Raw genomic sequence first — 71,763 nt, forward strand, 5'->3', positions numbered from 1 at the left:
ATGTTTTGTTTTAAATAATGTTTTGCAGGTAACTGTCTCATCATTTGTATTTGCATCAATTGACCTGATAAGCATCTGGGAACACAAAGCAGCTTTGATGAATACAGTCTGATAAGTTCAGGAAACAGATTGCTGGATCACTAAGAATAGAAAAAGAGGACAGGGATGTTGAATACAGGAGCCAGATTTCATATCCTGTTTTTGAAGGCACTCAAAACTTGAGTCCGAGTACCTTCAAACTTAAAAAAAAGAAGCCTTCATTTGCATGGCTTGTTCAAAAACAGAGGCGTGCAAACAATTATGTGTGATACCACTTGATAAAGGCGACAGCAGCAACAGAGGGCAAGTTTTAATGACGATTGGCCTCAATACGCGTTTTTTATTTTATTAGTATTTTGTGAGTGGAAATTCTGGTTTTCTGCAGGAAGAGCAGTCACTTCCCTGAGGTTCAACGTGTTGCTGTTTGGTTAAACCAGGATAAAGGATGCCTTTCGGCCAGGAGCTTTTTCCCATGGAGTTATTCACTAAAACCTCACACCGCTGATGGTAAGGATCTTGACTTGGATATAAATGGATGAGTATATAATTATTTGTCTTGATGCTCCCTCCATCTCTGTCAGACAGTTTCTTTTGTATAAATACTTTAAACATTGACACACCTCTCCATTCATGTTGGACACTGGCTTTTTTCATGGATGTTGTAAATAATAATGTCATTTTATTAACGTGACATCTATTGATCTCTCGCTTGCGGCCCTCTGTAGTTTGTGTGGTTTTTCCTGCTAAAAGTGTTTTTGGTCGTTTTTCCTCACTCTTGCCGAGGGTTAAGGGCAGAGGATGTCGTACCAAATTGACAAATTGTGAATACGGGATGTACAAAATACATTTTGACTGATGATCGATTGGTCTTAAATGAAAACATCGCTCTGTTACCGATGGGGTTTAACAACGTAAGCTTTTCCCCTTTCATTTTGAACAGTTTATTCTACATAATCTTCTCTCATATGAAACAATCAGCTAAAGTACAGAGGGTGCTAATTAAAATTCCTGTCTTGTGAATGTGAGGCAGCAGCAGCTTCCCTGAGGGTTAATATACGGCTGCAGTGTAAAAGATTTACCCTCTGGTGAATTATAATGTGTGATGTATAATTATCGTTCTAATGCAAAGATTGTCTGACTGTTTGCCCTTTGACTTTGATGAATTCTTCTTTATTATGACTCAGTCCTTGGTCTGATTCGAGTTAAATTATGAGCCCATATTAATAATTATAACGTACCTATGCAGTTAATCTCTACAGGGCTGCATTATTCTAATTTATAGATCTTGAATGTCAAATCCATGCATTTATTATTCAGTATAACGGATATATATATTGAGATCTGTGGCTCCTCCCTCACTCATTTTGTCCAAACCTCTGGTCCAGACTAATTCCTGCACGGTGCACACATTTAGATGCAGCTGTAGCACTTCTTTGGTAAAACAGGATGGGATCTGTTGTAGTATTTCTTCCGGGTTGGTGGAGGGAGGGATGAGCGGTGATGCTGCCCGGGTTCGCCTCGCACATCAGCAGCCGAGCTCCTCTCCTCTCCCTCAGTGGGTGAGACAGACCCAGGCAGAGGCAGCACGTCCGTCCGTAGAGAGGGGGAGCTCACACCGCATAGCGCCGCTGCCGCCGTCTGAACCCACACTCGCAGTCTCGCTTCCCTCCCCGATGGATGTCTCCTCCGCCGCGGACTTTTTGACACCGTGGTCGCGTTCACCCTGAGAAAACACCTCGGCTGTTTTTTTTTTGCCGCCCGAGGTTTGTCTCGTCGACGCGGGGAGAGAGGACCACACAGCTCCCTCCTCCCTCCACCATCACCGTTAGCAGGCTAAGCTAGCTAGCCCGCTAACTTAGCTGCGATACTTTGAGACCGCGGCTGCTTTCTGCCCGTCGTCTCTTCTCGTCGGAGGCGGACCGAGGAGCCCCGTCACCCCGGGTAAGCGAACAAAACGTGCCGGGAGCCATTGTGTTTGTCGTTGTGTTCTTTTTCGCGACCCGCCGCGGGCTTGTTTCTGGCCGGCGGAGCAGTGGGGTTATCTAGCGGCAGCGGGCTGGCGCCGCTACAGCGGAGCGGCTCTTGTTGACAGAAGCAGCCAAGCAACCGAGATGTGATGCGACTCACCGCTAAAACACACAAATCGTCACTTTACTTGCCCGTTAATGGGTCAATACCAGCTCCTGCGCACAGGGTCAGAAACGTGCTTGGAGAAATAAAACACATCTCAGCGATAGCGAGGCTCATAAATACTTTTACACTCAGAAAATGTCGAAGTGTGGAGAATGGGCCACTGCCAGAATAATATGATCTCACACTTGCCGCATATGCCTGCAGCCAGTTTTCCTGACAGTTCAAATGGCGTGTGTGTGTGTGTGTGCGTGTGTGTGGAGACAGTTAACACACAGCCTGCCTCCGTGCACGGTATCATACAGCAGCTCGTGCTTTAAATGGACCATCATGGTTGACGTGCAGAGTGCATGTGCTCTTCCTCATCTGTGTCCGTCCCCTGAACATTTCCGAGCTCCAGTGTTGCATCACAGCCTGGAAAGATGAGCTGTGCACTCGGAATTTAACCCCTGCACGCTGCTTGTTGTGTCCCCTGTGTCCTGATAGAGGTCAGGTGATTCAGCTTAGCATGATGCATGTGAAGACTCCCAGTCATCCAGTTCCTGGTTTTCACAGAAAAGTTGAATCATGTGAAACTGGACTAGATACTTGCAGGCGTTACCCACGATGAGAGGACTTGGACTTGGACTTGCCTTTATACAAATAGGGAGAGAAAAGCGAGGGACCTCAATCGATCTGTTCCCTTTGCTTTTTGGGCTGTAGATTTAGAGGGTCCTCCTTCCCTGTTAAATTTAGGGTAATCACATTTCCTGTAATTCACTCACTTGGTTGAAGCATGTGCAGGATAACGGTGTGTGAGTGTATCTGTGTGTGTGAGTCTATCTGTGTGTGAGCAGAAGAGACTCACTGAGTGAGTGACAGAGGAGAGAATGCATGAGCGAGTGAGCATTAACAATGCTGTAATTATCTGGCGAGATAAGAAAATGGATTCACTATCAATCCCGCAAGAAGCAGCAGCTGTGGAGCAGAGCAGATGAAGAAGTGGGATTGACAGAGAACCGCTTAAATTAATCTGTCATGTTCCTTAAAGGGGGAGAAAAGGAAAGCATGTATTATTAATCCCTGGTGTGTGTGTGTGTGTGCGCTGTTGATTGTGCGAGTGCAGATGGAGAATATGGTGCGTCGCTGGAGGGAAGCTGCTGAACCTTTGTGCTACCTGTAGCATCGGTTCTTGGTGCCTGAACATGAACGGTTTCCTGACCTGGGTTGTTGTAAGTGTCATGTTTCGGACCTCGCCTGAGAGCTGTGTATCTGAACTCAGTGCTGTGCTAAGGTTTGACTGTCTCGAACTGAAAGGAAATGAATCATGTTCCTCATTTCAAGGCCGTGGAGTCTGCATGATGCGTTTCCTGCCCTGTGTGTGTTAACTGTGTGTTCAGGCCTCAGCAGATGTGCCTGCTTTTGTGTATGTGTCCCATTTGTTTTTTTTATCAGGGCTTATTTGAGATTTTTTTGCAAATTGGGAACATTTTGGCCTCATGAGGATCATTATATTAGAGATTAGTATTTGGATTATGATAAAATCCGATGAATGTCCTCTGAAGTGAATGGCGTCAATCACATCCATCAACATGTATGGAGATAGAAATGTGTCTAGTGTAGATGCATCACTGTGGCTGTAGCTTATATAGAGCGTATGTGTAAGTAATGAGCTGTATGCTTCCTCTATGTAATGGTAATACAGGTGGTTAATGGTAATAGCATGTTTTGGAATATAATTTGTTTGATCTTTGCTAAAATCCCAGTCATATGTGCACAAATGCAACCTAGATGTTTTACCGTTACATGTTTTTCATCATGGTCATAAATTAGATATGCCCCCCCCCCCCCCCTAATTCAGTTTTACATCCGTTAAAATGAAAGTGAAAGATATCCACTACATGTGTGTATTAGTATTTGTGCTTGTCTGTGTTTGTCATTGAGGGTGGCTGCAGTGCATGTATTGCTCTCCGAGCTGGTCTGGAACAATAGCTCTATTCTGGCCCATGTCTCCGGAGAGAGGCAGCAGCGTTCGGTGTTCCCGGCACTCTGTGTGCCAGCGAGGCTTGGTTTGGGATTGGGTTTCCACAGCCACCTGGAGCTCAGAGCACAGGAATGCCATTGTTCCTCCTTCCAGACTATGGCCGGATCAGATACACATGCAAACACACACATGCACACAAACAGGCGCATGCATATACACACGATTAGTGCACAATATGCATGAGGAGCTCATACCAGCTTTCCTGACCCTAAAAAGTTCAGTCACCCTGTTTTGCTATGTTGTCACTGCTTACGTAAATAGACAGTGTAACATCAGGTTGGTGCACCCACAGGCGATATCCTTGTCTGAGTTGTTTGGTTTTTCTTTTTAGCTTCAAAGCACGGTAAATAGCTGAACTTACTGTAGTTCCACGCTTTGTTATGTTGTTTATCTCAGCTGATGATCAGCAACCTGCCTCAGCGTTAACAAGCATGTGAAGGGAGTGAGAAGTTGTTCAATATGTCATAACTGCTGAGACAAATTGGTCAATTAATCAGTTAATTCACTGACGGAAAAATAATTAACTGCAAATTTGAGAAGCACTTAATCATTTTAGTACTTTGTCAAGCAAATTCGGCAAACTGAATTTAGGTTGTAGGTCAGACAAAACAAGCAATTGGACAATGTCACCTTGGACTCTAGCAAACAATTAACTTATTAATCAAAAAATCATTAATTGATAATAAAACTATCTGCTTTCAAAGCACAGTCAACCAAACATGAAGACCTGTGACCTCGAATGTTATTTTAAACTCTGTAAAATGGATGCATATTACTCTACTATATACTAGAGAGAGATTACACCTCTGCCATATCTGTTCATGCCAGTGAAATATCAGTTTGACTTTGTTCACTCCGGTGTTTGTCTTTTTAATGAAATCTTCCTTTCGCAAGGAAGCAAAACAAACCGCATCAGACTGACGTACAGTGTTTCACTTCTGCAAAATGTGAGATAGAGAAAGAGAGGAGACAGAGGTCAATTTTACTAGCTAACATTAAGTTAGATAGATTTTTATGACCTATTGACATTCACTGCTGCTGTACGACACATGCGCACCACCAGATTCCCCGACTGCATACTGGGATAAATCCAGATGAGCTGCTGCATTAGACCCCCCGCCCCTCAACACACACACACACACACACACACACACACACACACACACACACACACACACACACACACACACAGGCACACACACAGGCACACACCACCCTCTACCCTGGCAGAAATACTGGACTTATTGCTACACTTTGCATCAATTTGTGTTGATATCTGGGCAGTTGGACTTTGTTGGACTCAGTCCAGTGACGCTATATTACTTTTATTTATTGGCTTCATTTATAATTAATTGAAATTGAAAAAGCTTGGGTTTGTTGCAGCCTAGTTTTATCGTAGACCTTACAGATGATCACTCCGGATGTTGTAGCTAGCTTAGCAGGATCAGATAGCTGTGACCTAAATGGTTGATCTTCAGACAAAGTGAGAGAATCAGAAAACAGAGAGAGATGAGAGAGAGGGGGAGATACCAAAAGCAGCATTTAGAAGTTTTTCCCCTCTCGGAGTCTTAGTCATTTAGGGTTTGTAGTCAAGCAGTTCCAGTTGTTAGTGTGTGTGTGTGTGCATGCATGTGTGTTTGCTGCTGTGTGTTTCTTCTTGCTTTGCAACGGGTCACATTAGGGATAGAGTTCCATAGAAGTGGGTCAGTCAGTGCCACCAGGGAGTCTTGCCAGCTCCCTGCTCCCTCCAGGGCTGGAAGCAACCAAAGGCCAACACAAACACATAAACCTTGGCTGTGTGCATGTTTTCAGTATATTTGTATAGATTGTTTGTGAGTATTTACTATTCATGTGTGTGCTTATACACAGGTGATGTGTAAAGAGTGTGATTTTCTCTTTTGTGGTCTGTCATTTATTAACACAACATGTTTACGTAACTGTACTTTGACTCCTCATAAACAGATTTACTGAAAACCGATATATTGTAAATCTAAAGGAATAAGAGCCGCACTTCTCAGGATGTTTAGACTGCACACAGCGCCTCTACAGATGATTCAGAGCCTCTAGCCCCCAGTGTGTCTCAGCTGGATATACAGAGTGTTTCTGCTCACTGAATGATAAGGAAATCTGATTTAGCAACAGTATTCAGCAACAGTCGTGTCAGGGTTGTGCCAATAAATGATCATCCTGGTGATTGACGATAGTCAGAGCTATCCCCGATAGCCCAATGTCCAAACAATAATGTATTAAAGTATTATTATTCAGAGTAGCATTAGATCAGTATTACATTTAATTTATCCTGCTATAGTCTCACGTCTGCATCTCCTACATATAACCAACATTTGCTGGTTATATGTGACAGTAATCCAGTGATACACATGTTCGCACACACACACCCACACCCACACCCACACCCACACTGAACTCTGACTGCACTGGTTGTTGTGTGTAGGTTTCCTGCTGTTAGGCTACTGAAATGGAGCAGGGATCACAGACACACAGAGAGGACATGTTGTGTTCTTTGCCTGCCTGCTCTTCAGTTTTTGTTCCTGGAGATAAAACCTTTGGCCCCCATTACGAGAGAGAGAGAGAGAGAGATCAACACTATTGGGATAAAATTAGAATGATTTCTTCGGAATTGTTGTTCAACCACATCTGAGTGTTTGCAATTGTTTTAACCCTTGAAGGCGGGGTGAGAAGCCGATCATCCCAGAGAGGGGGAGGACACGGTGTTGTTTTACTTGACCAGTGGCCCAATGAATCACTTTGAGGACGACCAATTAATTGGGATCGGTGGAGCCAATGGCCCGTCACGTGGGGATCACTGGTTGTATGGTGGGTCCATTCATGAAGTAAAAGTAATGTCATCATGGTGTACCTTTTTTTAAAAAAAAAAAAAAATAAAATAAAATAAAAATCATATTTAAATTCAAGTTAACTTAATGACAGTATGTACATGGTATTTACTCCTGACAATCTAAACTGTTAAAGACTTATTAAAATGGCTCTAATGGCTTTAATTTGTCTTGCCATGATGACAAGCAAATCCAATTCCCCATATTTCTTTTACACCTGGACATGTAATTACAACTTTCTTAGCTTGAACAAAATCCAATTAAATTTGAACTGACTTGATGTTGCATGTCTATATGTCTTTGGAGTACTGTACTGCAAGCTATTGTAATACATGGTTTACTTCATAAACAGATGCTCTAAGAGTCACCTTGAACACCTGAATACAGCTCCCCTGGTATCACTGTGTAACTCTATACAGTGTTCAGCTTCGCTCCAACGATTACCTGTGCTGCTCATGCATCCCTATGTTGCTCACAGCATCTGTCTGTGTCTGAGATATGACCCGACAGGAAAAGACATAGTTTCCATGGTGACAGCCGCGCTCCTTGCCCACCCCACCCCCTCTCACCCACCATAGGAGGAAGGGGAATATGTCCAATTTCTGCTGACTCATGGAGAAACAATTGTGTGACACACACTGAAACACAGATGTTTCTCCTAACTCTGGCCTGATTGTTTTTGTGGTCGTTTTTTAATGCGTTCCACTCCTTTTGTTTGTGAGCGAACGTTGGCTTCTGCATCCAGCTGCTACACCTGTTTGTTTTGTGAAAATCTAATGTCATGGGAATTTTCTTTGCTGCTGGTTTCTAAAGAAGAATACTTTATGCAGTACCTGTCAGTTAAAGGCAGGATATTTCAACACTACTATATTTTAGCTTTTAAAGGCATCATGACTGCTATGTTTACACCTGTCGTCCACACTACTTAAGTTTGGAAACTCTACTGGTCCCATTTTAATTTTAAAAGTCTGCATTTGCTTTATGATTGGTACTTAGTAACCAACTGCAGAGAAGACAACCTGCTTCCAGTGAATGCTCTAGTAAAATACAGTTTTTTTCAGGATGGATGGGAATAGTTACTGATTCGGTGCTTGTGTGGACGGAGATCGTTTTAGTTTTAGAATGCAGTTTTAAAACGAAAACGTATTGTTATGGATGCAGTCTCAACCTTACTCTTCAGGAGCAGCAGACAGTGTTGGTTTATTACTTTCATTTTTGCGTGTAAGGTCAAGTGGTCAAGAAAAGGTGCTGAGAAAAAGAAGTCAGCAAACCAGTAACCCTCATGTTCCAAATAAAAAAATACCTTTTCACACAGTAAGTTTTGTTTAAATACATTTCAGAGTAGAGCATTTATACATTTACCTTTAAACTCCTACTAAGAACTTGTGTGTGTTCGTGTCATCTCTATTTAACAATCGATGTGCACAATTAGTCTTCTAAAGTTTGAGATATATTTATATAAATTTTCACATTCAATAGTGTTTATTTTCAGCTCTCTCCACTCTGTGTTCTTTACACCAGTGAAGACATTCCGTTGCTCTGGCAGATGTGTGATGTGTTACAGAGCAGCCCATCTGCCCCAGGCTCACCCCGAGTGCTGAGGGTGCAGCACTCCACTGAGGGCTAACAGACACACACTTGTCCACCTCTGGCTCTTATCTGCAACCAGGCAGCTTCTCTGAGTGTCTGAGCATGTTTGTGCTTCTTTGTTTGTGTGACTCCTTGAGTGCAGTTGTTAGTCCCCAGTCACACTGATAAACATATCAAGGATTACTACTAGCTGATGGGCTGCAGAACAACAGACCCCATTGTGTGTGTGTGTGTGTGTGTGTGTGTGTGTGTGTGTGTGTGTGTGTGTGTGTGTGTGTGTGTGTGTGTGTGTGTGTGTGTGTGTGTGTGTGTGTGTGTGTGTGTGTGTGTGTGTGTGTGTGTGTGTGTGTGCGTGCTAAGCCATTAGAAATTGCCTTTCTATGAGCCACAAATGTCAGGTGCACTGGGTTTATGGAGTGATTGTGTGTGTGCGCGTGCGTATGTTGTATGTGCTGCAGTGTAATCTACCAGAATTTGGAATGTGGGTCAGTGTGGCTGCAGCTCTGCAGGGAGAGACAACATCAGGATACTGCCTTCTGTACTTACTGTAGGTGGACTTAAAAAAGACTTCACAACAATGCAAAAGGAAACGGGCCAGCCTGTGCTTTGGTTATTTTAGTCATGCTTACCTTTTTGTCTGCGTGCTTAGATAGATGTGTTCAACATATCAAACAAGGGCATCTGAAACTGTGTGGACCTAGTTCTATTACAATAGGATATTTAGAGCCACAGTGATAGAAATAGAGATGGAAAATCCGTGTGACTTCTCAATAAAGCTAGATTGGAAAGAGGATGCCCAGATTAGTCATGTGTGTGGCTCATAGTGGATTTCACCTGCAGTCATTAAGATGAAGTTATTGCTGAACATTTGGTTTTATGTGTGTGTGTGTGTGTGTGTGTGTGTGTCTAAAGGCTATCAACGTTTTGACGGAGCTGCTTAAATTAAATATTGACAGTGTTAGCTTTGTTAGGAAGTGTGTGTGTGCTTGTCATTACATCATTCAATTTTACGTGTGTGTGTGTGTGTGTGTGTGTGTGTGTGTGTGTGTGTGTGTGTGTGTGTGTGTGTGTGTGTGTGTGTGTGTGTGTGTGTGTGTGTGTGTGTGTGTGTGAGAGAGAGAGAGTTGAGTCGTGTGTGTATATTTAGATTTGCCCGGTGATTGATTGGGCATTTTGCGGCAGCCAATAGGCTATTGAGTGTCCATTATTTTGATATATGATCCCACAGACCAAACCACTTGTTCTGGACCAGAAGTGTTAAATAACAGGTTTAATGAGGAGCGGGGCTGCTAACACGCAGGTTACATGATGCTGCTGACCGTCTTGTGAAAGACAACTGGAGATAGCAGATGTCTCGATTTGTTGGGAAGTCCTTTTAATGGCACTGTGTTAGCAGTGAAATGAAAAGTGTCTCTCTCCTGTGAAAGGAGGCTGAAGCAGTGGATACTTTACTCTCCTGCAGTGACTCAGCACACTTAGCTTGCCAGGTATATGATTATGGGTTCTCTAGATGTTTCCTTCTCATGAATTAGACGGTTTTATCTCTGGAGACGATTGAAGGTGTGTTACATTAATGGCTCTCTTAAGTTTTCCACTGCATTACATAGCAGTTGCGTATATCAGGTTGCACGAATGTCACAATGATGCAATTCTTGCAATTACTTGAAAACAGGCAAGTGACAAACTCAAGTATATGAAATGGCCTGAATATAGAAAACCTGCAATTCACAGCTTTCCCTACAGTATCAGTATTTTATATTTATGAGTAAGGAAGGGATTAACAAACATTACCAGACATACAGATATAGTTAAGCTTGTTGTCAACTTAAATTTATAGTTCATTAGTTCAAAACCTGTCGGTTTGGAATGGGCTATTTAACAGAAAGCTGTTCACCTGTTTGTTCAAAGTTTGGTGAAGCAAAGAAGCCAGAACTGGAGAATCCGTTGTCATTGCCGGGAACATGCTGTTGTGAATGTGTTGATATTGTGAACGACGTCGGCACTTATGATGATGAGTCCCAGCCGCCTCAACAGTATGTCAAGTGTGGAGCTGATAAGATGAACAGTTCTTGAGATATGTGACCCACATACAGACAGACAGGCAGACAGACAGAGATTTCTGGAATCTCCAATATAGTGTTTCAATACACCCTGTGTCTTTAAGAGGCAGTGGTTATGCACCAACTTGAAAAAAACTGTATGCAAAAAAGATCAAATTGAAAGAATCCTGGCGTCTCTTCTCAATCACCACCTTTTTCTACATAACATTATCTAATCCAGGAGGATTATCACAAACCCAGGTTTAACCAGTGGTCCTCATCATCAACAGTCCAACATCCTGGCAGCCAGCCACTGTCTATGGGACTAATTCAGTCAGAGCATATTTTCAGGATCTGGATTGCTCCCAACAAGCTCCATTTAACAAATATATTTTTTTGCCACAGCCTTGCAGCTTTTGGAAATGACAAATAACAAATAAAAAAAATCATACTGCATAACAATTTCTCAGAAAAGCCACTGCATATTTAGTGAATTCTTGCTGCAGGGGTCACAGAAGAACAGTGTAAAATCCTTTTTGAACTGATTGAGGACCAGGTAAGTGATGAATAGCAGTAAAAAAGAAACGCTGCATAAACACTGTACACATTGGAAAGTTTCCAGCTGCTAATGAATACACAGAGTCACAATCCGACCACAAGTCCAATGTTACTCCAAGAGATAAACCTCTGTCTTTAAAATGCAAATATAATCACTGTTGGCTCTAAATGTTAACAAGCTCTTCTTTTATTCACATAAAAAATGTTTTCTCCTCTTCAGCAGTTTGTTTTAATCTATAAAACATAATGCAGTCGCTTGTCACATCGGTTTTATTTACTGAAAAAAGCCGTGGTTTTTCCCTGTAGTAATACGATAAGCAGTTGTTGTTTTTTAAAGAAAGATTTGCAGTGAAGAGAACTTATTACTTATCTTATTATTATTATTATTATTATTATTATCATCATCTCTTTTGAGCTCTGGTCTTGAATTGATGTAATTGTTTTCATTTTACTCTTTCATCTTGTTTTCTTCTATTAACTTTTTGAATGAGTTCTGAAGATGGTTTCTAGGAATAGTCTCCTCCGTTTTACATGTGTAATTTACCATCCTTTGTTCTGTGTATATTTTAAAGCTTTTAAATACCCTGCGTTTTGTTAAGGGCTGCATGGAAAATTAACCTCACAATCGTTAATGTTATTGCTGTGCGTGCAGCTTAAAACGGCCTCAGTTGTAAACGCAGAACGTGTTGAATCCACATTTTGCCGCTTTACCACAAGAGAAGGAGATTACATGCTGAGTAGAATTGCTAGGAAGTCTGCCCTGGATTGGGAATGTTGCCGAGAGCGTTTGAGCACACAGCTGGGGGCATGCACGCACTTCAGCTTTATCCTGTTAACACTGCTGCTGGCCAGAGCAGGGACAGCAGGGAGATACAGAATCAAGAACCAAACTGTAACTCTCCAAATGACACCAGGACATATGGGCATAGTTGGGAAAGTTTTGAGCTTAATCTTTTCTGTGTCAGGACGCAGAACAGGGAAGGTAGTGAGTATGTGTGTCTCCGTGTGGTGTGTCTATTGTCATCACTATCATTCCGTTAACGTTGGTCAAGCGGCCTGCTCTTCTGTTTCCTGTCCTCCACAGTCTCCATAAACAGGAAGCCAATCTCTCTCTTTCTCTCTGTGACTCTCCTTTTATCTGTCCTTCTCTGCCTGTTCTTTGGTCCCTCTGTCTTCCTCTTCCTACCCTGCCTCCCTCTGTGAGTACATACAATATATCTGGAAAGTGACAGGCTCCCAGAGCACGGCCTTATTGTGGAAAGCAAAACAGGCTGTTGTGGAAGCTGTTTCATCCCTGATAAGTGTGACATCAGTGATGTGTCGGGAGATTTTGGACCAGCTGCTTCTTACCTATTCTCTCCTTGCTATTCCTGGCATTCCTGTTTTTCCTCCCTGGGCTTCCCCCTGGAAAGCTGTCAGAAATGGTGAACTATGCCTGTTGTTGCCTGTGACACTGTTGTTGTCATCTTCTGTTGCCTTTCCTCTAGTCTCTATTTAGCCTGTATTGTAGAGTTTGTTGCGTGCTTGAGGTGCTCCAGACCCCTCCGGGCCTTCCTTTCCCACACCATTGGAGACATGAGTTCTTTGACAGAGCAGGAGATCGAATGGAACGAGGTGGAGGGGAGGTGCAGTTTGCACCGATTTGGCACAGCACTGTTTGTTATTGCTCAGGCCAAAGATGTCATCTTTGGAGTCCTTCTGGTACGACATACGCTACAAACAGAGTCACATAACACAAACAGAAACATTGGCTAGGAACCAAAAACACACACACACACACACACACACACACACACATGCTCATAGAAACCTATCATGTGGTAAGAAAAGATACCTTTTTCCCGTCTTTCCTAATTTTGGCTCTCTAGTGTCTTTCCTTGGCAGTCTTGAGAGAGAGAGAGTGTGGAACAGTTTGGTTTAATGCTTGGCCGTGGCTGGTTGGTCACAGTGTGTTCACTCTGAGCTTGGGGAATTGTAAAGGACTGATTTGACTGTCTGTTAGTTTCAGCTCAGCCCACACCACTCTCTAAATTGTCCAGAACAAAGGTTGTTTGAGAGCTCCTCAACCTTGTTTGGCTCTGGTCCTGCTTTGAAGCCTCAGTCATGTGGGTGCCGAATTGCATGAACCACACGATCGGTGTGTTAAGTGATTTCTACTCGCCGAAAGAGGACTTGTGCTTGCTAGCAGAAATATCTCCAGTTGTCTATCCATGAGCTCATCCTCCCCTCTTCATTTGTTAGTCTGGCTCAGTCCCTGGTCTTATTTATGACAGGAATTACCTCGACTTAGACCGAATGGAAAGACGCCTGTGTGGGAGACGAGAGAGTGAGACTTGGTGAAGTAATAACAGGGAGTGTTCATTAGGGTCACAGATTCAGGCAAGAGCAGGGTGGAATGGTTAGGACCCAGCCTTTTGGCTGCCGAGCTGCATTCTCTGTGTTCATTCTCAGCTGGTCACAGCTGGAACAAAGAGAGGGAGGGAGGGATGACAAAGACTGTTCGAAGGAGAAAACTCTCTCTTTTCTCTCAATACTAATATACTTTTCTGCCAATACAGTAGAGATGTTCAGATAACATTTTTCCCTTCCCGGTAGTGATTCTGTTTCCTGGACTTTGCATATCTGCCCATACCGAATACCAATTTGAGTCAAATTCACATGTCCAAAGTGCACCGATTTCTTGACTGTACTTCCTTGGGCACCCAGCAACACACACACACATTTCAAGTCGATAGAATTAATGTTTTTGAGACAGGAGCATCACATACCCTGTACATACTCGCATACAGACAAATTCCTCACATTATAGTAAGATATAATACTGACTCACTGCATAAGACTGTGTTTCCCTGTGAGTGTGGATGTTCACACATCCATTGTTTGAGATTTTACACTTTTTATGCATCAGCACGAGTTAAGTTTTACCATGTCCTGCCTTTTAGAGATTAATGTTTTCAAATAAGCTTTACTTCCGCGGATGAATGGAGCAGCACAGCAAACTATATTTAATGTGGATCAGTCATTTCTTGCTAATATTTGATCCCCTTAAGAAGGTTAGTATTGGCTCAGATACCTGATTCTTACAGAGAATGGGTGTTTTGGGATTGAAGAAGAGATGACTATTTTATAATAGACGTTAGCAGCTCTCACATCAACACAGATCCTCTCAGAGTAGATTAATGTCTCTGCTCTATGGAGGCTTGCGTCAGTGTAGTGTTGGCCTCTGTCATATCATGTTCACGGGCACAGCTCACTGTCTGGACAGGTCCACCTCTGCTCACTTGCTCTGCATTACACACCTGACTAAGTGTCTATCTGTAAGCCTCACCGCTGAGACCTCTCATCTGGTGCATGAGGCGTGGGCATCTTTGTGTTGAACGCCAGTTTACTTGAGTTTACTGTCTTAGGGAAGCAGTAGCTATTATAGCACGTTCTTGTGTCTTTAACAGTATGAGGCCAGGCTTTACATTTTTACGAGAAAACACTTAATGGCGATGTGTAGGAAAAGCTGAGGTAGCTGCACATGTTGGAAAACCTCCCGATTTTGCTGCACTGCTGGACAAGAGCCCGGCAAAACACAGACATTGAGTCACTCTCTCTTGATCAAATTTTCTAATTCAAATTTTACTTCAATAGCCTAATAATTCAGTTCCGTATTTTTAAACCATGAAGTTCATTGTTTAGTCTTTCATGCTCCTTGTTGCTGCTCTCTGTCTTTTCCTCCTCATCATCATACAGCACTCATGCATGGACTAGAGCATGAGATGGGCAGAGGAAGAGGTTTGCTCGGCCGACAGCGACAGAGATGGGTTGCTATTTGCGCTGCAGTGTTGTGTGTGGTTCTGTAGATTTAGTTTGTGATTGTCAGGGGAAGCTGTCGAGTATTTATAGAAGCTCTTGCTCCTCCTGCCTCCAATTTGCAGATGGATTACATTCCACTCAAACATTGTGGAGGTGTGTGAAAGATGTAGGTTCAGAAAAGAGGGAAGTAAAGAGAGACGGTTTGCAATATCATGTGAATTCATACAAACAGACAGACAGAGAGCGAGAAAACCAGGGAGGAGATGAGGAATGATGAGGAATGATGACTCAGGAGGAGACAGACAGACAGACACCTTTGGTGGCCAGGGCCTTTCACATACTCGGGCAAACCTGCACTGCAGTACAGCCTCCTTACAGTCAGTAATGCATGAGTGTGTGGGCTGGCAGGAAGAGATTTATGGTATGGCTCCTCTTGTAATACAAACTCTTAACACACACACACACACACACACACACACACACACACACACACACACACACACACACACACACACACACACACACACACACACCTGTACAGTGGCTAGAAATATGAAGTCCCAGTGGAGCAGAATGATGACTTGGCTTTAAAGTAGGCCAAGGACCAGATTGAAGGACACACACACACACACACACACACACTGAGTCATATTCACTCTCATCTTCATTCTCTGCGGATTTTTCAAAAATAGCAGATTAATCCAGTGAAATGAGCAGTTCTGAGAATCCGTCAGTTGTCCATCCCCATTTTCCCTCCCCCTTCATCCCTCTTGTCTTTTCTCTCCCTCTCTTTTTATCCTGCTCCAAGGCTGGCAGAGCGCCTTAGGCTATGTTTAACCTCTGGGTGGGTGTGGAAGGAGGGAGCACGATGGATTTATAACACAATACCCAGAGATGCAGAGTTATGCCGACATTTTTGTAAAATGACTGACAGCATTCGAAAGTCTAACCCTTTTCAGACATGTTTGCTGATGCACTTCCACTAATACCGGGAAGTGTTGGTGCTGCTGGAAAAATGCCTGGTGACATTGTGACTCTGATTGTGTGATTATGCGAGAGAGATGAGTGTTATTATTGTGCGTGCAGAGTCAGGAAGTGTGTTTGAGGTCGTTGAGTGACAGTCTCGCTCTTGCCTTCCTGTGGTTGCATTGCGGTTTTGCTTCCCCAAGGTGCAATCAGAATGCTTGCTGTCTCCTTTCCAGGCTTATTGGAAAAAAACACAGTCCCCACTCCTCGTTCTGTAACTGGAATGTATAAGCGGTAAAATAAAATGGAAAACAGTTCAATTACAGTACTCAAGATTTTGATTTAATTATTGTTCTGCAACACCAAATTACACAATCATATTACCAACATGGTCCTTCAAAAAAACAAAAACAGCATTCATGTGATTTCCGATGACCTTATATATTTAATTTTTTTGCATTTTTTTCAGGAGGAATGTAAACTACAATAATTAAGACAATGATGAATTCTCTGGCCAGAAAATATTAACATTAAATACACTCTCTATCCACCATTGAATGCAGCAGCTCGATGCTAGATATCGTGGTCTCCAATCTCCTGTTGCTGCGTGAGCCAACCTCATTTTCCTGCTATGGGACAGTAAGAAGTAGGCTGGATAGAGGAGCAGCCTCTATTTCAAATTGACTTACCCTAACTCTAATCCTGGCTCTCTTCCCTTTCTTTCTGGGTCAATCACTACACTTGTACTGATTTTTGAAGTTGAAGAGTGTAGTTCTGTCATAAGTACTAATAAATAATACGTGCTTAATTAATAATAGCAAAAAAATGCTAATCTCAATAAAAATCCAAACATTTCAGGCAGCTACTGGCTGCTGCATCTTCTTGTAACAATTCCTAACTGAGATCACACTTTCAGATCACATCAAAGCTTTTACTTGTCTTTGCAACTGCTCAGATGTTTACAGTGGGTCTGTGTCTCCCTTCTCTCTTCAAGGAGCATGTTTGAGTGAGGAGCAAAAGAGGAAGTGGGATCTCTGAAGCTCCGCCCCCTCTGCTGGTGGAGCACCCTGCACATCTGACCAGAGACCCCTTTAGTCACTCAGAGAGGTATGTATGCAGGGAGGCTGGGGCTTTATGAAATGAACAACAGAACAATGATCTGACTCAGTTGTCCCCCTCATGCTTTAGTATCAGTAGCTCATTGATGCATCAGTTTAAACACTTCCAGCTAATGAGCTGAGGTAATGTGATGTTTCAGCAGTTTGGGTTTGTTGAATCAAAGAAATATCTCCCGAGGACATTGTAGCAAATCAGGATTGACCAATGAGAGCTGTAGGCTGCCTTCCATCACTTACACTGGGATAGTTGTAATAGTGGATATCTTGGTGACCTGTATGAAGATCAATTACAGTCACCAAAACGTCAATGTTAAAACAGGAGTATTATTTTAAGCACCAGATTTGTCAAAGGTTTACCACAGATGAGTCAGACATTCCCTACTATTATTCTGCTGCAATTGTCATACCGACATAAACCTTCCCAAACTTCTCCTTATCCGTTGAATCTGTTCTTATTGTTAAAATACTTGAGTGTTTGTGTATGTTGAAGACCATCTCTGTTGTTATGGAGGAGGATTAGTTCTTACCGCAGATGCCTTACTGCTGTTAAGATTCATTAAGAGCTCTCTTAAAAAGCAGCCTGCAAATTAGCAGCTTCTTATATTCATTTTATTTAGGTTCTAATTATTGTTACTATATGCCCATTTAAAACTATTCATTGAAAGGAATATAGACTTAGTACAGTCATTATTTATGCTGTATCTGATTTCCAGGATGATTAAGATGTGATATACAATGTTATTTGATATACAATGCTAACCTAATCCTTTTGTGATTAACTGTTTTGCTTGTGTCTGGTATGTTACACTTTCTGATGACAGCCATCTTGAATCTGGTGCCTCCAGTTAAATGTTGATCTTTGCTCTGACTCTGCTGCTCTGCTCATTGGGAAATAAAAAGTCAGTGGCAACTCTTGATGAGATGTCAAGCTTGCACCGACTTGTCTTTGTGCAGTCAGGCATTAAAGATTACTCAATGGGTGCAGTTGTTAGACTGTGTTAATCATGCATGTTCTTTAAGATTTCCTAACTTCCTAAAGGTATGTAGGGGAAGAGATTTGTGCAGTTCTTTGGTGCCAGGGCCAGGGGTTTGATAACCACCACTGCAAAACATGATTCCTTATGGGAAGTGGGGCAGTTACTGTAACAAAAATATTCACAGATATGAGCAGAGAGTTGTGTAACTGAAAATAAGTTCTGTAAATGATAAAAATAAATCGCCAGATTTGTCAGTCCATTGAGATTTGTAAATTTGTAGACAAATCTGTGAACACACACAAAGGTATTAATCGCTGAAGAATCCTAAATCCTCCATTCTGTAAATTTGCATGGTTGAGATCAATTCATGGCTGTTTGAGAGGGTGAATTAAATATGAGAGAAAAAGTGGGATTATGGATTGTTAAAAGAGCAATTACAGCACACTTGCATCACACAGACCTGAAAAATTATGCTGAGGTTTGAATGTTATTATGTCTGTTATAATTTATTTATTTTTATACATGTGCTGTGCGTTCTTTGGTGTAGCGTAGCCAGGCAGCTGTGCTGTGTCCATCCGTCAGGGGAACACCCTCTGTGACAGTGATATTTATTGATTTTGGCCGAAAATGCCCTAGTGATTGGAGATTGAAGTGTTTAATTCCACTTTGTGCCCGTGCCAAGCTTTGCATTGGTAATCAATTTTGGCTGGGACTTTTACGCTGCCATGGGCAGTTCTACCTGTGTTGCTGTTTGCTTTTTTTATTCTCCGTTTTTTAACTTTCTCTCTCTTTCTGACTAAAAAGGATATTAGTTTTTGCAGCAAAAGGGAGCACAAATGTATTTGAGTCAATATCGGAGTTTTGAAACAATTACCAATATCAGGCTTGTAAGGTTAACATTTATGATATATAAATCAACCAATGATCAAGTTATTTTATACAAAGAAAACACTTTTTAGATGCATCACTTAAATTTTTAGATATATATCAGTTATTTAGTAAAAATGCTGCCTATAACACTTCAAATATAACTGTGACAAAATTATCAATTCGAGATATATCTGTAAACCTCACCTTACAGTTAGAGGAAATGTTACAATAATAATCACCACCCACTTACAGACCCTGAACATGTTTTGATGCCTTTGTTCATCGTCTTTGATCAGGTAATATCCAATTTCCACACAGTCAAAGAATAATAAACTGTCAGCAACCTGGTTGTACTTCAGTTTTGAAATCCTTACACACTGAGGAGCATCTCTTTTAATAACAGTCATAACACTAGGTGGCTGTGGACGAGGTTGTGCCTGCATCTGGTTTTAAAGTAATTCTACCAAATTCACTCACTTCAGCAGCAGAGCTGAAAGTATATTACAGCCGACAGGCACATGTCCGTCACTCTTTTCAGTTTTCTTTACTGTTAGTTGTTTGTAGTGAGAACATTTTGCGACATATCCTGTGTTGCTTTCTTCACAATCACACAGCTTAGAAGAAAGAAGAAAAAGGGAGTAACATTGACTTGACTAAAATGATAAACCAACGTGGTGAGCCACAGAGAATCTGGCCTGTGGCTCACCATGTTGGTTTGTGAACAATTTATGAAACTCATAATAAACAACCCTGCCAAGTTTCATTAAAAATGTTGCTATATTAATTGCTTTTATCTCACAGAATTGTAATAATTTTAGTAATGTTTGCAGAGCTGATCTTTGTTTCAGGCAAAAAGACCCACCTGTGCTGTAAAACACTGTGGGAAACCCTGTAGCTGAAAGCCAAATACATCAATCAGCCACAACATTGGATGTATATATTCATATTCTGTATATTTTATGAACATGTACGCATACAGAATATATATATATGTGTGCATATATTCACACTCTGCCTTTCGCTCTATGAATAATAGTAGCTCTTCCTCTGTTTTTCTCTGCCTCAGTACTCGTCTCGCTCTTCTTCCTCTATGGGACCAGTCTATGTTTTGCTGTCAAGGTTATGACCTGGAAATGAAGTGATCCTAGCCATTTATGCCAGGAGCGGCTGTGTACCTCAGCTACTCCATAGAGAGCGATGCAGACGGGATGTCAGGCCACGCTGTTCTGTTTCACTCCTAATATTAGCCTGAGCGTTGTCCTGCTCTAGTTGAGAGAGGTATTATACGACTGTGGAGAAAATCATCCTCCTATCAGTGTTGTCTTGAAAACTGTTAAGCTTATCAAGCTTATCGTGATCCAAGGACACTTCACACACTTGAATAGCATCATCTCTTCTTTTCCCTATTGAGGATGCATCAGTCAAAAAGGAACATACATATTTACATGTTTGTTTTAGGAGGAGAAAGTAGTTAAAATGAAAACCATCTGGTTTTGTAGAGTAAAGAAAAAACTCTGCTATACAGAGAGTAAACAAATAAACTATCTTAGTTTATTACATGAATTAGCAGCACAAACTTTCTGTGGATTAATGACACACAAATGAATCCCCCTCTCTCATTGGCTCTCACTCCTATAAATACAATGTCCCTCTCCTCTTTAATTTTCTTTTATAGATATGAACATTACATCCCCAGAAGGGAGGCTCCTCGCCCCGAGTCATAAATTGTGAAGCAAGTGAAGCTCCGGATCCTCACGCTCTCACAGAGTTTTCCAAGTGGTTTGTAAGAAACCCTGGTTGTGCAATCTCTAAAGGAGGATTAAGACTGTGGAGAAGAGGAGAGGAGGGGATATGAAGAGAGACACAGAGAAGGATGTGAAGGGGGAAATTGTGTTCTTGTAGGGAAGTAGTGATGGCAACCGCTCTTGAAAGGAGACGACATCACCAAGAGACGAGCAGGGGAGTGGGGGTGGGGTGGTGCAGAGAGAAAGAGCAAGATGCCCGGGATGGAGATATAAAAGAAAGATGGAGGGAACGTGATATGTTAATGGTTTAGGGAGCGAGTGTGGAGATGTAGGGATGGAGAGCTGTGTCTGTTTTATGTCATAGGCAGCCAGGCTTTTTAAAAGAGACTTCAAAGAGACTAGCGCCCAACATAAACTAAACCGACACACACACACTCACAAGGGCCTGAGGCGGCCGTGAGCACAGAGGAGACCTGAGGTGTCCTCTGCCAGGCCTGATTAGAAATATAGTGAGTAGTGAGGAATGGCTGAAAGACAGGAATCGAAAAGTGTGTGCGTATGTGTGTGTTTAGTCTATGTATATCCATATCTGCTCTGCCGCTGCTCGGAGCGCCGCTGTCTAATTCTTTTACATTTGCTGTGATCAAATAGCATTCAGGGAAACCAGTTGACATCCCTCTGACAGTGTTTTGAGCAAGATGATATGTGTGCATTTCTTTCTGACAGAGCGCTTCCATGTCTGTGTAGCTCCGTGTCTCAGTGCGCTGTTATATGTTTGGCATATGTGTCTAGCTCTGTCTGCAGCAGGAAAAGTGAAAAGGGAGAGATATACAAGCTTTTGCTGGTTTATTAGATTGTGTCGTGTTACTGTGCAGAGGTCAAGCGAGGGTGGTACAATCCTGCAGTCGTCAGAGAAACAGAGAGGAGATTGGAGCGCGAGGGCGGGATATCAGGCTTCCCACTGGCCCTGGAATTTCAAGAATTTTGGAGAAGAGTGATCCAAACAGCTAGATGAGATTTTGATGAATTCGTAGAGGATATCCAGGAGGATCTCTGAATTTACCTTACAGGAATATACAAGAATGGGTTTTGTGTTGTGTTTATTTGGTTTTATATTGGGTTTCAGCTGTTTCTGATTGTTTCTGAAACCGTCTTTGAAGTTTAAAGTGGGTCATAGATGCGATGGGAACCCAGAAAAATGAAGAAAACCTGTTTGCTTTACTGTGGCTTTCAGAAAAATACAGAGGTTATATATCAAAGTAAGTAGATGTATTAAACAACTAGAGGGGGGAGCTTTGAAGACAAACAGTAACACAGACTACAGCATGGCATTATCTCATTCAGCCATCACCCATGTGCTCCTTCTACACTCACTGCAGTTGGAATAACACCTGTGTGTGTGAACATAAGCACAGTCAGTGGTGTGAACATGCTGTTATGGTAACACTCAAGATGAAGACATCCGTACAGAACCAAGCAAGCCATTTTCCTGTACTCACACACCGTTATGAATATATAGGTTTTAGTGCAGCTAACCTTTAGTAGTCTAGTGATTAATGTTACTAGAAGGCAAATAATAACTATACTATGAGGCGAAAAGAGTAAAGTTGAGAAAAATATGATTATAACCTAACATATTTCAGTTACTGCAGTATTTTACAAATATGGTAATTATTCAGACAGAGTGGGGCTTTATTGGGAGGGGGATCATAAACAGACAGTGTTTCAGACAGAGGCTGAAAAGAGCAGCTGTAGCAATGGACAGTTGAGGACATTGCTACATAATAACCCAAATTAACATTGTGAACATGAGTATGAGCGTAGCATGTGTCAGGTATGTGTCTTGTTTCCATCCACAGTTTCCCTTAACCCATTTGCCCACATATTTTTAACGGGGAGTAATAATGTATTAAAATCATATAAAGGTGTACATTTCTTGTATGTTTCAGTGTATTTGAGATTGTTTAGGAGATACTGCCCGGGATGAGGGCCAGCAAAGCTAGGTGCTTATAAAGTTTAAAGGGCCACTCTCAAATGATCTGACAAACATTGTTTTCCATGTAGATGCCAGTTCACTAAGAACGTTGTAATGCAAAAGTCACATTCTAAATTTGATTCAATCGGCTGCTCACTGAGTGCCAGGGTGGGGTTTTTTAATATGTATGCACATGCCTACACCCTTGTTGCTCATCGCTGCAGTTAAATTGATGTGATTAAATTATTTTCTTCCCCAGGGAATAAGAGTTCATATTATCACATTGATGAACTGGTGGTTTCTCTGCACCAGTTTCTCTTTGTCAGCCTCAGGGGAAGAATTTTCCAAGGTTACAAAACTCAAACTGCATGACAAGCTTGACTAGAGCAATGAAAGTATCCAGTTGGGATCAGCTTTGCATTTGCATCAGGATATTTTTATGGAAACCGCAGCCGTTGTTGAGCAAGTGTCAGATAATATTGCTGTTGGCTGGTTTCTGGCAGCGTTCACTTCTTATCACAAGTAGTTATTACAAGTAGCATGATAAGGCTATTAGTACTTATTTTATTGGATGTGTCTGACGAGGAAGTGTAACCGCATAAACATGTCTGATGTTGAGGATTTCGTGCTGTGCTGCAAAGTGGATACAGTACATAGCTTTCACTTGGTAGCACTGTAAACTACTGCTTTGTCAGGACATTGAAACTATTTGGCTCTGCAGGCACAAAAGTCCTTAGAAAGGACAAACTTACAGAGAGCAGACAGATCTTCACTTTTCTGCTGTACCAGGCACATTATGCTACCAGAATCCTATCAGGTGGAATTTAGAAACGCTGCTCTGCAGTTCTCCATCCTCCGTGGCCACTAAGTAAAGCTAAACTAAGCTAAGCTAGCTATGCACAAGCACCTTTTTTGCCTCCCAGGGGCCATGAGAGAAATCACTGTGGCCAAATTAATTTTCTCCCTTCTGCTGCTGCAACCTGAGGGATCATTGAGGCAAAGATTCAGCTAAAGAGAGGAGAGATGGTGCTGGAGGAGAGAGGGAAAGGGGAGCAGAGGAATTTTAATGTGGCTGTGTCTGTCTCTCGCTGCCTGCCAAAAGAAAAAGCAATTACTATCACAGCTCCTCTCTCTGCTGTGTGTGTGTGTGTGTGTGTGTGTGTGTGTGTGTGTGTGTGTGTGTGTGTGTGTGTGTGTGTGTGTGTGTGTGTGTGTGTGTGTGTGTGTGTGTGTGTGTGTGTGTGTGTGTGTGTGTGTGTGTGTGTGTGTGTGTGTGTGTGTGTGTGTGCGCGCGCTTACCTGCAGGGGGGTGTTTGTGACTGCACTTTGGCACGTAGGGATTTGTATGTTAAATGTGCAAAGGGTAGTTTGGCTTGTACACTACAGGGTATTTGAAAACTCTAATATAGTCTGTACGTCTGTTTCTGCCTTGTAACTTCACATGACCATTGAAAGCAACTATCAAGCAATGCTTTGATACAATAAAACATTCAGTCCAAAACACAAATGTCAGTCTTCAATGATCTTTAAATGATGTCAGACACTAACCTTATTGAGTAACTTTTTACAAACACCCTAATAGATTTACTCTTTTCTTCTGGAGTGATGTTAGATAGAAATGCAGCAATGCAAAGTGTCCATTTTGTGTCTCCCTACTCAGTGTGGAGGTGACCGTTTGGAGAAGTGCTGATAAACAGCTGACAGATAAGAGCCAAGAGTCAGGCAGACAGGCAGGCGGAAGGACAGATGGAGGTGTTGTGAAGATACTCAGGCACAGAGCTTTGGGACGAGCGGAGGTAGAGGCAGGACGGGGGGACGGGGGGAAGGGGGGGGGTGTATGAGAAGAAAAGGAGAGTGATCTCTGCAGAGCTTTTGTAAAAGGCTGTGATTGTGTGTGCAGCTCAGGGCTGGCCATCACTTCTCATCTCAGCCAGAGCTCTAATATTTTTTGTCATCCTTTCCTTACATTTTTAGGATGCGGAGGTTTGCCTACTGTAAGGTGGTTTTGGCCACCTCTCTGGTGTGGGTGATGCTGGACATGTTCATTCTGCTCTACTTCAGCGAGTGCAACAAGTGCGACGACAAGAAGGAGAGGGGACTGCCTGGGAGAGACCGTGAGTGAATACTGACACACACACAAACACACACATCCAGCATCTTCTCTATTCAAATCTGTCTGTGTGTATCTATTATAGACACTCTCACCAGGCCGCGAGATGGGCCCGGTGAAGGTGGGAAGCCTGTGGTAATCCCTAAGGACAACCAGGAGAAGATGAAGGAGATGTTTAAGATTAACCAGTTCAACCTCATGGCCTCGGAGATGATTGCCCTCAATCGCTCACTGCCTGACGTCCGCCTGGAAGGGTAAGCAGCCTCTCCGCAGCTAATCCTCTGTTCTATCACTTTCTCTTGCTTTTCAAATTAAGTTCTACTTAAAATGGATTTCAGTAGCACTGATGGTTGAGATACTCTCCACAGTTATAATTTGTCCTGCCACAGTTTCATAATGAACTAGATTTTTTACACTTCTCATAATAACATAAGAGATTCCAAGCTTGGTGTTTTTCTCTGTTGCTGCTTTGTATAACTGTGTGGAGTTTGCATGTCACCTTCTTGGGGTCATCCTATCAAAATGATGGCTCACTGGATTTTCTACTCATCTTTTGTAATTGCTTTGACAGACTGACGTTCGTTTACAACTGTGTATTGTGATATTTGTGTTAGTGTGTCCCTTAAGAGTTGCCGTATGGCTTCTGTAAGGCAGGGCTTGATGGTGGCGTCCTTCTTGTGACACGTGTTTGGGTAAATGAAAGAAGTTGTTGCTGCTTTTCATCAGATCACGTCTCTATACTCTATGTCCTGTTTATTATTTAATTACTAAATATGCCAATTTTAGCGAAGCCAAGACTCTCGGTTAAATCACTGTGTAGTGATCGCAGGGACCAACTGTGTAAACAATGTTTGCCAAGACTAACTGAGTAAGTGTTGCCAGTTCCTGTGGAGATGGTTGATCATGTTGTCCCTGTGACCAGCAGGCCAATCACAACTAGGTAGAGTGAGAGTCTTCTTATCGACTAATGTTATATTGTTCGCGTACCGGGGGAGCAGCTCCTGTCTGGTCGACTCTGTGGACTCACTGAGCTCAAGCAAACGGCTCAACCAGAGGATTTTAACGTAAAGCTTAGATCCTATAAAATCAATCTGCTGTTTTAGGAAACAACCTTATAATAAGCAACCTGAATATGAAATTAATGTATTTATGTAAATCAGTTGGTAAACATGGTAACACGGCTTCCTCAGGGATTTTCCCCAACTGTCAAAATGCATTATATCCTTTATCCTTGTGTCCTCCAGTGGTTCATTTAAGTCCCAATTGTGTAGAAAGTGAGATTCCGCTGTCTATAATTATAAAGCAGGTTTAGGTGGGTGGTATATATATATATGCTGTCAAAGTATCAAAACACTCAATTCACAGAGGAATAAACAAGCTGTCAGACGTTTTGGATTTTAATGTCACACACAGTCACAAAACAGTAATTCTGTCGTCGAGCGAGCAAACTACAAGAGAGAAAAATGTGGAGGAAACTGTATAATCGTTGAATGTCAGGAAGCCGATTTATCACTGCACAGCCGTCCCAGGGAGAAATATTAGAGACCAGTGGCAAAGGTGCATTATTATTGAAATATCAGAGCATTTTACTCATCTGAGAGAAGAGAGAAGTGTCAGATGAGAAACTATATTGAGATGTTTTGGGCTTTTTAGGTCAAATTCATATTTCCATATGGATGAATCTGTATCAAAAGCACCAGAAAATTGAAAAAAAATGAACATTTTTAAGTGAATTTAAGAATGAGCGTGAACCCCTAGTAGGATTAGAACATAAACACATTAGACGCGTGTTTCCACAACTGTCCAATGATTGATTTACCTGCTGGTAGGTTTGACTTCATGTCAACAGATCTAGGTTCATTAAAATAAAAAAATTAAAAAGTCAGTGTGACAAGCCACTTCAAAGTTCATTTTCTTTTTCTTTTTCTTTTTTTCCTGGTCTGGACGAAATTAGACAATCTGCAGACATGAAAGCCTCATCGTCTTCATATTGACTGTTCTGAGTGTCATTATTTTGTTTATTTTGCTGTGACAGACTTAAAGCCCCCTTAGAATTAGTGTATATTATGGAATTCGGACACAACAAGCTGGTACATTTATATATATATGGTGACCTCATGCTGCACTAGTGACAATGCCGCCCTTTCTGCCTGTCCTATCAAATCAAAATTCCCTTTTCTCCATAACCAACAGCCCATTTGTTCACCCAGAAGTTTCAACAGGAAATACATGACATTAAGGAAGTAATGATAACGGCACACATTGCCCAATTTAACTGCCTTACAGTTTTATGAAGATGTAAAGAAAATCAAAACAAAATTAAATATTTAATTTTAAGGATAGTAATGAGAAAGTAAAATGTTTTTCCCGCTTATTATTTTACTCGAGTATTAGTTTATATGTGTAATTCCCAGGTCCTTCTTGTCTATAATGAGGATTTTATTGTTTGTTTAGTGTGTCAGTAGCAGTGGCTGTAGGTTGTTAAGTCTTCAGACAGGGCAACAGACAGACATGCATCTGGCCAGCAGCCTGTAAGATATGTCAAGGTTAGCTCCAGCAGGTGGAAACCAGCTTAGCCTTCGGTTCCCCTCTGCTCCTTTTTTCACTTCAGTAGCAGAACATGCATAGATCAGTAATGAAGGTTTTCAGTGAGACGGACGGAAAGACTGACTGACAGACGCAAGACTGACAGGCAGGAGCACATGCACACCAGACAGGCAGGAGAGAAAGAGGACATTGATCCGTGAAATGGGTTTTAGTCTTTGAGCGAGGGTTGATTACTAGGTGTGTTTTCACTCTGCCTTCTCTCTGTCTATGTGCTTTTCCAATTAGGAGATAAGACTGAGTCAATATCGAGCAAGGGAATGTCCCTGTGTGTGTGTAGGTACGCGCACATGTGTGCATGTGTGTTTATTTGTGTGTGTGTGTGTGTGTGTGTGGATCAGCAGGCTTTTAGAGAAACTCTGAACAAATTCATCATAGTAAAGCAGTTCACCATTAGCTGAAACTCACTGATGGTTCGTTTTCATTATTTGCAGCAGTGCAGCAGCGATGAGAGGACTGGTCGTTCTGGGTGGGGGGGGGGGGGTCTGGATCTGCGGAATATGAAAACTTTTTCCATGATCACATCTTCCAGAACTTGACATTTTCTCAGTTTTCTTTCCTGACTGAGAAAACATATATGTACGTGTAATGTTTGTGTGTGTGTGTAATGTTGTATGACTGACACTGCTTTAATTACAACCAGTCCGCCCACCCCTCCTAACTAAACTCACAATCCACTGGCTGGAGACACAGCCTGTAGCTCATTACTCTGCTTAGCTATTGCCAAATGTAGCTGCACCACCCCAGTCTGTTTGAATACCCAGAATTCACGACACACACCGACATGAGCGTGCGTGTGTCAACACGTTGATTTGGTTGAAACACAGAAGTCTTGTTTCCAGCAAAGATCCAGCGAGTCTTGTTTGTGTTTGTCATTGAAACAGAGGGGAGAGACATAATTACCTGACGTCCATAAAATTGGGCGTTGCTGTTTTTACAGTGATTCATCTCGTGCGCTCGTCAACCTCGCCTCCTTGTAGAGGGTATGGGCCTGCACGCCGCTGCCTGAAAATGACTGTGTGTTACTTAACATGCTCCAGAGGCGGCTGCATGATTGACTATCTTCTTGACCTCCTCTCCTCTGTCGCCGTCAGACACTCAGGGAGGGAGGGAGTTGTGTGGACGGAGAAAGAGAGAGATCATGTTCCATTTGGCCATTGTGAGAGTTGAGTCTGTCAGAGGGAGGAAGTCACAGGCTACTTTCAGTTTTGTCATCAGTAGATAACAGTTTGAGCTGCTCACTGAGGTTCTTTGAGAAAACACTTTCAGTGAAAGGCAGTGAAATGTCAGACAGCTCACATGCAGGTATCGTGTCAGGCAGCAGTGTTTCTTGAACCCCAGCATTGTCTCCGTATCTGTATCTGGGCTCTCTCTTTTTTTATTGGACGGTAACATTAACATTCTTGTGGAATTCATTGTGTCCATCTTGTTGTGCCATCTGTTGTGCAAATCAATCCATCTGTAATATCTCTGTTACTCTCAATGAATGGAGAAAGGCTGTCAAAGCTTTTTCTCAGATAATGAATTGTTCATTTTGATTAGTGAGATGATTATGAAAGACTCACATGCCATAAGAAAAGGTGGCTACTCTTTAAAGCCTTTGCAAAATGTCAAGGGCAAAGTGACACAGCGGCTATTTAGTCTTTATACAGTATATTATTGCAGTGTATTATGTAAATTTACACTAATCACTGCAGCATCTACTATAGTCTGAATATATTTGAGACGATTTCAATTTAGAGTTATTCAGTGTGTGTAGGTCACTGGCTATTGACCTTATTCTGAACAAGACGTTATTCCGATTATGATATTTACATGGGATGTTAATATATTATTCCATTCATATTCCCATTTACATGTTACAGATCATAGTCTCATTATGAGTTACGTCGACATTATGTCATACTATTTGTTTAAACCCGAACCCAGGGCATGGTTCGTCAAGCAGTTTGTAAGTGTTGTATGTCGATGTCACAAAATGCTGCAAAAACTCTAATAGGATGTTATAATGAGATTAAGATGTACACATGACTACATTGAATAACTAAGGGTTTCAAATACTCCATATATCTTAATTTGATTATTGCTTTTTTTAAGTATGACCTTATTCAGTTTAAGGTCATCTGAAAATACTGTTTACATAACAGTGTCTTATTCAGACTATTGTCTCTATCTGGTTAATATCTGAATATTTGTGTCCATGTAAACATTTCTACTCTTGTAGGAACCAACAGTTTGAAAGATTTTCTCTGTTGGAAGTTGACTTTAGTCTATTTACAGATAACATATCTATCAGACGATCATGAGATGGTGACAAGCCTCTTTTAAAAATAAAACCACATACTGTGAAGGCTGAAGCAAGTTTCCACTCTCCTCCACAAGCTGATTTATTTTTTACATAAAGTAAACATACATTAATCAGTGGCTGCCTTAAAAACCTTGTCTATGCTCCGGAAAGTGATCAGGTGTAATTTGAAATATGTAAACTTAACAGTTAAAGGCTCAAATGATGCAAACTAGTTAGCATGATCATTTAAAACTTACTCATTCTCTGACCTGTTCTCCTCTGTGAGACCTTTGCATCCCTCTCTGTCTCTTAGATAGAGAGTTTTGTGTGTGTGCTCCACCGCTTCATGACATGACTCACTCTCATTAGCATCACTAATCAACTGTCATCGCATTGACCCACTGTTTCTGTGCGAGTCTCGGTCTAAATTTGGAGATACATGCTCAGCTGCTCACTTCTCATTCACCCTCAGTTGTCTTGTCTGTTTGAAGTCGATAAAAATTCGACTTTTCACATTTTTAATTAACGCGACAGTTACTCTTCTGATGAATGCAGTTGAGTTGATGTTCAAGTCCCTGTTGTTCAGCTCTCTGTTGTGGCGACTCACTTGAGCTGCAGCTCTGCCTGTAGCAGTCTCTTACAATCAGACAGAGGCTTGATTGTGATGTCTTTACCAGAGTGTTTTTCTCTTCTCTCCCTCTGTTGGCTCAGGTCTGTCTGGGTTCCGACAACTTCACTTATTGCACATGTGGTTGATGCAATTCACACATTCCCTCTTGTTGTACTTTGCAATATTTTGTCAGTATTGTAATAATATATAGTTGCATTAGCTTTCTTTTTATCGGTCCATGCTGAAAAGCTTTCAGTAAAGCCAGACTGTTTTATCAGTTGGTCAATATAATTGGCCGAATAAAAGATGTATAGGTATCCGCGTTTATACTTGCAGATATGAGCTGATATGTAAACTTTTATTTTAATGAATAAACAATGCTTAAAAAATATGAATTTATTTAAAAAAAAAACTTGATTCAAGTTCTATATTATTGGTTGTATTTGTGTTTCCTTTTTATATGTATTAATTTATAATCAAGTGTAATTACATTTCTTCGTCAAAAAGGTCAGTCATAGCATATCTCCCAAATATAGGTATCGACATTGCCCCCCCCCCCCCCCTGAAATCCATTTCGGTCAGGCTCTAGATTTCAGGTTTTTCCTCATTAAATATGTTCTTCTTATTTTTTTTCTCTCTGTAGGTGCAAGAACAAGTTATACCCCGATAATCTTCCACGTACCAGTGTGGTGATTGTATTTCACAATGAGGCGTGGAGCACGCTGCTGCGAACCGTCCACTCCGTCATCGACCGCTCTCCGCACTCACTGCTAGAGGAGATTGTCCTGGTGGACGATGCCAGTGAGAGGGGTATGTACACACACACACACACACACACACACACACACACACACACACACACACACACACACACACACACACACACACACACACACACACACACACACACACACACACACACACACACACACACACACACACACACACACACACACACACATAATTCCTTCAGTGCCTCTTGTTTGAGGCTTAACCTATTTTTTTAGAGAACTACTGTATGATTTGACTTTGTGTATGAGTGTGTGTGTGTGTAAGTCCGCGTGCCCGTGCCCAACAGCCAGTCAGCATATACTCTATATGCTGTGTGAGCCACTCTATCCTGTGCAATGCTTATAATCCCTGTTTGGGGGAGATTAGGTCTTTAATTTGCCAGCCGCAGGGATTACACTCTGTTATTACCCTCAATCCCCCCCAGCCGCCACCACACAGCACCATTACACCCTATGGGACCTCAGGTTTGATGGTAGTGTAGGCGTGTAGGGAGGAGAGCTCTCTGCTCGTAGATGGGATTTTGGCATACAAGCTGAGGCACCTGCACAAAAACATAACCACACATTTATGTTTGATCTGTGCTGGTAACTAAACAGGTTGGAGGGGGTGTTTGTAATCCAGCCTCTGCTGTTTGTTTCTGTCTGTCTTGTGTGCAGGTTTGTGTATTCAGGGTTTTTCCCTGGTTTTCTGGGGGGCTGGGGTGGAGGGGATATGCATTGTTGCATCATTATGACTATCTTCATTGCAATATTCATAACCAGAATGGAACACATACCTCTGCTAAGACCCAACAGTCCCCTTATGTAACCACATAAAAATGTACTAGATTACTATTACTGCCTTACTTTTTTTCCATCAAGATCCATTAATTATTCTCAGAGAAATCAATGAAAATTGTTGAATAACATCCTATCTCTCAATGTAAAAAAATCCTGGATCTGGATCCACACCAAAATTGAATGGGTTCTTCTCTGACCCATACCGCAACCAGGTTTCCTGGTAATCAGTTGCGTAATCCTGCTAACTAACAGACAAACAAACACTGATGGAAACATTATAGAAATGCTCACTGACAAAGTGAACAACATGTCCTGTCGTCTCTCACATTTTTGTGAGTGATCACACTGTGCCCCATACAAAACAACATTGGTAAAATAAGACTCATAGTTAATGGATTTGTTCTGCAGTTTCCTCATCCAGCCATAACCATCAGACAATGAAACAGCGTTTGGCTGCTTACCAAAATCATTGTTCGGCTGGACGTCTATAGACAGGTCAATGTCCAGAGGCTACTGAGTGACTGCAGCTAGTCGATTCCTCTCGTGCTCATTTTGAAAGAATCGCTGTAGACCATATACTGTTTATAAAGCTGGACAGCGTGCGTCCACTTCCTCCCACTATCCAGAAATCAAGTCAAAATATCCGGTATAAGAACGCCGCCATCTTGCACATTTGGATTCTGAGTCTGCTCTTAGCAATAGGGAGATGGAGCCAAGCTAGTGAGGTCCCATCAATACACATGCTTGACCAATCACACTATACTGTAGCCAGCCGACAGAATCAGCTTTTGGGGAGCTTTCATGTCGTCCATCTTTATGCTAAAGACTCAAACACTCACTAGCTTTGCCACATTAAGGCTACAAAAGACTCATAATGCAACACTGGAACTTGCTTGCAGTCAAAAGTATTATCTGTTGTAATGAATGAAGTGTAGCTGTTGAGTCCTGAATTAATAAAGACCATTTTTGTTTCAGAAAAAAAACAACATTGTCTCATATTAGGACCAATATGCCCTCCAGAGCAGAAGATAACTCTCAGCATTGTTCTGTCTGTTCATTTGATTTAGGATCTGTGCCTAAGTTATATAATAGATGTGTTTCTGAAAACTCTGCTATTGTTTCCTTTTTCATTCAATTCAACGTGTTCATTTGTATGTTTCAGATTTCCTCAAGCGACCATTGGAACAGTATGTCAGAAGACTTGAGGTCCCTGTCAAAGTGGTGAGGATGGATCAGCGCTCTGGACTTATCCGTGCTCGTCTCAAAGGAGCGTCCCTCTCCACTGGCCAGGTGTGTGCATGTGCACACGTACATGCACAAACATGACATCCAGTACCCAGTGACCTGTTCTCCATATGGTGTGTGCACTGCTGGGTTTGTCTGACGCTTTCTCTCCATGTGTCTAGGTTATAACCTTTCTGGATGCTCATTGTGAATGCACAATGGGGTGGCTGGAGCCTCTGCTCGCCCGTATCAAGCATGACAAGTAAGACACACACAAACACACAGGAGAGCTACACACCACTGGCAAGCATTAAAACAAAAATCAATAAACTATTGTTGAGCCTGTAGGGGGCTTGTCGTCGTGTTTATTTGATGCTTAATTACTTGTTGTCCGATTACTGCTTCCTACAAGCTGGTACTCAAAAACACACACACACAAAACACAAGATGTGATGAGTTATGGCTGAAGGTTTCATCACAGCATGTATTATTGTTGGAATGGATTTGGTCCTGGAGGTGCCACACCTTGTAGATGAGCACTTAGTCGTAATTGATGACCACTCAATAGGCGTACTGTACTGTGTTTGTGTGTGGGTGGGGTCTGGGTTGTGTGTGTTTGTATGTCTGATGTGTTTCTGTTTGCTGTAGGAAAACAGTGGTGTGCCCCATCATCGACGTGATCAGCGACGACACGTTCGAGTACATGGCAGGTTCCGACATGACGTACGGAGGCTTCAACTGGAAGCTCAACTTCCGCTGGTACCCTGTACCCCAGAGAGAGATGGACCGCCGCAAAGGAGACCGCACACTGCCTGTCAGGTTGGTGACACAGTTGGACGAGCCGACCAGTGACTCATAGGGGTTTTACTTGCAGTATATGTGTGTCCTCCAGCTGAAGGGCAGCTGTTGAACCAGCCCTCTGACCTCTGCTGGGTCGAGCAAAAAGAGAATTTGGCTACAGGGATGAGGCCTGAATCATGTCAGTGTCATAACCATGCACACATGATCGTACTCATTAAGCTATTTGAAATAACATCTGCTTGTAACTTTAGCGTCGCTGATAGGCATTCACAATTAACATGCGCAGCAGAATCGTATTTCACCATTACATTTTCATCAGAATGATAAAGTGTTCTCAGGACACGATGACTAAAAAAAATACAGTAAACTTTCCTCTGTTGTTCAAGTCAAGATGATTAAGTGAGATCATGTGTAATTTTTTTCCATGCACCATTTCTCATGGTCCAGCACTTGGAAGTAAAATCAAGGGGCTTATTTCTGCTTGTCTATCATCTCTTCTTCCTGCTCTTGTTTCTAAGCACGCTTAGCGCCATTATTCAAGGTCACGCACATAATACATCTTATGTAACACTCTTCGCCCCGGTTTCACGGCTCTGCCTGACAACATTTTCCTAAGGATGACTTGTGGGTGGCCTAAAAAACTAAAAGTTTGTTGTTTTGTTTTAAGAAATTAAGAAGTATTTTACACTTATGACACAATTTACATAAACACTGTCCTGTCGCGCAGCAGTTTCATGTTATTGGGAAACACTTACAAGCTATTGCACATTAACAACAGAGACTTCAGAGGGAAGCACATCCTATTTACTTTCAATCATGCACCAATATAGTTGATATAACTTCTTATAATGTGCCACTGGTAAATCAGTAGACTATACTGGTGTTATTTCAAATTTGCGTTACTTATTAAGTTTGCTGTTAAAAAGTTATTAAAGGGACTGTTCTTCCTTGGCCAGTGCATAGGAAGCTACAGAACTGTCACACACTGAGAGGCCTCAAAGAGTGATGGTGAAGGAGGAAACCTCTGCAGCTCAACTGGTTGTTATGGACTCGTCTACCTTGTAATTTGTAGAACTGTGGAAAAGTGTGTGGTCACTTTGAAAGACTCTCCTCATGGCATGACAGAAAAAACACTATCCAAGGTCTAAGGAAAATCCTCCGAACATATTAATTGACCTCGTGACCCTCTTCAGACCTGGTATCAACATCTGTTTCCTGTGATCCTATCACAAGTACGTCACACCTGGCTTTAAAATGTGTCTCTGCACGTGTCTCCAGTGAACAGGGATCACATTTCTCTTCCCTGCTCTATATGCAAATACACACAGAAATCAATTCTGTTCACAGAGACCAAATGATCGTGTCTGAGTACGTCTGAGGTGTGTTCACGCCTGTACTTAAGAGATGTAGAAGGGCCTGGATCCACCCCTTTATCCAGATCCTCTCCAAAATTGAATCAGTTCATTCTTGGGTCATGCCCCAAATGGCTTTGAAAACGTAAACCTACTTAGCAAATGTAAAAAATAGTTTTTTTTTTAATAGTTTTTTATAGTTTCTGTCACTTTCTTTATTTGATGTAGCAGAGTTTGTGTTTATTTAAATGTCACAGTGTGTTTTTTAAGCAATAAACTGTGTTTCAAGTGTTAAATGCTTCCTGTTTATATAGATGTCTTTCATTAGAGATTGTTGCTGTGACACGACATATCATTGGTCCACTGTAAATGCTTTTTTTTGCTTTATTATTATTATGTGCTTCAGTTGTGTTAAAAGAGTGATTTAATTAGAAGTCGAGTTCGAGCTTTGAAATGTTACGGTGCAAAGAAAATATTTGTTTTTCTCCACTTCTCCGTTTCTTATTATTTCTGACTCTCCGCTAAATACTGCAAACAAACCACGACCTCGCGTGCTCTCGGAATGTGTTTCATCTGCGTCTTTGTTTGTGTGCACGGTATTATGTGTTGATATGTGAACTTAGTTGTTAAATGAAAGTAAATTCAGGCAGCAGGGAAAACAAACCAAATCAGTTTACGAGGCAGAGATAAAGGAAGGACATAAACACTGACACCGCCATCACAACCACAGAGCAGAAAAGGACTAAATGGGGGGAAGAAGCAAAGAGCAGGGCGTGTGAGCGGCGAAATTTAAAACTCCGATGGGATCTGTTGCTACAGTGTGACCTTTAGAAAACAAGCCACATGTGAATTAAGTGGCACTGACTCACCTCAATCTTGGTTTACACTGCTCTCCTGTGTCTCCTCAGGACTCCCACCATGGCAGGCGGCTTGTTCTCCATAGACCGAGATTATTTCCAGGAGATCGGCACGTATGACGCAGGCATGGACATCTGGGGTGGAGAGAACCTGGAAATCTCTTTCAGAGTGAGTGAACACACCCGCAGCCAATTGACATGACGGTATTCTTCCATTCACTGGCAGGCATCCAGGAGTGTCTGCTCAGGGTCCCAAACACACACATTACACTTGAGTTTGACTGCTCACTGACTAAAGTGTTGACTTGACTAATTCTTTGTCAGGCGTCATCCTGACTGGCTCTCAATCAGACTTATTCAGGCTGTCACAACACGGACACGACCAATCTGTGTCTTCCATCTCCCAGCGGAGCTCACTGATCAGCCCATTCAGTGATCAGGCCTCTCAGTGTGCGTATCCTACACAGTGAACTATATGTGTGTTGTTCTTCACAGATCTGGCAGTGCGGTGGGACGCTAGAAATTGTCACATGCTCTCATGTGGGTCACGTGTTCAGAAAGGCGACGCCCTACACGTTTCCCGGGGGAACGGGACAGATCATCAACAAAAACAACCGGCGCCTGGCAGAAGTGTGGATGGATGAATTTAAGAACTTCTTCTATATCATCTCCCCTGGTGAGTTGGGCCGTGTGTGTGTGTGTGTGTGTGTGTGTGTGTGTGTGTGTGTGTGTGTGTGTGTGTGTGTGTGTGTGTGTGTGTGTGTGTGTGTGTGTGTGTGTGTGTGTGTGTGTGTGTGTGTGTGTGTGTGTGTGTGTGTGTGTGTGTGTGTTAGTGCTCATGTGTGGAGGTTAATCTCTGTGGCAGGTGTGATCTATCCATTAACCCAGTGACAGTGTGATATTGCAGTTGCGACCCAGCAGTGCAGGACAGGGGGCGGCGAGCAATTTCACGCTACGAAGCAGCTATTAACTCACACAATCACTCACTCACACACATATACAGAATAAAGAATATTTTTAGATGCGTTAGTAACACCCTCACAAACTCGGTTTAACACATCCGTTGTGTAAACAGGCTGGTTTAGGGGAACTCATCAGACAAAACCCATCTTTTAAACATAACTTTTAACGAGAAACTTCTTCCAAAATTGTAATTTTAATTTGTGAGGACTTCTTAAATCTATTTAATTTGTTTATTTTGAAAGTCATTCCTTCCTGTGTCATTTTTAATGTTTCTATTTCTTGCATCTGTCTTTTATGTGGTGGTTTTTTTTGTGATGCAGATTGTGTTGCATCTTTTTTGTATGAAATGTGCTGTATAAATAAAGTTTTAGTTATTCGTGTTAGCAGCTTCAGAACAAGCTATATAACTTAAGTTGTGTCCTTTATGTTTTCGGGTTGTTCATTTGTCTGTCCATCCAATTCTCATGCGTGCAATTTCTTCACATTTGGCTTTAACATTCAATTGGACTCGAGGATGAATTGATTAGAATTCGGTGGTCAAAGGTCACTGTGACCTCATAAATCATGTTTTTGGCCACGACTCGTATGTTAATTATGATACAAATATCTATTAGGATACAATAATGAAATTATGATATTTTATTTCCAAAAGGTCAGAAGTCAGATTCACTGCGACATCATAATCATTCTGAAAAAACACTTTCCTGGCCGTGATTTAACATCAGGAACAAAGCGGGTGATTGTGATCGTTCTGCCTAAGACTTGACTGGTCGGCCGAGGTGTTCAACCACAGGACAGATCAAAGGGTTGATCAGACACAGCAAGTCAGAGGAACCAGGCTGTTTAATGTGCTGATCATGTTTTCTGCTCTTTTGCCAGTCACAACATAATCAGTTCATCAGAAGTGGATTACCCCGCAAAGCTGGCTCCAATACGTGTTTTCCCTGAATCTAGGTTTTCATTGGAATCATAAGTCATGAAATCACATTGTTAAGTAGAGCAGCCGCCTTCTGTAAAAGTCGATTAGATGCTCATCAGATAGATTTCTGCTGGAGTTCCACTTAAGTCTCTTTCAAACACTTGATCATCTGAGACATGAGCTCTGAAATCCAATGATATTGTGACTGTGTGTGTCACATAATAATGTGGCCTTTACCAATGACACTCTTTAGATAAGTCTTTAATGGAAAAATGTATTTAATAACCATTAAACAACAAACTAGGACCTGACCTTTTGTGTTTGTTGTGTGTCTGTCCAGGTGTGACCAAAGTGGACTACGGTGACATCACATCTCGCAGTGCTCTGAGACAAAAGCTCCAATGTAAACCATTCAGCTGGTACCTGGAGAACGTCTACCCCGACTCCCAGATCCCCAGACACTACTACTCCCTGGGAGAGGTACACACACACTAGAGACCCTTTCATTTATTGTAAGACAGACAGTTACAGACGCATCTACGACTAGTCTGAAATCCAATAAACAAATAACTGTGAATTACATGTTTTATGTTCAGGTTACTCACTGTGGTTGTGTATTTGGTTCAGATCCGAAACGTGGAGACCAACCAGTGCCTGGACAACATGGCCCGCAAGGAGAACGAGAAGGTCGGCATTTTCAACTGCCACGGCATGGGAGGCAACCAGGTAAAAAAAAACAACACAAAGAAACAACAACTGACACAAAATACAAAATGAACCATGTTTATGTTAACAGTAAAGTCAGTCCAGGAAGTAATCATGAGAGAGAAGTGCTTGTAAAACTGATTTGTATTAAAAGCTGCAATCTGTTGATGATGCAGGTGTTTTCCTACACGGCCAATAAGGAGATCAGGACTGACGACTTGTGTTTAGACGTGTCCAAGCTCAACGGACCCGTCATGATGCTCAAGTGTCACCACCTCAAAGGCAACCAGCTCTGGGAGTACGACCCTGTGGTGAGTGGACGAAAACAGGAAGACAAACATGTTGGAATGCATGTTGGGAAATGATGATAAATAATGTGGAATGACTGGTGTAGTAAATCTACATGTACACAGATGGTTTTCATGCAGGTCTTTTTAATTATTTAATTATCACCAGAAAAAAACTAGAGTTGTATATTCCGAAGACTCGTCATTTATGTTTTTCTGTTCAAAATTAGTATAAATAAAAAACCGTTAACCCTGAAAAGAAATCAATAACGGTGGACTCACACGTATGTGTTAGAGCGAGGAGGCAGAGGCTGCTGGTGAAGCTGCTGGGTTCATCTGGTTGTGCATTTTATCTTCTGTGTTGCTTCTCATTAGCATTGTATTGACAGCTAGCGGGACACATTAACTAACGTTGTGTCCCGATCATGAAACTGTGATTATTGTCAGCTTGATGATCTTGTCTGCGACACGCCCACCATCAAGCATGAACACAAAGCAAACATGTAAGTCCAGCGTTGAGGAGACAAAATCCTCGAAAATATGCAAAAACAATTAAGCAACTACAAAAAATAGGTTTTCGCCAGTAACAAGGTCGTCTTGCAATTGCAGCTCAGAAAATCCCTAATATTTGTTACAGTTTTCAATTGTTATTTCTATTAAACAAGAAGGAATACTAATGGCTTCCCTGTTGTTAACTGACTATAATGAGCCCTGTGTATTCCCAGTACACAAACTTTATGACAACACATATTTCAGACCAGCTGTCAGTTCAGTCAGTATTTATCGTCTTCACTTAGAGGGTAATATATTCTCGGTGACACATTACCCAGCCCAACCACAGCACGTCTCACACTGAGAGCCAAAACGAAATGGTGTCAAAAAACACAGCCGGGGAAAAAAAATCCATGGGAATTATGATAGAAAATAAGACTAAGATCCTTGTGTATAGCTGTGCTTTTTAGATTGTAGATTTCTAAACATGCTTATGTGATGTGCTTCCCCTCTCACACACGTGTTCTGTGTTTCCTGCTGTGCAGAAGCTGACTCTGATCCACGTCAACAGTAACCAGTGTCTGGACAAGGCCAGCGAGGAGGACAGCCAGGTGCCCAGCGTCAAAGACTGCACACACACACGCTCCCAACAGTGGCTGCTCCGCAACGTCACACTACCAGAGGTCTTCTGACCACAAACACACAACACACAGCAGCCCAGAGTAAGCGACGAGGGGAATGGACGTGTTTATTAAAGCGTGGGCACCGGTAGAGGAAAGACTTCCCACGAGGGGACGCTGGAGGGGAGGAGGACGGATTAGATGGTACTACCTCTGCCAGAGATCAGAGGGAGGAGTGTGTTCGACCCTCCTCCAAAACGGGGAAGAGAGGAAAGACTCCTTTTACGTTTTTTATTTTGTTGATTTTTTTCAAAAGAGATTTTAACCAGAGAGACTCAATATGAGACTGCCTGGTGGAGTCGAGGCTCTGCACTCACAGCTTCCCTGGACACAGCAGTCCACCCCTCAACTCATCACTTAAGGTTTACTGACTGCCTCTTATGAGCGAGTGTATGCACTTAGATGTGTGTCTGCCTGCACAGGTGTGTGTTCTCTGAGATGAATGTATGCTTTGAGAATTCCTGAATTCCTGGTTCATTACTTTTCTTTTCTTTTTTTAATTTAATTTTGTATTGGATTTTTGAAAATGAACTCTGGTGAACTCATATGAAGAAGAGTGCATGAGGACGTGAGCGTGCGTGTGTATGTGTGAGACTGTCCGTGTGCACGTGTCAGAGCCCCTCCTACAGACCTGCAGCAGTGTATGTCTCCCTCTGGTGTTACTCCTCGGCATTTCATCCTAAAGACTGACGCCTCCTCGCTGAGGAATTTTCCAAGGAACTGCAAATTTAAAAAAGGAAAACGAAAAAAAAAAAACCAGGAGGACGAACACTACGTCTGCCACCTGCAGAGATCTAGTGATATAGGAAAAAAGATGTTTGTGATATCTTGAGATTTCTATGTCCCGTTTTTACATGGCTTTGTCTGTTTCTACAGTCCTGTGAGAGTCACAGAGCAGTAACCCTAGTCTGTCTGTCCGTCTCGGTTGTCTTTAACAGTGTTGAACATAGAGCTACCAGGCACATACACACAGGACTCTGCATATGTAACTGATGTTCACTGCCTAATGTAGTGTGAAACATAGGGAACTCTCCCATAAGGCACTACATAGTCTCACACACACACACACAGTAAACATAGGAAAAAAGGCTTCACTAGCCTGAAACTTTAATCCATTTTGGCATATCTTCTTCTCAATGACCTCTTGTACAAAAAAACTACACTCCAAGGGCTTCTTCCCTCCAGCGGAGTGTGTGGATGACTGCGTCAGTGCGGGTTTCATAACTAATCAGTCCATCAGCTCCCTGTTTTCCAGAACAAGCCGCTCTAAGTCCTCACTGTTGGACGACCAAGAGCCCGTAGCATAGGCTGACAGCAGATCAGCGTACTCCTGCTTCTGTCGTACAAAAAGCTTGCTTCACAGAGCCGAGCCTCGGTTCTCTCCTGAGGACATATCTACAGTAGGAAATGAAGCCTGGGACGCAGCGAGAGTATCAACAGACGTCGCTAAAACTTAATCAGGGACAGACTAACATTGTAGAGAGCCGAACGGAGTGAAAGTGTTAAACTGTGGATCACAAAGAGCACAGCAGCAGCAGCAGATGACATATCTTAATCCATAACTACATATCTCTCTTTACAAGCTCACCCGCAGTATTCCACTGTTCATATCTCTGTGAGGAGCCAAACAGGCTCCACAGTTTCATCAGTGCATCATGTTTTCTTTAAACTTCTGTCTGTATCGCTCCTGTGAGTCAGAGCAGGAGGTGACTTCATAAAGGTTTTAACCATTTCAGCTTCCTCCAGTGGAGGAAGAGTTTACACGCCGGACACGTCACTGGTTCATCTTTGTTGTGGACACGGCCGTGAGGAGGGTGTCGACAGATTTCCTTTTTTTCTTTCATGTCAAAGCGAGTGAAGATGTGAACGGTTTCTGATTGTGACACCGGGGGGGGGTGTATCAGATGTTCTGATTTTCAGGGGTCGGGATGGGGGGGGGGGGTTTGCAGCTGACTGACATGTCCAGGCTTCCACACTGAGCTGATCCAAATGTAGAAAATAAAGGTGAAAAAGTTTACAGTACGATACGAGGAGCATGTTGATTTCTGCCTTTGTCTGTTCACATGTTGATAAAACACACAGAAACAAACACAGGTCCCTGAACGTCCCTCTGCTGCAGGGACATGAGTCTGTTTAACAAAATGTTTAGTTCAGTTTCACTTTAATTTACTCTTTAGTTTTGTATTACAATATCAACTCAATTCTGCTAATACTCTTTCTTTCATAACCGGTGTATTGTTGAATATGAGGTTGATGTTTGTTTCTTGACTTTTGAAAACAGCACTAAGAGTGAAACCACATTTAAATTCACTAGATCTGTGCACACACTCCTAGATATCAGCTGCCTGAACATTGTCCATCATGGTCCTTGAATCTCTAAGAAATCAACCTACTGAAGTGAAACTGTATTTTCTGTCAGCTGCTGTTTCCAAGGTCAAAAATTAACTGACCAATGCCGACACGGAGAAGAAGAGTAAAAAGTGTGAATAATGTAAAGATTGATCAGAAACAATTCCATCACAATGACTCAAACCTTTTCTGTTGATGATCAAAAGTTGTAGAACCAAATGAGTAAGTGGATTTATTTTCCTTAATTTAGATAAATGTTATATTTACTCAACAGGATATTTTAAGTTGACATACACTGACACTGATAGTGTAAATTTGATAATCTAATATCAGTATATACATTGACACGGCTGATGAGTAGGTGTCCGGATCCTGAGCTGTGACCAGAGCTGCATGTTGAGGGGGAAAAGAAGATGAACCTGTTTTATCTCCTCAGTGAGAATCACATCACAGCAGCGGAGGTGAGTCTGAGCACAAACCAGATGAGTCCTGTGGGGAAACTGTGCTCTGCCTCTTTAATCCTTCACTCGGAGCAGTGTGAAGGTAACGGAGTCGGGGCGGCGGCGGCGGAATGACTACGTGTTCTGTGGAGAGTGGATTATTCCAACTCCTCCGCTTGATCTGTTGAATTATTCATTTGCCGGGATTAGGCCCGACGAGAGCCATCAGGAGGACACATTAGAAAAACAGTGCTTTGCATGCAGATTCTGTGATGTTACATTTTGAAGTATTTGTTTTCTGAAAGCGTCTCCTGTCCAGCAAGTGAGGTTTTATACTAACACAGCTTCTTGTTGCAGACGACCAGTGATTCCAGCTGAAATGAGACAAAAACAGAAGATGTATCAGACTCTCCATGTTGTGTTGCTGAGATGATGGGATGTAAATCTGCAGAGTGTGAACCTCATCGTCTTCCTCTCTCTGGTCCTGGGTGAAGATGAATCTGCCGTGTGGATTCAGAGAAAGTCTCCTTCAAGGAGATGCCTCCCTCCGAGTGGAATGAATGACTGCCGTTAAGGAGATTTAAAGCTGTGTGATTTCAGGAAGACTTCACTCTGGTTTATGTGCTGCAGACTTCACAAGAACCATGTGGAGCCTTTGATAGGAAGAAATGGATCAAAGCCCAATCGGGCCGCGGCCCCGAGGGGAAACTCGGAGAAGAGACAGAATACTGAAGCGTGTTCAGAGGAACACAGTGAATTCATCAACTCATAAATGTGTCCATCAAATTGATTTGTTTTACTGTCTTAATGATCTTATCTGTGGAATCAACTTCATATTTTTAATTTGCTAGACAAGGAACTATCTCATTAATTTAAACTCCTCTTTGATTTGTTGGAAGCGGCCTTTTGTTGTTTCTCTAAACACATTTTCTCTTAAAGACTGAGGGAATAAATTGTATATTCTGTCATATATAGATTATAAGAATACTCAGTTACTTTATCTGATGAGTTTTAGCTGATTATCTATCATCTAATATTGACAATATTATAGTGTGAGACAAAGACAAAAATGGGATTTTATTAGTTTAATCCAATAAATAACCAAAGTAATTTATTGATTTATTACAGTTTTGAGAAAAGGTTTACTTTAACATAATTCATTTAATACTTATCTGTCAGACTGGTTCCTCTGTTACACTGATCTGTACTTTTAGAAACCACACTGCTCATTTGACCTTCAGCCTCCATGTGGTGCAAACACCTTAAACTCTGCCGCCCTCCTCCTGTAAGTATGACGTCCATTTCTCATAATTGTGACCTAATGTCTCATTATTACATGAAAAAGATCTTGTTAGTTTATGGTAATTATTAATCATCACTGCATGGGAGGCAGAGGTGCTGTCGCGCTTCTTCCTGTCCTCCTTGGTCTGGAACTGACTAGTCTTCACTTGTGTTAAGAAAAAAAAAGGATAAATTAACTTTTTAGGTTATATTTGTTTATATTTTTTAGAAAATTAATTGTGCTGCTGTTCTCTCATACTAACAAGATCCTGATTTTATTATCAGATGTAAATCGTAATTATGATGAAACAAAACATCCTTTTCTTCTGTGAATGTGATGCACGTGTGTAATGTGGGATTAAAACAGGTTATAAGTTATTTTGTTTTCCATTTCCTCTTTGTCTTTTCCTGTGAATTGTCACTTTGAATTTAAAGCAGTTCTAAAAATAAAATCTCCTTTGCTTTTTTTTAACAGATTGTATCAGTGTGTAAAGTCATTGGAAAACCACAGTTTTAGGTCAGACGATTATATTTTTTGGCCTTCTTTAAAAAGTACAAATACCTGCTCCAGATGTAAATATAAAGGCCCATTCTAGGGTGAAGAAAACTAATATATGTCAACACAGACGTTTTAGACTTTATATCAGTAACATACTGGAACAGTCTGCCCTATGGCCTCGGGGGCTTTAAATCTATTGACATTTTCCAATAAATGTTTTATTTAATTAAAAAAAAAATCATCTAATAGGTGATTTATATGATTTATCGTGATTGTCTTAACCTGCTAATTATATTCAACTTTATTTCATTTTCTTTTCTTTTGTTTAATTAGCTATTTATTTACATCTTTTCCTTCCTGTGGTGGGTGGCTGTGTGTTCGCTGACTGAAGAGGAAACAGGATGCCTGGTTCCAGCAGCAGGAGTCTCACAGTGGATTTCCATGGATCTGATGTTTATTCTGTCCATCTGTCCAGAGCCTCGCTGACACATTGACAATCTGTAAAGTCTTCACGGAACAGACGACACCATCTGACTCAGCTCACACAAACACAGTGGGAGCCTGTGACTTTCATTCATGCAGGGAAACGAAGACCTTTCTCAGTTTGCAGCCTGATTCACATTCACACAGTTCAACATTATCCCTCCTACGAGCTGCTCATACAGGCCGCTAAGCTGTTTCTCTGTAGGGGTTGATAATCAAATTCAACCATTTCCTTTTCTTTCCTTCAGGCAGAACTGATGCAATGATCACAGATAAACTTTTATTAGTTTGGTGGGAAAAAAACAACCAGAGTCAACGTTTGCATGATTTTTTTCCTTGCTTTGTTTTTCCCTTTATGATATTGTGCAAACTCTCAAATCTCCAGTTGAACCCGTTTAGTGTTTGCATGAACTCACTGATGTTGCAACCATGACGATGAAAAAAGGCAAGAGGTAAATAGTTTCCTCCCCCGAACCCAAAAGATAAATCCTTTTTTAGTTGAGAGCTGAAAAGTAAAGTCAATGAATTGATCAATAAAATAATGTATTGGCATCTTTGATTATCTGTTATAGCTCTACAAACTAAATATTTTAATTGATAAAATCAAATAAATTTTTACTTGAGAAAAAACTTAATATATCACTGTAGATTCAATATCTTAGATGTTTGATTTTTTTTTTAAATGTCTCCTAAGAAATTGAAATGAGCCTTTTTCAACATTTACTAAACTTTTTACTAAACACTTAATAAATGAATAAAAAAAGAATGAAAATAAGTATTAAATGCTACAAAGCCACTGCAGATCAATTGAAAGTGTTTATTGGGTCATTGCATATCCAGTAATTATAAATCACAGCAAAAGCACCAAATGAAAACTACAGTATGAAACCGTTGATAGAACCACATCACCACCTGTCGGGTAAATAACACTAGCCATGAATGATCCATGTGTCACATTACATTCGTTTAATAAAGCTTCAAGTGATGTAAACTACGTCACCTTCTCCTCTCACATCAGACCTCTGACTACAGGTGACGTGTGAGGTGGACGAGAACAGGAGGAGAGGAGAAGTGAGTAACCCTTTCTGAGGTGTGGGAGGTTTGAACTACTGATGAAATCATGTGATGGGTATATAAGTCACAGTCATAGCAAACGTTAAAAAGTGCTGAAGAAAACTCTCAAACATCAACGTCCTCAGAGTGTAAACATCCTTCTATACTGACTGATCAGCTGAGTGGGTGAAAAAGTGTTAGGGCCACATTGAAACAAAAATCTGAGATTTACAGAATAAAGTTTAAATGTTTCCGGGAATAAATTCGCAATTTTACGAGAATACAGTTATTTATTAAGGAGGAAATGTTTGGTCAACTGAGAGTTAATCTGCAAGAAACTCAAAGATGTTTCATAGTCTCACTTTAAAATTGTTTTAAGATTTTGGATCCAGAGGAAGTGAAACTGCTTATTTCATAAAAAAAAAGAAAGTCTTTTCATGATGAAAAAATTTCGAACTTTCTTTTTTTCTCGTAATTTTATGAAATTATTCTGGTAATATTATTATTAATATTATGAGTCATCTCTCAACTACGACTTTTCCCCTAATATTACGACTCTTTAACATGGCCCTAATACTCTGATGTATGTATGTATAAGTCTAAAAAAAACGCAACCTTAAGCTTGGAATAAATTACTGAACTTCGGTCGTCTGACCTGAACCGCTGAGGAAAACGTCATCAGTCTAAACCTGTAACCGTTAGAGGAACTACGCCGTAACATGTGCGATGTTTTAAACATCCAGAAACTTTTAACAGTGTAACAAAGCCTGGTCTAGGAGTGTTTGTTAAAGCAGAGTTTGAGTGAGTGCTGCAGACTCACAGCTTCTTCCACTCAGACATCAAACACTCATCAACTCGCTGTGGTGAGAAGGGTTCATAACCCGCCTTCCCTACAAACTCTACTTGAACCTCCATGAGGACAGAGGTAGGGAGAACAGAAGCTGCACGACCCCGCGCTGCAGCTTCAAACAGAACCGGCCACACACAGTGGAATCAGGGGCCTCGAAGATACAATAGATCATCTTCAAATTCATAAACCACATGAAATTTTACGCCATTTCTCAATATTAGGAAATAAATTTAGGCACTAATTCCTGAAGATGAAGTGATTTGCATCAGCATCATCTCCACCATTCGTTGGTCCATGTTTGGGATCAGGCGTACGCTCACATTTGTTATTTAAGGGTATTAAATGAGAGGCTCACACAGAGACTGGTCTGATGAGCAGACGACATCATGGGAGATCAACCACTACACTGCCATCTCTTCTTTAGTCGGGGCTGACGCCTGTAGAGCCGGGCAGCTTAGGGAAGAGCTTCAGGGTGGGGCAGCACTTCCCCCTGAGGAATCAGCCAATCGGGAGCGTTCCACAGGGACACGCCTTCTTAGTCTCACTCACGGGTCACCTTCAGGATGGATGGCGTGGATTCATTGAACGTCCTGAAAGTTACAAGCGAGAGGACAGTGACAGCATGAAGATCTAATCAGCTCTCTTTGTGTGTCTCAGGTATTTCAGGTGCTGTGTTTACCTGATGGGGTGCAGAGGCCAGGACCCCTGCAGCGGCGTGGTCACCGCAGAGCTGGGGCTCATCAACATGGCGCTGTAGATGTTGGCGGCCACCACCAGGATGCAGAGGAGGATGGGCCCGATGATGGCGCCCTCCAGACCCAGATAGTACGCTCCACCTGCCACCGCCAGACCTGTCAGATACGGATGTCCACCCCTGAGACGCGGAGGAAAAGAAATGGTGTAAACGGCTCATTAAAGGTTTGATTCAGATTTGTTTTCTAATTCATCTGAACTTAATAGTGACAGGTCGTGTGTAGATTAATAAATGTCTCTGTGATCATTCCTAGTGTCCACACTGGCTGTGAAGTGGTTCCTTCAGAGTTTACGTTGTAAGAAGTCTTAACCCCCGAGCTGAGTGTAAGTATTATCAGGCCTTTGTGGTTTTCATGAGGTGCGTCTCCACAAGCACGCAGTGTATGAAAGTGGCTGAGGAAAATGGAGACCCTGTTTATGGATTTCACTAATAGAGTTTCCTCTTTTAGCTGTGTCAGGATACTGGGCTTTGATGTAACAACAGTTCAGGGATGCTGAACTTTGTCGGCTAAATGTTGCAATGCTTTAAGTGGAGGCTCAAATAACACTAACACGAGCTGGTAACAACGGTGTCACACACACACACACACACACACACACACACACACACATACCCGGAGATATCAGAGTAGATTGCTGTATCTACAAAATATGTGGGGAGCAGATGGCAGATCAGCATCAGCACGGCCTTGACGCCTTCGCCCTGCACCAGCCACAGGTCGCACACCGCCGGCACCGCTGCCCAGTACGTCCCCAGGAACGGCACCGCACCCAGGGTGGCGGCCAGGGCTTCAGGCCGGGAGAGAGGGATTCAGAGAGGGGGGGGGGAATAGTTGGCTTGCGGCTTAACAGGAGGACATATGGTGCAAACAATGAACAAGCTGACTCACCAGAAGGAATAAAGACAATGTTGATGCCAAAGATGGTGTGAGTGAGCCAAGTGTAGAGGCCGTAGAAGCCGGCCATTTTCAGGGAGGCATCAAACACCCCTCTTCAACACAAACACACGGCACAGGTCAAACATAATGCTGGAGATATATTTATAGATTCTGTATCGTTTGCCAAACAACACTTAAGATGATTGTGTGCATGTGACTACCTGATGGCCTCTTCCACAGACTGGCCAATGATATTAGAGGAGGGTCCGGGCTGGGAGAGAGGGGTCAGGCTGATCACCCATTTGACTGGTTTGTAATATTCACCACTGGAGCTCAGCAGGTAGAAGAGAGTGGTGAGGAAGATCACCTGCATACACACAGGGAACAACACAAACATGACGCAGTAGAACACACAGGCAAAAAGAAATAAGAATAAAAGGTTACTGAAGGTTAGTAGACTGCAAGCAAAATGCAGAAAATGGATATTAGAGTCGCAAGGAGTTGAGGAGATTAAGAAGATTTATCAGTATCCAATTTTGAAAATTGATCATTCATTTCAGTTATTCTTCAAATTAAATGACAGCAATTTTCTGGTTCCACTTTTCTACTGAATATATTTGTTGGGGCATTTTTGACTTTTTGACAGAGATAGTGAAGGGGAGACGGAAAACGGTCCACTGGCTGGGATTCGAACCAGCGACCTGCTACTCGACGTGTGTACACCTAAGTGGTACGCATGCTAACCAGGTCACTCCAGTTGCTGCTTCTTCTTTGTCAATTATGGCAGCATATTGAATATCTCAGAGTTTTTAACCGATAGAGAGCAAACTGAAAACCTCATATTGGGATCTGACACATTTTGAATGCTATTTTTAACATTTCACAGACTAAACAATTAATCAAGACAGTCATCTGCAGATTAGAGGACATGTCACATATCAGGACCAGCAGTGATGAAGTATGTTGTTGTATTTTTTGTACATATATTAAAAGGCTGTCTGTAAAAAGCTGAAAACATGTACATGTAATAACCTGCTGTTCTTCTGCAACACCTCTAAAGATACAGCTAATGTGAACAGTTTACCTCCAACTGGAACTTCTGGTTTCACTGGTGTCAATGCACCAGGTAAACAGGGATGAGCATGGAAATGTTCCCAGTGAACCAATGAAAATTTGAATAGTCTACAGCAGTCAGTGTTTCATACCAGACTCAGGGCAAAGTTTAGCAGGGCCGTGCCGCTGTGGAACAAGACGGTGAAGAGGGTGGTTGTCGTGGAGATGAGGAGACCAACGTTCCTGCTCATCACCACCCACAGAGACTCCAGGATCTACGGAACAACAAGGCAACACGCCATCGTCAGGAAAAATGTAAATGTAAACAAAGACTGTAGCAGCCACTTGGACTTTAGCCCTTTGCAAAAGTTTATTCAAATGTCCATGCAAATCCTCTGCCTCATACAGAAGATAGTGTAAAAACACAGCCGTACTTACCGACAGCAGAGTCTCAATATTTTCCTGCAGGAACGAGGCAACGTCCTTCCAGTCCAGCAGGTCCATTAACCAGCTGTTCTGTCTGTGAATCATCTTATTACCTCGCGGGCGTCCAGACTGGGTCACGTTCTGGAAAGTGTTCGGGAATATTTCATTACTCCAGTGAATTTAAAGATTCTTCTTCTCGACATCATCGACACCTCCACCGTCTGAATAGTACCTTCACAAACCAGGAGTGGTACAATCGGTCCCAAAGCTCCAAAACCTGTTTCTCGATCACCGCTGTGTGGTTCACTTTGTCTCCTAACATCTTGTGGAGCTGCACACAGGGAAAAAAAACAAAGAGTTATTGCACAGTTGGCTCTCAACATATTTTTATTAACATGTTCTTCATTTCTAAATTGAGATAAAACAGTGATAATCCTTCTAACCTTCTGTGTTATCCACTCTCTCCCGTGTTGATGCACGTTAGTAGCAGCTGAATTCAGAGCCTTGTGGACCACACGAGCCTCTGGAAGCCAACTACAGGAGAACAGAGGAAAGAAAAATGATCAGCATGAGAGAAATCATGAATCCAAATGTTAAAAAGATATGAAGAAAGTCCTACTTGGCCCATTCTGGATGGTTGGAAACAGTCTCGTTGATGAGGTTACCGGTTACGTCGATGATGTGAACGCTCTCATGATGAACCTGAGAAAAAAAAAAGTTTCATGGTCATCGTGGATCATGTCACCCAGAATGCAGTGAAGTCATTCCTCAGAACAAAAGTAATACCATAGCCGTAAGCAGGAGAGCCATGAGCAGCGTCCCTGTGACGAGGAGGAAGATGATGAAGATGCTGATGATTTTATCCAGAGATCGCTCCAGGCCCACGATCATCTGCACAGAGAGGAGGGAGGAGACACAAACACAGGGAGAAAGAAGAAGGGGGGGGAGAAGAAGAGAGGTGGTGGAGGAGACGCAAAGTCAGTGCTGCTCTGAAGGAGTTGAAAACATACAGTGATCAGAGCACATGGAGAAACCTGCGTCCTTTTCCATGTGAAGAGGCCATTTTGGATCTAAACGCTTCTCCCTTCAGCCCTGAGGACAAGAGGGAAGTTGACTGAGTGAACCAACAGTCAGGATCTCTGCACACACACATCTCTGCACATCAGCACTGAAACATGCCGGAGAAACACCCGGGCCGTGTGCTGCTGTATTGTATTTTGGAAGTGTTGTGATAACATCCACGAATCTTTGTGTGTATATTCTGTTTTGAGTCGCTGTTATTCTCAACTCAGGTTTCTCGATGCTCCAAAACTGTATCGATGGCGAAGTTACTGGAGTTACTCTGTTAGTGGACGACTCCTTCTCATCAGACTGGGCCCTGATGTTTTGTGACGCGATGTGTCAGTAAAAAGTTCCACTGAGCTGCAGCTGCACGATGAGACACAAACCTAAAGCTCAGAATAATCTGTCATCTCATGAGTGAAGTTCGTTTCACCGTCTGTAGGAATGTAGCTTTACTTTACTGAGAACAATTATACTGGACAAACTGACTGACTTCAATTAAAGGAGCAAAAACATGGAAACATCCCATGAACTTTAATTGAAAAATTGAATGGAGACAATTAAACAGGTGAATTAGTATTTAAGTAGTAATAGGGGTCTGCTTTGGAAAAGTTCTTACAATCACCGCTGTTTAATGCAACATGAGAGATCACTAATTAATGGGAGGAAGACAAAATAAAATTAACAAACTATTTATTAACTTTCCTCTGAAATCCAGGACACATGAACAGACTGACCAGTGCACGTTGTGAGTCCCCCTTTGTCGGTTCCCTAAACCTACATCATTTTATTCTATAGAATAGAAGCCTGAGGTCACGTTAATGCACTTCCGCTCGTGGCTGCTTTAATATTGTGCTGAACCCACAACAGTCAGCTTGTACATGTGAGAAGGTCAAATGCCTGAATTAACCGCACAGCCATGGAACACTGAGGTTCTTCTATGACACCATATCATGACAAGTGTCTACCACGTCCACCCCGAGTTCAAAATCTAAATATAACTGAACCTTTTCAGCATCAGACTGACATTCGTCTATATTTCTCTTTGGGTTCATATACTGAAAAGACCTAAACCAACCAATGTGATGATAAATAATTTACTCATGTTGTCGAACCCACTACTGGAGTAAATGTTTAAGAAGCAGCTCACAGTTTTTAGTTTCTCTGTATGTTGGCCCTGAAATACGCTGGTGAACTGTCCCCACCCCTCACCTCATCAGTAACAGTAATGACTGTGTATTTTGTTTGTTGTCTTTAAGGTTTTGTCCTTCTTTGTCAAGCACTTGACACTGTGACAAAAGATGGATCGAAAGAATAAATAAACTACAGAGCCTATGTTCATGGTTATAAAGTAACACATAACCCCGGATGTGTCTTTAATAGTTTTACACAACAATATCAGGGTTCAGTTACACAAAATGGTTTATAGTGGGACAAACGATGGTTTTAGTCTTTTCAGGGGATTTGTTGCTTCTAAGAAATGTTTTTATATATTTCTGCCTTAACGTTAAAGCTCATTCTTTGTCCCTGGAAACGGAGACTTTGCACAGACTCTTTGCACGCACTGTTCAGCTGAACAGGCTCTCCATGTTTCCATGAACAATGGAGAGAGTAAAAAAGTTTTCATGCCCCTCCACTGCCTGGTATTCTGTTACTGATATCTTGTGTCTTGTCTTTAGTGATGTCTGATGTTGCTGGGAGGTTTCAGAGACTAAGAATTCCATTGTACTGTGTGCCAGGCTGTTTCCTGCACACATGACTCAATAAAATAACCTGAATTTGAATTCGGGCCCCAGATGGCATGACCACAAAGATTAGTGAAGCTCCTAAAGATAAAACTTGGCCCAATTTTTTAGCACGGGGTTTCCATCGATTTGTCCCAAAAGTGTAATCATATCTTTCCGAGGGTGTTTTTCTGGGACACCAGCGTTCCTCTACATCTCCATTTAAAAACTAGGACTTCAAATCATTCTTTTTCATCACAGCATTTTCAGAAACACTGCCCTCTCCTCCCAATCTGCTCTGCTCGGTCTACATCAGCCTCCTCTACATGCAGCTCAGATACACTCAAGCCAGTTAGATTAAAGCATGGAAGGTACAGACGGGGCAGAGGGACCAAACAGTCCCCCCTCCCCCCTCCCCCCCCCGGCTGTAGCTTCCTGAACAAATAAAAGCAAGAAGCAGGGGAAGCAACACAGATATATAGACAGGATGAGAGGTTGATGACAGTGAATGGGTAAAGCGCCAGTCGAAGCTACTACAAGGTGTGTTCACGCCTTCACACACACCCACTCACACTGGATACGCAGTGGATTTTTTTTTTTTTCTATCCCCGTCTCTCACTTCAAACACTCTTTCTGTCAGTCTCTCTTTCTCTCAACACGCTGCTCCTCAGAATCATTACCTGCTTGTTAAGCCAATGCCAGAGCTTGGGAGGAGACAAAGAGACATTGGGAAGATTATTATTGGAAAAAACAGAAAGATCTGTGCAGTAAGTCATCACATGTACCCGTGCAACAAGAACACGACTTCTGTTTGGGCACAGGCAGTGAGGGATCAAGAGAGTGGCAGGCGGGATGTATCTACTGACCATACAGGGAGTGTGGGACACAGAATCACTGTGATTACAAACAACTACATCCCAGGACAGTCAGAACAAAGACTACAAATGTAGTCAGTGTGAACCTGAGCTGTGCCTCACGCTAAGATCAAATTCTAGTTAAGTCCAGAGTTGCTGACAAAAAAATCTGTTTAGTGTGGACCCAGAAAAAGGGGCGGATCCACACATATCTCATCACAGATTTCCAGTGGAGTAATTCATGGATCATGATGGAAAGTAATTGGTATATTTAGTGGACTGATATCTTGGATCTCTTGGTTGTAAATGTGGTTTAATAAAGAGACAGTTGGGCCTTGGAGGAGGAATGCCCTCTACTGAGAGCCATTCAAGTTGATTAATACTGGTGTTCACCAGCTTCTCAGAAACTGTTTCTGTCTGCACTGTGGTGATGGTGTGTTTATCAGAGCTTTATCTGTGGAAACAGCTGTAAGCTGCTGCTGAGAGAAATGACGCTGAGGAGAGCAGTGAGTCGAAATAACAAAGTCGAGGCCCTGGAATCCAGAGCTATTAACTAAAAATGCCAAAATGCACCGTGAGCTGAGGGGAACTGAAGAGGCCGGTGATAATGTTACCTGTACCCTCCGTGTGCCGTTAAGAGGACGTGTGAAATCAAAGACGGAGGAAATAGGAGCAGCAGCTGCACCTGCGCCACCTGTAGATCAGTCTGAGGCATTACCTTAGTGTCAATGCGGAGCAGGAACTGGGCGAGGCCTTTGACTGGTCCGGGCAGCAGGGCCTCCTCTCGCTCACGTCCGAACTTCTCCACCACCTTCCACCACGAGGCAAGAGTCCGCTCTGCAAAGCTCTTGAGGCCGAAGTGGACGACCAGCTTCTTCAGCACCCACACTGCCGAATCAATGCAACACGAGCTTCAGTATGATTTACACAGAAGCATGTCAAAGAATGTATTTGTATATATATATATATATATATATATTGTGTGTGTGTGTTACCAGCCACAGGGATAGGCAGCAGTTTTAGGATCCAGAGGTTGAGCCAGACCTGAACCAGAACTATGGCCCAGACCAGTAGAATAAAGTAGATATCACTGGCTTTGCGGGAGCTTCTCTCTCTCTGGAAGAGGCCAGCTGGTAATGAACGAGGGCCCCGAGGGAACCCCGGGGTGGCGGGCTGGGGGGCCACAGATTGCACATGGTCTTGGGTGAGATGAGAGGGGGGGCATATAAGAGCAAGAGAAAGACAGTACTAAGCAACGAGGTGGATGTTGGTTATTTGTACTAGGTGTTAACCACCAAGACTAATGGTGAAACCAAAGCAGAAGTGTTTTGAGCTGCATTTCCTGGAATAGGTTCTAGAAGTTGACTGTAGAGAATAAGTAAAGATTCTGTTTCTCCACTAAATAACACAGTGAATACATTGTTTTCAAATTTAACTAATTTGACTTCTTGTGTAAAGCTCTACAGTGACTTCAGTACATTAAAGTGATATACACACTCTCCCACTCTGCTTTATCTATCACCACTATTACTCCATATCAGGCTAGTTTTCGAGAAGCTAAAACTGAGAAGTTTGGAAACACTGCTGTCCCCATTTAAATTTAAAATCTCCGGAACTGCGTTGTGTCTGAATGCTCCAACACAGAAACATTCAGAAGTGATCTTACCTGTGACAGGGTTTTCACCGGGCTCAGTTTTCGGTTGAAGGTTGCTACAGGAGATCGCCATGTAAAAGGTGTTAGCAGCAAATGACAAGACCTGACCCGACAGCTCACCTGAGGAGAGGAAGAGAGACGGAGAGCAACAGTAACTCACACAGGAAGAGGCTGCAAGAGATAATACATTATAAACATTGTCATTACAGGAGGTTCCCTTTTCTACTGTGGAGATAAGAAGCAGATGACTGGGGAGCCTGTGGTGTTGATCTGTCATTTATATGCTTATTCCGCCCATTCGTGTTTTGAAGCAATAGTTTTGAGAGATGTGCATATTTGCGCTCTTGCTGAGACTTGCATAAGACGACTGGCACCACTCTCATATCTGTAGAGTCAATATGAAATTACAGCCAGCAGACAGTTAGCTTAGCATAAAGACTGGAAACAGGGAAAGAGTTAGCATGACTCTATCCAAATGTAATTCAACCAACCAACCAGCAACTCTTTATTCCATAATAAAAACATTTACCTGAATGCATGGCTATTTGTGTGTGTGTGTGTGTGTATATGTGTGTGTGGTTGTGTGTTTGTGTGTGTGTGTCTATAAATCCTCACCTCTGCCAGGGACAGGTGGTTTCTCTTGGGAGCCCACGATGAGCATGACGACCACCACCACAAACATGGGCACTCTCCACGAGCCGGTCAGAGACACTAAAAACAGAAATCGTGTTGAGAACGTCTCCTCTGTATTGTGGAGAAACTTGATGTTCTTGAACTGCATTAGGTTTCACTGACAGTACTGGTTATAACTTTGGTACAAACGTTTACATCTGCTGGTTTGTCTTATTGGACCAGATGAAACACTTTTTGCCATAAAATGTGGGTTCAAGTAAGAAACAAACTTTATTGAGATAGTATCGATCATTTTAACGAACAGTCCTGTGCTTGTTCTTTCCTTGAGCACGACGTCTTCTCAATAGCTCCCAGTCACCTTTAACATTTCATGCCCAGGGGTCAACACTTCTTCTCGACACGCCTTGTATGTGCTAAAAATACCAGACTTCCTCATCTTACTATGTTACTCTGCCTGTGCTGTGTATGTTGGACTTGTGGACCTGTAGAGACAGCTTCCTTATCACAGCTAGAAAAAAAACCATCTGCTCACATGTGAAAGAACACACTGTTCCTCTGCAGCTTGCTCTGAGCGAACTGCTGCCCTCAGGCAAGCAAAAATATTGAAGTAATCTTCCCAGGGGGGAAAAAGACAGAGTTTGCATTAAAGTGTGAAATGAAAACCAACACGTCTGAGCAGGCTCTCCAGGTTTCCTCTCTTCTCTAAACTCACCAATGTAGAAGAGCAGGATGGACCAGACAGGAAGAGCCAGAACCCTCAGGTAGTGCTCGGTCCGAGGACTCCACTTGAAGCAAACCGTCGACAAGTAGCCAAACACCACAGTGCAAACCTTGGAGATAAAAACAGACAATCATGGTGTGTTGTTGTACAGAAATGTTGCTTTCAGAATCCATTACTCCAAGACTCTGAGATGTAACTATAGTTGGTGATACAAGTTATTTTTAAGCATAAGGCAAGCGTTCATGTCAGAACAGAGCATTTTTATTTGTTTTAAGTTATTGTGAATCTTTCTCAAAGATGTGCTAGAGCTTGTTTTGTCCAAGAAAGTATTTTTTTTAACAATGTTCTGGCATTTTACAACCAATGTATCAAATAATCAAGGAACTGCAAATGAATCATCCTGAAGAGTTTTGTCTAATATAATGAATAAGAATACAAATCATTGTGTTGAAGATCGGGGTGTAGCGATTCTGAAACAAAGCTCTGATTACTTCACAAATGTAACAAACTCACAATAACACTATAACACATGTAAATCACAAATGTGTTACTCTAGTTATAGTCAGGACAAGCTGTATAGTTTGAAAATATAAGACACATTAATCCTGATTTATTGAACTGTAAAATTGTAGAATCATTTGCTGGTAATTTAAACTTTGAAACTTCTACCTGGATTCAAAACTCCCTCTGAGAAGCTTTATGCCATAAAGCGTCAGAGTTTGGGTTTAAAATGACAACACCATGATACTAATAAGACATTCTCAAAGTTTAAAAAGGAGAGTTTTCTTTTAATTTTCTAAATTTAATGTGACTTTGCATCATTACTTCTTCTACCAATATCAGGAAAATGTTCTCATAATACTGCGATATTGCTTCCAAACGTACCGACCGGCCAACAGGTCAACTAGATTAACAATACATTTAACTGTATCAAGGTTTAAAGTGTGTGTGCTGCTGTTCCTGCTGCACATTTAAAAACACTGAAGTGCTGAACGATGCTCTGAGCTCTCCAGACCTCTGTTAACCAACAGGCTGCAGTAAACAATAGGCTGCTGCTGGGTTGTAAAAGCATGAAATACGACGCTCCAGTGTGTAATCAATTGGTAACAAAGATCTTAGATTGTTCCACTCCACACAAAAACATATTTCAGTGTAATTTAATATCATGTCCTCCTTCCCATTAATAGACAAGGGCCCTGTGTCAGGCCACCTCTGCGTTCAGAGAAAGGACCGGCTGTCTGAGGAGGAACATTTCATTTCATTTGAATCTAGTCTAAACAAGACCAACGTTTTTGGAATAATAAGATATTGATCGATCAAACATTGAAACAGCAGGATATTAGATAAGCTGCCCAACAAACTTAAGCATGAACTCAAAAAGAAAAACGTTTTGCATTGAGTTTAAATGAATAAGCTGATATTAGAGATTTAAAAAGGAAATACGATAAAACTGTCAACCGCAGTGCTTTTGATCAACAGTATTGTTCAGTGTTTATGGGGTTGAATTATGATAATATGATCATGCTGGGCCAGACTGTGACTAAGTTTTAAAGTAAATATTAATGAACAAATAATCAAATCAATTTTTTCAATTCTATTTGTATAGCCCATATTCACAAATCACATTTGTCTCATAGGGTTTAACAAGGTGCTGTGTCCTACCCTCAACAAGAGAACTAAAATAAACATATTAACAGAAAACAGAGAGACCTGAGAGAGACACATGAGGGATCCTCTCCCAGGACAGACAGGAGTGCAATAGATGCCACGTGTAACTGAACACATCAACAAAAATTACAATATTTACAACTAACAAATAACTAATTACTTGAGTTTGGTTGGAAACTAAAAATACTTCCACAGATTATTCTCTCCAATAATCATTAGGTCTATAATATGTCAGGTAAAAGTGAGAATAGTAGTGATTATTTTTCTAAGTTTAACAGGTGTTCAAACCAGATAGGCTGGAATCGGTTACATAAATTGTTCCTCAAACCTGTTGCTGATTCATTTTCAGTCAATGAAATTGTTTTAGCTGTAGAGTTAAGTTCTTGTTTTACGTGTGTGAAGTTTACAGGAAGCAGTGGACATGGTCTTACTTAAATAAATTTGATGATCATAAAGTGACGAAAGAAATTATTTACCAACTCAGGAAATTGCAAACAAATGAAATTAAGATTATTCAAGTTAAAAATAATGATTATTAACTGATAGTTAATTTGGAAAAACTTAGCAATTTTTCTTTTTCAACTTTTCTCAGTGTGTGTGATTCTGCAAACACCTGTCCCACAGACACAGTGTAAACAGATGATAAGGTTGATTGGAACCATTGGATCCAACCTGAGCAGCGGTTCAGTCAGAGCTGACCTCACCCTGCCAGCAGCACCACCCTGACACAGACTGTCCTCACTGGGTCTGTCCAGATGTGTCTGTCCAGTTGTGTCTGTCCACTTGTGTCTGTTCACTTGCGTCTGTCCAGTTGTGTCTGTCCACTTGTGTCTGTCCACTTGTGTCTGTCCACTTGTGTCTGTCTACTTGTCTCTGTTCACTTGTGTCTGTTCACTTGTCTCTGTTCACTTGTGTCTGTTCACTTGTGTGTGTCCACTTGTGTCTGTTCACTTGTGTGTCCACTTGTGTGTGTCCACTTGTGTCTGTCCACTTGTGTCAGTCTACTTGTGTCTGTTCACTTGTGTCTGTTCACTTGTCTCTGTTCACTTGTGTCTGTTCACTTGTGTGTGTGTCCACTTGTGTCTGTCCAGTTGTGTGTGTCCACTTGTGTCTGTCCACTTGTCTCTGTCCACTTGTGTCTGTCCAGTCACTCACCCACACTGTGTGGAAGCAGTCCAGCACGGCCCCGATGATCCCACACACGTGCCCGAGGATCACCTGCATGCCGATGACGCTCCAGAAAAGGTAGAGGAAGTAGAGCAGCGGCGCCCCGGCTCCGATCACCAGCAGCACCGTGAGCCTCTGCAGCACCAGCCGGCCCATCGCCTCCACCCCGTAGTTCACGCACCACACTGGGACCAACAGGGTGCCCAGCACTACGGGGGTCCCGCTGTCCTGCAGGCCGTTGAGCCAGGAGCGGCCGAGCCGGGCCAGGGAGTGTTTGAAGGGGTGGAGGAAGGTGCCGCAGAGCACGGCCCAGAGCAGCGGGCGGAGGAAGGCCTCCAGGATGAAGTAGACCAGCACCGCGGCGCCGCAGCAGATGCCCACGAAGATCATGGCCCCCGTGTTGTAAAAGGCCTGTTTGATGTTCTTGTCAAACTTCAGGGAGGACGGGTGGCTCAGCAGCTGGCTCACCATCCCGACGGCTGGCTGGAAGCTGTCGGAGAAAGACACAGAGTGAGGCCGCCCGGGGTGCGGGCTCTCCGGGGGAGAGACGGCGGCTGGGTCTGATGCTGACTCCTCTTCGTCTGCCATGTTACCAACCTCGCCTCGGTGGGTCCGCCCGGGCGACGTGCCGCGTGAGGGAGGAAAACATGTGACGTAGCACTGACGTTCCGCAGGGACACCGAGCTGCAGACAACATGGCCGACCTCAACAGGAGAAACAGGAAACTACGTCACCTCTGCAGCGGAAGTGTCTCTACTTTTGTTTTATTCCTACAGGATTTTGTTATATTTGTTAAAGAGATAGTTCACCCAAAAATGAAAATTCACTCATTATCTACTCACAACTTTGTAGGGGTGGGTAAAGTGTTTGAGTCCATAAAACACTTTTGGAGTTTCAGCGTTGCAGCCAAATCCAATCCAATTCAAGTAAATGGTTTTTCAAATGTAAAAAAACTACAGACAAAAACATAAAATGCCTCCATAGTGCTCCTGTGGCGTCATCCAAGTGTCCGTAAGCACCGATCTTCAAATTGGACTCAAAACAAGGTCATTTACACCCTGTTTTTAGCCTAAATGTTTGCTGTTATCCTCCTCGTAGAGGACATTTAGGCTAAAATCATGGTGTTCGAGTCAAATTTGAATGTCGGGGCATACACACACTTTGATGACACCACAGGAGAAGTATGGAGGCATTTCATGTTTGTGTCTGTTGTTTTTTTTACGTTTAAAGAAGTGGTCATCATTTACTTCAACTGTATTGGATTTGGCTGCAACGCTGTTTACCCCTGAAACTCCAAAAGAGTTTTGTGGACTCAAACACTTCCCCCACCCCTCCATAGTGGTGCGGAGATAATGAGGGCATTTTCATTTTTGGGTGAATCCCTTTAAATGATTTCATCTAAATAAACAAACCCGGTCCTTGTTTTTACTTTCACGCATTGTGTAACATAATGAATTAAATGTATTACTTTAAATCAATTATGTGTATATTTTGTATTTCATGCTTTGGTGGCTCACTGTGGTAGCTGTAAAAAAACAACAATGTGAGACAATATATCTTCTATACAATCAGATCAATTAGAAACATGATATAATCACATAATATCGGCTTTAATGTAATCAGCCATAATCAGTATTTGTCATGAAATGTTTGGTCCAGTGTCGTTAGAAGCTCATGCTTACAGCAAGTTATGAGCTATAGTCACTGGTCATTCATCTGGAAGATTTTTCCATACCTGATTTCCAACAAAATTCAAAGTTACTAAGACTAATATCATCAAAATATTGGGCACATGACCTCAGTGGTAATTCTATTAAAATATATAATTGTTTTCACTGTTTGACAAATTTTTCAGGCGGCAGTTCAAACACAGCAATGTCTGTATTTTCTTATGTTTTATTTTATATTCTTAATTTTGTAATAATAATAAACAAATATAGCAGATTGTTTCAGTAGGAGGCATCTCAACGTATTCAGTCATTTTAATAGAGATCAAAAGGCTACAATAACAGGGGGAAATTAGTCCATGTCCAAGCAAAATGTTCTTAGATCCTCAGTTTGTTCCTGTTCAGTGATGTTGTTGCTCACATTGGAAATCGTAGCCGAACTCGTGTAGCAGTCTCTCTCTGTTTGTGCGACACAGTCACAGTGCAACAGTGCTGATAATCAAACAGCCACTGTTGAGGTAAAGGTGGGAAAAAGTTCTTAAAGGGAAATTATGAGTCAAGATGAGTCAAACGAAAACATTTTTTTTAAAGTTAATGAAAATATTTTTAATTGTAAACGCATACAGTAGGCAGACCTTGGATATTTAAACTCTTATTTTCTGTTTAAACATGAGTGAGGGGACAGGCAGAGTTTGTGTATCTGCTGTGAGTTGGTTGGTTTCTTTTGTCCTCAGGAAGACTCACACTGTCTTATTCTTCTCATCACCAGTGAACATTGGCTTTTTGAAATTATTCCTAGATTTCCCAGTGCATGCAGTATTTTTGAATACTTGTGAATGTGTACCCCTTGTACTTTTTTAATACTTGGAAGTTACAATAAATACTTAAAGTAGTTGACCTATTTAAACTAAAATACTACTCTGTCATCAGACCTCTTGTACTGACACCAGTACATAACACTTATACAATATAGGTTTAATAATTTGTCCGGATCCTCTGGGTGAGTTCAGAGTAATGGATGTACTGTATATTCGCTATGTGTTTAAAATGTCTAACACTGTGTGCAAAGTGCACACTTGAATGTGGCATCTAAAAAATGTCAACTTTGCTGCTTCATCTCCTCCTCTGTGCTCTGCTGTGCTTCATTATGGTGTCCCCATCAGTAGGTAGAAGGTGAGAGCTACGATGAGCAGTAAGCAGAGGGGAGAGTTGAAGGTCTGGTACGCTGTGGAAGGCATGAAGATGTCCTCGTACTTATAGATACTGATCATGTGGTCGCTGACGGGCGGACTGTCGATGTCATGCCTCGTGATGGAACCTATCGGAAAAGGTAAGACAGTGTAAGATGACAAACAAACATAAAAAGGTTTCACTTTACGCTGATGCTTTACTCACCTTGAATGGCGGGACCCCATGCGAACAGGTAATACCACGACAGGTGTAAGTCCACCAGTGTCTCCTCTCTGGGGACATACAGCGGCCGTTTGAAACGGCAGGTCACCCGATTGCTCTCGAAAACTCCCTCCTCATCTCTGGCCGGGTTCCTCTTGATCTCCTTCGCCCACTGGCCGACGTTATAGAAGTGATGAATCCGCACACGACCGTTGTCATCATGGACGCAGCCCATGACATCGTCTCCGCCCTGAGGATACAGAAAGGAAATAACAAGGGATGAAGACCTTTTCTGCAAAATGCTTCATCACCATATTAACTAAAGCACTAACAATGGTCACGTGTTAGCTGGATGTCAAACTCATCTTTAACGGATGTTTAATTTTTACATATATATTCTATGGTCTTAGTGTAAACATGAACTCAAAGCAGTTCAGCCCATGATTATATTTTCATGTGAATAATTGTATTTTAGAGGGAAAAACTAAATGATATTAGAGGAAACAAAGTCAGAAAACTCAACATATTGTAACTGAACGGAGACATTTGCTTAAATTTGGGCTTACCTTTAAATGTCTTATCATACAATATATACAAAGCTTCTCATTATGGAAGCTTTTGGAATAAAAGCCCACATTCTTACTTTTCCTGTAGTTAATATTTTAACTGACTGTAAGATCTTACAAAGTTGCACAATTTTCAACATGTCCATGTTTGATTATGGATTATTGATTGTACATTTCCAGGAACCTTGTCTGATAGCCTACAGCACCTAAGGTCAATTCTGTTGAAGCAAACCCAACAACATGTGTATTAGCCCGACCTAGATACAGGAATTACAGGAACAGCAGTCAGAGAGGTTGTGTGGCTGCTCACCATTTTCTTGTCAGAGGAAAAACCCACGGCCACCCAGCCGTCTGTGTCTGCACTCATTTCATACTCCACGTCTGTACCAATGCGACGGTAACTCAGAAAGTAGTCGCACGACTCTGCATCACACCCTGGCTTCCCATACCTGGACAGAGACAAAGACAGACAGTTGTTATCTCACTCACATTGAAATATCACACAGTCAAACAGAGCGCAGGGGGAAACATTTGGCTCCCAATATTCAGAATATTAATGTAGAGCCAAAGTAAAGCTCTATTCAGGTTTCAGAGAACAAGCACAGTGGAGAGTTTCCATGTTTAGCAGCAGATCTCTGAAGTCAGGCCACAGAATCTAGGATAAAGCAGCTCTGGGAAATTCAGCTGCAGAAGAGCTCTGTTTCCAGAATGAAGGAGCTGGTAAAAGGTGTTTCTGTCTCTGACCTGATGCAGCCTTTGGTGACTCCACAGTCAACGACTTTGATCTTGGCAAAGGGATCCACTGGTGGAGCTGTGGGGAACGGATAACCTGCAAAATCAGCAACAAAAACACATCTGATGAAGAAGACCATCAGTACTGTGTATGTGTGTGTGTGTGTGTGTGTGTGTGTGTGTGTGTGTGTGTGTGTGTGTGTGTGTGTGTGTGTGTGCACGCACTCGTTGTTAGTTAGGACCTTTTCCAGTCTAAACAGTAGACCTCATGGGGGCCAAAGGCTGGTCCTGATCAAACATAATTTATGAGGGCCTGGTTAAGTTTAGGAGTAATATGTGAACTGTGGTGGGGTTAAGGTCATGAAGTGGTCATGGTTAAGGTTATGGATAAGGTTTTGGTTAGATCGTCCCATAGACTGTACTTTCAGATGGTGGACGTGTCTACACTTCCCCCCACGCTCACTGCCATCTTGCATCTGAGCAACAGCAAGGTCCAATCGAGACACGCACGCCAATCACAAGTCAGCCTGTTTTTACAGCATATCATCAAAAAGCTAATTTAAACAAAAGTGGAAACATTAGCACTTCAACAACCATCAATGTGATTTACCTAAAATAATCATCTTTGAGAAAAGAAAAATCTTGACCTGTACTTTGACTTTTTAGTGTGGTCCATATCCAACCTATTAACATGGAGGAGGTGGGATCTATGACCTATATTGCAGCCAGCCAACGGGGGGGGGGGGGGGGGGGGGGGGTCGAGATGCTTTGGCTTCACTTCTTCAATGGGCTATTTGAGGGTTAAGACTTGGTTTTAGGGTTAGCAGGGTAAGCGGCTAGGGAATTTTATTTTATTGTGTCAATGAGTGTCCTCGCTAAATACAAACGTGTGTGTGTGTGAGAGAGAGAGAGAGAGAGAGAGAGAGAGAGAGAGAGAGAGAGAGAGAGGTGTACTAACAGCAGGGAGCTGGCCTGGGTGCTGAAAGGCTGAAAGGCCTCTTACACAGGAGACAGGTCGAATCCAAGACATGACAAAAAGGGCACATGTTCATTTTCTTCTTGTATTCTCTGTTTATTTGTCTCTATCTTGTGTTATCGACACATATGTTATGTTGGTCCGCATGTAAATGACATGTAAACAAAACCCCACAGGCTGCGAGTCATCAGTAAACCGAGCTGCAGCTTCTCACCGTCATCGGACAGGTATCTGGACTCCAGGAACTCGGAGGCAAAGGTGCTGTACGAGTCCTTGTGCGGCTCCTGGTGCCCCGGCTCTCCGTGCTCCCCGTGGCCGGCCCTGAGTGCTCCCTCGTCGGTGGGGCTCGGAGCGACCCCCCACCATCCGCCCTGGATCAGCAGCACCAGCAGCTGCACGAGCCTCCGCAGGAAAACCATGGCCAATAATCTAAATATGAAACAGCGACATACAACTACTGAACCGAACTGATATCAAACCAGATCCTCATCCCTGTTTCCATCCCTGTTTCTCCGCAGGTCTCCATCGCAGCTTCACTAAAATCATCTCCGCATCATAATTGGCTGCTCGGCTGTTTATTCTCGCGGACGTTGGGGGGGTTCACCGTGTGATTAACAGGCTAATCCAGCTCTAAATTACCCAGACTGGTAATCTAACCATCTAATTCAGATACACGAACATAATCCTCTTTTAAATCTGAGTCTAGCTGCTACTCCTGCTCGGTAATCCGAGATATTAGTCGGTGGAAGTATTGGCTGGATGAATGGTTTCGCCCGGTTTCTCCCTCCTCAGTCAGGCACAGTAACGACCAATGAGGAGCCGAGACGTGCTGCTATCAGGATCGATCAATTGGGAATTATGGTTTATAGACGCTGCTGATAAAAAGGCATTTTTTAAACAATTGACACAGAATCTCTGACAGATTTGAATACTTGGGTGTGATGATGTAAAAACAAAACCATTAACTGGCTGAAATAACCTGATTGACCAAATTTGGATAGACTAAAAATCAATATATATATTTATAGTTAGTTGAAAATAAAATTATTGCCAGGGCCACAGCCAGGATTTGAGTCCCTGTAACACTAAGAATTCAAAATGAAAACTACTATAATTATGGATTACCAATTGGATTTTAGGTTTTGTTTTATTAGGTACATTTTCTGTAAATGTTATTTTATAATATTAGGTTTAAGTGTTTTTCTTTCCCACACTGTCAGGATTGAATTTCTGCTGGAGCAATCTTTTATTTATCTTTGTGGATAAAGTTGATACATTTAAATTTGTGGGATCTAAAAATGGAAAAATCAACAAATGAAATAGTCATGTTTTCTAAATGTTGGACTCCCCCAAAATAAAGACAGACATGACCTCAGCGTCCCTGGTTTCTGAAGTGGTAAAACATCTGGCAAATGTTTTTCACAACTAATAATTTGTGTATTTTTGTGCTGGTCCACATGTAGATGCTGTTTAAAAATGTATAAAGGTTTGTGCAGCCCTATAAGAACTCACGGAAGACATTATTTATTTAATACTGTGCAGCTTTGCTTTAATTTGTGAATTTGTGTCACAATGTCCCCACAAGTCGTGTCCCAGATGCTTTTAGGAACACTGCAGCACATGTGTACCTGAAGTACTGGTGAATTTTTAATCCCCAAGCAAGTATAGATATTATTGTGTACATTATTTAAATGAGTAAAAATGCATTGTTTCAAATGAAAACTGGTGACTCTACTCGTAATCATTATCTGACTAGCTCTGCTTATATCCAGCAACTGCTTGTACACAGTCCTGCCACTTGATGGTGATATAAATCCACAGTTTCAACTTCATATCCAAATCTGCTTGGGAAGTCTCTTCCCAGACCAGCTATCTGTCTCACTTTTATTCTATTATATCCCAGGAAACACCCAAACTCTTGACACAGTGTAGTAACTGTCACTTTAGTTGGCCGACTGTCTCATCAAAAATTCAAGAGTTACCTTTAGATTTTTGAGGATTTCAGTCACCTCAGTGTCTTATTTAGGAATAACACTGCCCCTTACAGACTTATTAAAGCCTTTGACTCACCAGAGAGAAACAGTCTTAACAGAACACTTCAAGGAAATTTAAATTTCATAATGATGGCAGTGATGAATGTAATACATTATATTGAATTGTTTTTGTACTAAGTTTACAACATATTTATTGTATGAGCACACATTTATTTATGAGTTTAATTTATTGCAGATTAACAGCAGATTTTGGTTAAGTTAATACAAAATTAAAATATATATAAAGAAACAACATAGTTTATAAAAACTGTAGTGATTAAACTGTATAACTGGTTACTTTCGTATTTTTTTGTTTGGTCAGTTATGTGGAGTTTCATATTTTTTACCAGGTTCAGAAGTTGAAGAGGTGATGAATAAAGCAGGGAACGTTGCTGTTGACATCTGTGTCCTGTAGGTGATGCTGGTGTTTCACTGTGTGAAGGAAACTTAAATCGAGTGACAATAAAGATGAACTAAAATACATAATCTCACATTAACACACATACTCAAACATAAAGCATGTAAATAGTTTTAAAAAACAAAACACGAAATCTGATGATCACCAGCGAATAATTCGGAGATGACAAAATAATGACACCATTATAATTATAGACCTCTTCGGAGTTTCCCTGCATGCTCTAACATGCCTGTGTGCATGTTAACGTGTGAAATTTAAGCTCACGTTGAACAGCGTGCAGTTCTGAAGAACAACCCCTCATGCATTAAAAATGTGTGTTTTTTTTATCATGTCTCTGCACATACGTGTTTGCACATACAAGAGTGTGTGACCTTTAACCCCCCCTCAATTCATACCGCTTCTCTCCGCAGACACAAATCAACCTGATCAATCGCTCCTCTTATTCTCAATCCGTCCAATTATCCCTCGTTTATCCTCGTATTATTTCCACTTCCACTCCAACCCTCTCGATCCCTCTCTCTCCCCTTCCCAATTACCATTTCATGTAGGGAGCAATGCTTGCTGGGTAATGAGGGACTCTGGGCGTACCAATCTTATCTTAATAGCCTTAAAGGGCCTAACACAAACACTCACTCGGCTTCGCACACTCACACCATCCGCACACATCTGTCCACGCGTGTCAGGCCATAGAGAGAGAGACAGGAGGAGACGGAGAGCGAGAATGAGACAGGAGAGAGGAAAAGGGTGGTGGGAGAGGAGCAGTGAGGAGAGGGTGAGGTTCGCCTTGGGGTGGGGGGTATGGGGTTTGAGGGAGGGAGGGGGGTTAGTCTGGTAAATGTCAGTGGTGTGTCTCCTGGGCCTGAGAGACGAGTTAGTGACAGGAGAACAATGGCCGCTGGATCCATTCAGAAACACAGCTGCTATGAGTGCATGCCTGGATCTGTCGTCTGCTTAGCCATCAACCAGCACTTGCAAAGGTGGAACGAAACACACATATACACACACACACACACACACACACACACACACACACACACACACACACACACACACACACACACACACACACACACACAAACACTATAGGAAAAATGCATACCTGCAACACAGCCAGCCATACACAATTGTGCATCCGGACACACAAGGTAAGCGCAGGATGTTGGGAATCAGTAGTGATGTGGAAGGCATAGTCAGTAAGTAACAGCCCCTGCAGACTCATGTGGCCGATTGAACATACATGTAAGTTGTGCACACTCATATCTGCCACTGCTTCTGCTCTTCCCTCTGTTACCTTAAACAATAAAGGTTATGATTTCCTACAGTGTCGTTACTATTAACAGATCCGACGAGGGGGACCAAAGCCAACAGTGACATGATCTGACAAAGTTTTTAGTCCAAAAATGATTAAGAGAATTGATTACATATTTAAGAGTGACACATTTAGGGAGGAGGGGGTTATGATCTCATTGCTGTTGGATAGCATGGTGGAGAATGATCCAAGGAAGAACACATTAACTTTTGGAGTGAAGGAATGTTCTTTTTTCACATTCTTTCAGAAGAGATCATGTGAGTGCTAATACCTATGAACAGGTAAAATTTGGTTCAGACCTGGATAATGAGCTGGATGGATCTGATCTCAATACGTATGCAATATGGTGATCAAGTGGCCTATCAGCCTTTTTGAATGCCCTTCTAGTTGATACTGTTTATTGATGACAATAAGAAAAATGTTCTCCCTTGGCTTCAATCATTTAAACTAAAATCTGCCTTCTCTTTCTATATATTTGTAATGCAGTTAAACATATTTAACAGCTCCTTATCTCTCCTGTTCCACTCAGTGGCTCATGTATTACAGTGTATCTGTAGCAGAGGTATCATTTGATCCCTTCATAGAGCTGCAGCAGTAAACCCCCCGTGGCTTCTTTCTTTTTATTTTGGCATCTAAACTCTACGTTGGATACCTCCCACCTCATTCTCTGCTGGACAGTATAGCTAGATCACTTATCGACTCAGCCCCACTTATAGCGTCAAGCTATTACCTCGGTCTCTAACTCTCCCACTCGCGCAAACAGTCATAAAGCAGGTCTGTGATCTCGCTGCAGGCCCCTCCACCCCCAGGGCCTCATTTAGGAGATGTCAGAAATCACTTTACTCACAGACGAAAGTAAGAACTATTGACATGTTCTTCTGGCTGCAGAGCGAGTGCACCTCCACCCCTTCCCCTCCCTTGCTTCCCACTCACAGACCAAAAAGACACACACTTTTATTATACTTATTGGGTAATTCTCTGTGACTGTGGGATATGAAAAGCATGTCTGTCTTGGTCCTATTTGCATACCTGGTTTGGTTTGTGCAGTTTGTCTGTTGGGGTCTCTGTGTGTACCAAAGGCTGAGAGGTTCCATTGTGCTGATGAAATGTTTGCTTTAGAGATAAGAAGGCACAGATGAGACATCGATCAGCACTCATTAAACACCTCAACACTGTGATCACACACACAAACACAGGGACACATATTCACATGCACACACTCAGCTAAATGCACAGGTATAGCTGACAAACAGAAATATGTATTTAAGCTCGGAATGTATTTGATCTCATTCCAGCTTTGCACACAGTGCATCCGTGGGAATGACTCTCAAAGCTCGTATTGACAGCTGACTTAAAATGCTTGTTGTCAGTAGACTTATCCATTAAGCTGTGACACCGCTCTCTCTCTGTCTCCATATAGACACGCCGACTGGTCAGGGCCTTAAGCAGTGATTATGGTGTTGGGCAGTGGGAGCTAGGGGCTGCACCGTCATTAGTCTGGTTAATCAGAGCCTTGCTCCAGGTTAAGCTCCGCAGCCTCCAGAGACAGGCTGATGAGCTGAGAACCGTGCCCAGCCTACAGTTCTTGGGTCTGGGCTCCAGCGGCTCCCCTGGTCCCAGCCTGCTCCAGCCAGTAATCTATAACTCTCCCCTGGAGCATGGCATGGAGGCTCAGCCTCCTGGACAACACTGACACACGATGCATGATAATGAGACACACAGAATGACTCACTGTCACACACACCTGTTCGCACATACCCACACTTCCCACTGATGCAGTGTTAGCCATCATCACTGACTTTTTCTGCTCTGCTTCCAAGAGTATTATGCTCAATAAGACTCCAAAAACAAGCGAGTCCCTCTGAGTCGCAGTGACCTTGACTTAATGACCGCTCTCGTTCAACATCTAAATGCTTAACTACTCCTGTCCATGGAGCCCGATAACAACCAGCTCAGCAGAATGAGTGTATAATGACCACAGGGACCAGTGGAACCATCCAGACACACACACTCATACACAAAAAAGATTCCCACGGGGATACAAGGGGCCTCAGCTCAGCAGGGACCCTCCAGAGATGTGTATCTGAACCAGGCCTACCATTGGCCAGCCTTCTCTAACCCAGCATCCCCTGTGAGCTCATTAGCCCCAATCATAACCACTTCCCTACGTCTACTCTACACACTCCATCCATCGCAAACCTGCCACACACAAATTACACTCTCCATCAGGATCGGATGGATAGCGTGTGTCTGTGACCGTAGGAGTGCATGTGTGTTTAAAGGACAAGGAAGGTCGGAGAGCCCTGTGAGCCCTGTGAGCCCCCCGACATTTCCCAGTGGACTTTGCAGACCCTAGTGGAGCAGAGTGGAGTGTTCAGGAGGCGGCAGGAGAGGAGACAACTGGAGGTGAAAAGTCGGCAGAAGGAGGTTAAGAGCTGTGTTTTCAGGTGATGGAGTGGACGACCAGGTTTTCAGGCCCCTGCACTGCTCTTTTGTTCCGTGTGACCCATATGGGCGGAGAGGGAGAGGGGGGAGGAGCGGGAGGCAGAGAGAGATGAAGAAAGAGGCTTTTCATTTAAAAAATGAGTGCATGCTGCAGACACTGGATGGACCCCAGAGAACCACAGAATGGGATGAGACAACAAAGAGCCCCATCATCAGTTTAGTGAATGGATCTGTCTATCCATCCCTTTTATCTCCCTCCGCTTGTTTGTTTTTTTCACCATCTCCTCCTCTCTTAATCAGCCTCTCATTGTGCCATTAGCTGAACCTGTAGTCTTAATCAGAGGCTTGGCACAGTCATCATCGCTATCCACTGCCCTTCTCACCCGCCCACACACGCGTGCACACACGCTAAATAAACACATTTTAATGTGACACCAATCATGTTATCTACTCAATGAGCCCCCGTCCTCCTCCCCTCCCTCATGTAGCCCACAACCCAAACATAACACATGGGACGCCCGTCTCTCCC

At 42.3% G+C, this 71,763-nt stretch overlaps 3 protein-coding genes across 5 annotated transcripts; 1 reads left to right on the forward strand and 2 right to left on the reverse strand.

Moving 5' to 3' along the window:
- Positions 1-1,544: 1,544 nt before the first annotated feature.
- galnt1 (UDP-N-acetyl-alpha-D-galactosamine:polypeptide N-acetylgalactosaminyltransferase 1) lies at positions 1,545-42,168 on the forward strand. Its single transcript, XM_034609861.1, has 14 exons — positions 1,545-1,980; positions 16,996-17,108; positions 24,661-24,800; positions 24,882-25,050; positions 30,941-31,107; positions 33,031-33,158; positions 33,275-33,354; positions 33,741-33,911; positions 36,154-36,271; positions 36,598-36,778; positions 38,325-38,464; positions 38,612-38,710; positions 38,866-39,000; positions 40,014-42,168. Exons 3-14 carry the CDS (start codon positions 24,662-24,664, stop codon positions 40,158-40,160), a joined length of 1,674 nt encoding a protein of 557 aa, XP_034465752.1. The 5' UTR covers positions 1,545-1,980; positions 16,996-17,108; position 24,661; the 3' UTR covers positions 40,161-42,168.
- Positions 42,169-46,473: 4,305 nt separating this feature from the next.
- On the reverse strand, positions 46,474-60,391 carry tmem245 (transmembrane protein 245). Of its 3 annotated transcripts, none has more exons than XM_034609858.1 (18): positions 59,685-60,391; positions 56,853-56,970; positions 56,123-56,218; positions 55,520-55,627; positions 54,849-55,052; positions 54,572-54,741; positions 53,680-53,703; positions 51,000-51,104; positions 50,833-50,915; positions 50,657-50,747; positions 50,446-50,544; positions 50,226-50,354; positions 49,940-50,062; positions 48,956-49,101; positions 48,747-48,847; positions 48,471-48,645; positions 47,783-47,977; positions 46,474-47,693 (listed from the first exon to the last, which is right to left on the reverse strand). In XM_034609858.1, exons 1-18 carry the CDS (start codon positions 60,282-60,284, stop codon positions 47,645-47,647), a joined length of 2,616 nt encoding a protein of 871 aa, XP_034465749.1. In that variant the 5' UTR covers positions 60,285-60,391; the 3' UTR covers positions 46,474-47,644. The 3 variants fall into 3 exon arrangements, with proteins under 3 accessions (XP_034465749.1, XP_034465751.1, XP_034465750.1); XM_034609859.1 differs by having other exon boundaries at positions 46,814-47,693; positions 54,849-55,048; positions 55,519-55,627; XM_034609860.1 differs by lacking the exon at positions 53,680-53,703.
- Positions 60,392-61,660: 1,269 nt separating this feature from the next.
- On the reverse strand, positions 61,661-65,714 carry LOC117777287 (DOMON domain-containing protein FRRS1L). Its single transcript, XM_034611960.1, has 5 exons — positions 65,244-65,714; positions 64,066-64,150; positions 63,632-63,770; positions 62,759-63,005; positions 61,661-62,681 (listed from the first exon to the last, which is right to left on the reverse strand). Exons 1-5 carry the CDS (start codon positions 65,446-65,448, stop codon positions 62,509-62,511), a joined length of 849 nt encoding a protein of 282 aa, XP_034467851.1. The 5' UTR covers positions 65,449-65,714; the 3' UTR covers positions 61,661-62,508.
- Between the last annotated feature and the right edge of the window lie 6,049 nt (positions 65,715-71,763).

This window comes from Hippoglossus hippoglossus, chromosome 16 (genome assembly GCF_009819705.1).
Source record: "Hippoglossus hippoglossus isolate fHipHip1 chromosome 16, fHipHip1.pri, whole genome shotgun sequence".
Lineage (NCBI taxonomy): Eukaryota > Metazoa > Chordata > Actinopteri > Pleuronectiformes > Pleuronectidae > Hippoglossus > Hippoglossus hippoglossus.

Bases quoted from the DNA above. Each gene is read 5' to 3' on its own strand.
- tmem245 (XM_034609858.1), bottom strand. From the start codon at position 60,284: ATGGCAGACGAAGAGGAGTCAGCATCAGACCCAGCCGCCGTCTCTCCC. The intron at 55,628-56,122 runs GTGAGGATTTAT...TCCTCTCCTCAG, and splicing joins ACCACCTGTCCCTGGCAGAG to GTGAGCTGTCGGGTCAGGTC. The intron at 50,063-50,225 runs GTAAGTACGGCT...GTTGTTCCGTAG, and splicing joins ATATTGAGACTCTGCTGTCG to ATCCTGGAGTCTCTGTGGGT.
- galnt1 (XM_034609861.1), top strand. From the start codon at position 24,662: ATGCGGAGGTTTGCCTACTGTAAGGTGGTTTTGGCCACCTCTCTGGTG. The intron at 25,051-30,940 runs GTAAGCAGCCTC...TTCTCTCTGTAG, and splicing joins CCTGACGTCCGCCTGGAAGG to GTGCAAGAACAAGTTATACC. The intron at 33,159-33,274 runs GTGTGTGCATGT...CCATGTGTCTAG, and splicing joins CGTCCCTCTCCACTGGCCAG to GTTATAACCTTTCTGGATGC.
- LOC117777287 (XM_034611960.1), bottom strand. From the start codon at position 65,448: ATGGTTTTCCTGCGGAGGCTCGTGCAGCTGCTGGTGCTGCTGATCCAG. The intron at 63,006-63,631 runs GTGAGCAGCCAC...CTGTATCCTCAG, and splicing joins TTTCCTCTGACAAGAAAATG to GGCGGAGACGATGTCATGGG. The intron at 62,682-62,758 runs GTGAGTAAAGCA...CTTTTCCGATAG, and splicing joins ATGGGGTCCCGCCATTCAAG to GTTCCATCACGAGGCATGAC.